This window comes from Aotus nancymaae, unplaced genomic scaffold (genome assembly GCF_030222135.1).
Source record: "Aotus nancymaae isolate 86718 unplaced genomic scaffold, 86718_ANA_hifiasm-v0.15.2.pri h1tg000011l, whole genome shotgun sequence".
In the NCBI taxonomy this organism is placed as follows: domain Eukaryota; kingdom Metazoa; phylum Chordata; class Mammalia; order Primates; family Aotidae; genus Aotus; species Aotus nancymaae.
Window position 1 is genome coordinate 41,184,922 of NW_026988422.1, and position 64,036 is coordinate 41,248,957.

Consider the following 64,036-nt stretch of genomic DNA (forward strand, 5'->3'; position numbering starts at 1 on the left):
TCCAGGGATGTCTACCTTGAATTTGGCACCCAGGACCTGGAGCCGAGGCTCCCACTCCCCTCTGTCATGTGAGGAGCATGTGATGTGTAACTGCACCCACTGCAAAGCCCTTGGTCAGGGCTCTGCCAATTTTCTTCCCTGGTGTCACAGAAAGGCCACAGATCGGACCTCAGAGTTAAGTCCCATCTTGAAGGCATTTACTAGCAGTGTGGCTCCCAGCCTGCATATTCTCATCTGCAAAATGAGACTGATAAATACCAGCCCTGCCTGCTTCACACAGGATCAAGTCAGAGAGTGTCAGGGAAAGAGTTGCAAAGTTATTTCATTTTTTTGTTTTGTTTTGTTCTAGAGCTGCATAGTTATTTCGAGTGCAGTCCTCAAAGCTGCTCCCGCCCCCAGAGCTAGGGCCCCCTTCTGGGGTGGCCCCAGGAATGGGCAGAGACTGTCCACCCCCGGTAATTGGACAGGAATGCTCTCCTCTTTACTCAGCAGAAGGCTTTTCTTCCCTTTATGACTCAATTTCTCTTTTCAGCAGTGTGAGGAAAATTGCTTTCTTCCCTTCTATTTCCAAGGTCAGGGTAGGGAGGACATCTGGAAACTGTGTGTGACAAGTCAAGCCTTGCACCCCCCAAGTGAAGGAGAGAAGCAGCAGAAACCCAGAATGGGCACTTTCTTGGTCCTGAAGAGCCCCTCCTCCCTGAGACAACTCAGCTTCATTTCTGTCCCTATTCCCCCATGGTGGATTGAGACAGTTCCAGGGAGGAAGACTTGGGTCAGAAAGTGCTGTGCTGGGTACCCTTTAGAAGGAGCAGTTGGCTCCCATGGCAGGAAGTGGGGTGGTGCCAAGTGTTGGGCCCTGGAGCCTTTGCTCTGACTTCCCTATGGGCTCAGTATGTTCTGAACAGAAAAGAAATGGCAAAGCTGAAAAAAAAAGCTGAGACTTTGCTGCAGAGCACAGAGGCACCAACAGCCGGAATTAGAAGCTGTCGCTTAGAGAGCTGAAGGCTGACAGGAGATGGAGCCCAGGCAGCAGGGGGCAGATAGGCTCATCCTACTCCCCTCCCCTCCCGTTCCACCTGCTGGGCCTGTCCCTCAGCAGGCCCCAGGCTGGCAAAAGTGCTCCCTCCCCGAGATGCCTCATTGTGGTCTGTCACTCTGTCTGCAACTAACTCCCTCCCGGGCCCCTTCTTTCCTCCAGTGTCACCAGCCCCCTCACCATGTCACGTTGCACCAGCTAGGCAGGGTTGGGCCTGGTGGCACGTGTCTAGGAGATCCAGAGGGCTGCTCAGGGGATGCAGGGGGCGGGTGAGTCAGCAGGGGACTGGAGTCTGAGTCAGCAAAGGGACTGGGAAAGGGGTAAGGACCCTTCTCTTTGTGCAAAAGGTGAAACTGAGGCATGACGGGTGGAGAGGGAACCTTGCCCCTGTCCCATGCATTCATAGCCGGGGTGGAACTCAGGTGTTCTTCATCTGCCCCAGTGCCCAAAGGGAGGACATCAACTCTTCCTCTGTACATCCCCTGCAGCCAGAGACTAATTCATCTCCAGGGCTCAGAGATGATATTTGTCCGAGGGACACCTTGCCTTTTTGGGAGGAAAGCAGGGGTGTGGGTATCCAGGCCTGGCCACATGGGAAGGCCCCAGTCTGCTGTGCAGAAACCTCTCCAGGGACAGGATTGCATTGCCTTCCCCATTCCTGGGCTACCCAGCTCCAGACGGGGAGCCCAGAGACTGCGTGGTCCAGCCTAGGGGTGAGGGAAAGGCAGCTTTTCCTTCTCCTAAACAGTCATCAGCAAAATGGGGGCTGCCCAGTGGGTTCCACTGGGCTCTGGCTCTGGCTCATGTGCAGGTGCCTGGGTCAGTGAGTTCCTCTAGGCCTGAATTTTCACCTTTACAGTCCAGTGCCCAGCAGAAGGGTTGAAAACAGGGCACTGCCCTGGGGTGTAGGTGTTCTGCCCCAGTGTGTCCAGTCTGTAGTGATGCAGGGAGCAGGCCGATCAATGCCAGGCCTTAGTCCAGTAAATGATCAGGCCCCCTAGCCTCACCCTACAGCCAGGGCCTAGTAGAATCCCAGAGGTCAGACTCCCAGAGGGATGCAATGGCAGGGTGGGGACAGGTGGATCTATTTTCTTTCCAAAGAAACAGGTGTTCCCAGCTAATGGCATCTGCTGTAACTCTCTAATAAGAAAACAACCTCCTCCTGGAATCAACCCTCCTCTGGCTCTCCTAAGCCAGTGCCTGTCCCTATTTGGGATTTGGGATCATGCCATCGGTACAGTGAGTGGCTGCCCATAAGCCCCTCTAAAGCAAGTTTTGAGGCCAACCATAGCTGCCACAGGGGCCTGAGCATCCAGACATTCTGTCTTCCTAAAGGGGCGCAGGTGGCCTAAGCGTGGCTTTCCCCCCAAAATAGGGGACATCTTTGCACTCAGCTCTTCCACTCCAGCCCTGAGACAGTGGAGACAATGAAGGGCCACATCTGTGTGGGGGCAAAGAAGGGGTGACATAATTTTCCAGTGGTTGTGGCATCAGGGCCAGCAGAAGGGGAAGTGAGTCCTCTTCAAGCCCAGAAGCAGGGCCATTTCACCGGGCTCTGGAAGGGATCTCACCCTGGGTTTAGCTCCCAAGGTATTTTTTCCCCAGCCCCCTTCATTTCAGGGGCACTCCACTCCCCTGCCCCCCATTTCCTACCTGTAGAATAGAGACCAGGCTTAAGAACGAACACTGGGACGAGGTTCTTTAATAGGAGTAGGAAGGAGGAAAAATAAATAAACCTCATAAATTCAGGAGAGCAAATGATGCTGACCTTGTCTGAGCCTGAGAGGGGTGCATGCTAGGAGCTGCCTGCCCCCAAGCCTAGGAAGAAGGGTGAGCCAGGTTCGGGGTGGGAGAGCACCCAAGAGGCCACTGCCCCTAGTGACTCAGCTGAGCAGGGCCGAGGCAGCTTTTCCATTTGAGCCTTCTGTCCCAGGGGGAGGGGAGGGCCATCAGCCAGGGATGCTGGGAGTGGCCATCCCCAGGGAGCTGTGAGGTAGTGCCAGGCTCTGCCTCAAGGAGCTGACAAGGCCAACTCAGGCCAGGCCTGATGGGGCCTGGAAGCCCGGCAGAGCTGCTAACATTGGGGCAGGAGGGTTTGGGGCTAGAGTGGAGGTTGCAGGTGGGTGGGTGCAACCCTCCAGGTGAGGAAACTGAGCCTAGAGTAGGGTACGGCTGGGTGCTCACTAGGAAAGGCAGAGTGGGGCCAGGATCCCACCTCCTGCCTCCCAGTCCATAGTCTTTTGCTCTCAACAAATCTATGACACTTATCTAGAAATGGGGGGGTAGGAAGTCAGCTTGAGAAGACTTCTGGGCCCCAGAGATTCTCGGTCCTGCCCTGAGGGTCCCTGGGTCCTGTCTCCACCTCTGGCCTGGCTGTTGAGGAGGGGGCTGCAGCATCCAAGGCAGGCAGCCGCAGGTTCCCACAGCCTCAGAAGGCTGGGGCTCCTTTCTCCTGGGGTGGGGGCGGGAATGGAGCCACATCCCAGAGAAGGGGCTGAACATCCTTGCTGAATGTCCCGTGGGATGGGGGCATCAGAGGCGGCTCTCTTGGGCATCTGCCTTTGCTACAAGCGGGTCATGCTCACACAGTTCTCTGGGGGACTCGCAGGCCCTCTCAGGCTTGTCTTTGGCCTCAGAGGGGAAGTGGGTCCTGAGGCAGGACCTCACAGACTCCTTTGCCTCTGCCTCCAGACCCTTCATCCTGGCCTCGTACTCTGCCAGTGCCTCCTTCTGGAACTGTGGAGACAGCAAGGACCCCTGCCTGGCTCAGGAGGGGCCCCTTGTCCACCCTCGCTCCCTGGACAATGGGAAAAGGAGATGCCCAATATCTTTGTTCATAGCTCCCAGGAGACAGAGGTGAGAGGCGGGGTAGGGGAGTGGTGGAGCCTATGAGAGGCTTCTCAAGAAAGGGGATGCCAACCAGGCAGAGATCTGCAGAGCTGCCTCATTTGAAAGGGCCTCAGGACCCCATAGTGAAGGATGATGGTCTCCTTCCCCTACCCTGACTGGCAGCTCCCTGGGGCAGGGCCCCTTTACACCCCGGAGCCCATCAGGTCTGCAGGGGCCCCAGTAGTGACCCTGTTACCTGCTTTTCCATCTCCCGTATCTGTTCCAGGCAGGCTGCCTGCTTCTCCTCCAGCTTCTCCTGGTGCCTCTCCAAGCTCTCCGTCATCTGGGTGGGAGTGGATGGCAGGGAATCAGGACAGCAAAGACAGGCAAGCTGGGTCGGAATCCAGCTGTAATCCCAGCTAACTAGTTGTAAGACTTCGGGCAAATTCCTTAACATGTAGGTGGTTTTAAAAATTTGTAAGATTTTTAAATCTTCCCTCCCAAAGCACTGGGATTACAGGTGTGAGCGACCGCACACGGCTTAAAAAAAAATTGTAAGATAAGGATAGCAGCACCTGTCTCACTGGACTGTAAAAGACTACGCGAGACAGCTCATGCGAGGCATCTGGCAGAGTGCCTGGCACAGGTCAGGACCCAGGAGGTGGGAGCTCTGTTCTGTAGTTAATGATCCCCAGGGGAGCTTCAGGTCCATTCTGTCTTCCAACTCCTTGGCATGTCAGGAAGTCTCACTCCCTCTTCATCCCCCAATCCTCGCTGATCCCAGCCTCCCCTGGCCCTGATATGGGCCAGTTAGTGCGTATCATTTCCATACATGGGGTACCCCTTCATGCTGGTACCTCAGAACCCCAGGATGTCCTCTCCCATCCCAGCAGCATGGACAGCACTGGACAGTGCATCTTCTAAGGGCAAAGTCAGGACCTGGGGCCACCCCTTCCCACCCTGAAGAGAGAGAGTGTGTGTGTGTTCGTGTGTGTGTTTAGGAAGGACAGAGCCTTACACACCTGCTTGATCACCCGTACTACTTCCTGGATGTGGGAGTTGTTAATCTCTCTCTTCAACCTGTTGGTGTAATTGGAGTTTTAGAAAAGGGAGAAAACCCCTAGGGAGAGCTGGGTAAGATGAAATCTCCTCAGGGTGTAGGCAAATGAGATATCCAACATAGGGCAGGAACCAGCTGGGGGCAGGCATGGGGACCCAAGGAATATGTCGGGGCCATTGGGAGTCCTGGGACTTCTGAGGGAACCATTTCCCCAGCAAAACATACTGTTCTTCAAGGCTTCCATGGGAAGCCCATGCAGGAAACAGTGCCACCACAGTGGACAGGCTGCGGTCCCAAGGCCTCAGCTCCTTCCCTGCAAGCTTGGCTGCCTCCAGGGCTCTGCTCATGTACTGTTGGCCTCCATGTTTTGTCTAAGGAGGACACTCTCTGATCAAAGGCGACAGAGGACAGAGGTGGGATCAGCTTTTTGGAGAGCCAGGGGACAGGTGCATCTTTGGGAAGTGAGTCAGGATCCACTTGTAGAGAGGCCCCTTTCCACCTGAAGTGGGGTCTGCCCAGCCCTGGGCCTCCCCTCCAGAGCTCACCTCTCCTGGGCCATCTTGTCTGTGGTGGTTTTGGTCATGGCCTGGATCTGCTCCAGTCTCTTGGTCTCCAGCTTTTTCTTCATCTCTTTGGTGTCGCTGCAGAAAGACAGGAATGAAGAAGCTGTTTCCTATGGCCCAAGCCCTTGCTGGGAGGCGAGGCAGGCGTGGGAGGGTCGTACATCTCCGACGTCTCCTTCAGGGCCTTCAGCTCTGCCACCTGTTTCTCTCTGGCCAGCTCCATCATTTTGGAGATTTGCTGCGGGGAGAGGAAGTAGCAGCTTGGCAAGAAGTCCTTTGTTGTGCAGACGGAGTTGGGGTGGGGGTTGGTTGGGGTGGGGGTCGGCGGGGTGGATGGGGTTGTCGCTCTGCCCGTCCCGGCCACCTCGGCCATTTGCTGCTCCTTGCGCTTCAGAACGCACTCGTACTGCTCCTCGCCCAGCCGCAGCAGCTCCAGCTCCAGCCTGTCCTTCAGCTCCCGCACCCGCGCCTCCACGCCCTCAGGGCCCTTGCCCGGCGCAGCTCCGGTGCTCTCCCCGCAGGGCAGGCTCCTGGGGAGGGGGCCACGTGGGGACAGGGCCTACGATCCTCCGCCGCCAGTTCTGCGGAGGGCAGGGCGCCGCCACGGCCCTTACCTCTTCTTGTGAGAGCCCTTGCCCGGGCCGAGCTTGCAGGCGCCGCCACCACCCGCGCCCGGCGGCCCCAGCTCGGCCAGCTGCGCCGCGCCCCGCTGCAGCAGCTCCTCCCAGCGCCGCGTGCCGCGCCGCTCCAACTCCTGCAGCTCCTTCTCGTGCCGCCGCTGCAGCTTCACGACGCCCTTCAGCTCCCGGAGCTCCTCCAGGCTGGCGGTCCGCGGCTCTGCGGAGGCCGGGGTGAGGCGCGCCACCGACCAGGCCTCCCTGCCCGTCCCGGACCAGCCCCAGGCTCATCCCAGAGATCACCGGGCTCAGCAGGCCTTACCCGCAGCTGCTTTCATGGCCTCCTCCCTGGCCCCACCCTGGCTGCTGCAAACGCCACGGGCTGGGCTGGCAGGTGTTTTGGGGGCCCCCTTGGCTCCGTTCGCCTCCCGCACCGCGCCCCTCAGGAGTCGCAGTTGTGCCCCCTGCCCCTCACTTTCCTGGCACTGAGGCACTGAGATTTCAGACACAGCCCTCCCCTCCCCAGGTGAGAGTTTTTAAAGGGAAGTGCCTGCGGGTGCAGAGGTGGAGGTCTTCCCAGTAGGTGTACAGACCGAAGCTCATACCTGCTGACCCATTGGTCGTTGGGGCCAACGCCCCATTGACCTGGCTGGCAACTGGACTCGCCAGTGGGAAGGGCTTCTGTGTAGGGGTGTAGGGAGAGCAGGTTAGGAAGGTGGCTCAACAGCCCTCTCTCCCCGAGTCCTGGTCCTCCCCGTATCCTCTCCCACAGATAGGCCCAAGCTCTGGTGAGCCCCTGGCAGCAGTGCAGGCAACACAGACCTCAGGCAGACCTCCCATGGCCTCCTTGAGCTTCACGGACTTCTTGTCATGGGCATTGAAGTACTTGATGGGATTGGCGAGGGCCACAGTGAGATCTGGGTGGGTGCACAGGACATTACAGTGTGGTGTATATGGAGATGGGCTTTTAAGCCTCTCCTGTCCTCACCCATTCCAGGATGCCCCAACTGGATCCCACCCTACTCTGGAGGCTGGCTTGATGAGGAGGAAGGGGGACAGACAGCCTGGGGCTCCCGGCACACCATGGGCTCCTACCTGCCCAGGCACCAGGTACGTAGTCCTTCATCTCCAGATAGACGAAGAGTGCAGGCATGGTCAGGGGCATGTTGCTCTCGCTGCGCAGGCACAGGTGGTGGTACCCTGTCGGACAGCACAGGGTAGGTAGTAGGCCAGAGCCTGCTCCTGCCAGTGCTGCTCATGGACACTGGCTGTGTGACTTCAGCCAGGTTACTTTAACTCTTTGAGACTTTCCTCATCTGTGAAGAGGGGCTAAGTGTCTACTCGTGTGGTTATTGAGGGGATGAAGTGAGAATGTGTTATAAGCCCTTAGCACATTTTAAATGCCCGTAAGTGTCAGCTACTTGAGAAACTGCCCCAGGTGTTTCAGAAAATTACAGCAATTCTGTTAGGTGGCAGAGTTCCCGCCTCTGTCAGGTTCCTGGAGAGGTACTGTGCCTGCCCTACTCCTTACAATGTGAGGGCTTAGGTAAGGCCTCACTCCAGGCCCCCTCCCAGAAGCTGCCCCACCCTATGCACAGGCTCCTGCTGCTGATCTTGGAACAGTGAAGAGGGACCCCTCTCCTTACCAGAATTTAGGGCATTGATGGGGATGATACGGTGTCCAAGAAACTTGCTGCCTTCCTCCATCACAGCCACCCTGAGAGAGGCCAGCTCAGGCATCAAGATCTGGGGAGCGTTGGGGACATGACAGGCTGGGAGGGGAGAGAGGAGCCAAGCTTCCCCCTTCCCTGGCTCCAGAAGTCTCAGCATCAGTGTGAGAACATGGTGAGTGTCACCAGATTTGGTGAGGACAGACAGAGGGCACATTCTAGGCCAAATACAAAGACATCCCCGCAGCTCATGCCGTGGCTGGTTCCATACACGGAAGGAGGGTTGGATATGCAGCCCAGGGCTGAGGGGACCTGGTGCAGACAGCCCTTGGCAGCTTTGCCAATGGGTATCCACTGGGGCAAAAGACCCCCATGATCCCGTGAGATTCTCAACCCTGGGTTCACATTTCTGCCTGTAATCCTCACACACACACACACACACACACACACACACACACACTGCCTACCAAGTAAACTTCTGTAAACTTGGGTTTTGCACTCTTGAAACAGGAGGGCCCAGGGTGAGGGTTGGGAAGAGGAGGAGGAAGGTCAAGGAGCTGCCTTGTTTAACTTCCTCTTGTCTGTAAGTAGAGGCCAAGAACTAGACAGACTCTGCCCTGCCATGCCCTAGCCCCACCTTCTCAAAGACAAAGGGCTCCTCCTTCCAGACAGGATTGATGGAGTTGGTACTGGGTGACAGCTTAGTTCGATAGCGCCTCTTGGGGTCCCCAGGAAGGCCAAACAGCTCCACTTCCACATAGGTGCGCACACTGCGTTCTGACAGGAACTGCCCAGAGATTACCTGGGAGTAGGGGTCCAGGGGAGCCAGCATCAAATTCCCTACCCAGGCTCTTCCCCAAGCATCTGGGGCCCCTGGCTCCCTAGAGCTGAAGCATTCATTCTTGGGTGTTATGAAAAACCCCATTCAGCTCTGGCCACGAGTAGAGGCTGTGTAGCCCACGGGTTACAGCTAAGCTCTGAGGACCAGGGTGCTTCCAGCATGAAGGGAAGAGGCAGGCCTGTCACCTCCCTCCCCAGCCAAGGAGGGAACAACGCCTTCCCCCAGGACCTGGGGCTCTGGCTGCCCCACTCTGCCCACTCTTCCTCCCCTCCCCCACCACAGCCTCAGCCCTTCCCGTTGGTTTCCATGGGGACCAAGTGGCAGCCTCCAGTGCTGAGGAGGAGGCAGTTTCCAAGGCAACTTGCTACTGCAGGAACTGGCTGGGGCTGAAATTTCCAGGATATCGGGGAGGGGGTTGGGAGTGGAGGGAGGAGTGGGCTCCTGTGCCCTTCTACTCAAGACCTCAGCCTCCCAGCCATGTGTCTGCCCCAGGGCCTTGCCGTGATGGAAAGGGTGGTGGCCACCACCACATCAATGCGGTCCACTGAGAAGGGGTTGAACTGCTTGTCCGGCCGGCGCATGAACTCGTGCTTGAGGAGGTAGCCGCTCTGCCCGTTGAACTCAAACACTGCCATGTTCTGCTGCATGGGCAAGTCTAGAGGAACAAGGACACTCAGGGAGGAAGGCCTGGCCCTGGGGCTATGCTCAGTCCCCATTTCCTCCGTTCCCAGCCTTTGCTGTCTGGTGAATGGGGGAGGTTGGGTGGACTCAGAGGATGAGGGCTTCTCCTGCCCCAGTCTGCTTCCTTGGGGTGTCTCCTCTCTCAGGCAGGGTTCACAGCCTGGAGGTACCAGGGAGCAAAGCCACAGCCAGGCCAAGTGCCTGTGGTGGGAGCTGGGGCAGCCAGGGCAGGCGGCCCACAGACACCTGGGTGGCGCTGCCGGAACCCATGCCGGCACCTGGCATCTTCACATGCATCACGTATGTGTAGGCACACAGGCATGGGCTGATGCATTTCTGCCCCCACATGCTCACACACCTGGGCATGCCCCAGAGTCTAAACAAACAGCAGGACTCCCCAGTCTGTTCCAGAGACCCCTCAGGGATGTAAAGATCAGGGGGCACAGGGACCAGGGAAGGATTCTTAGGGGCCTGAGAGTGCCCTCACCCATCGTCTGGAAGTTGAGGGCAACCATTTGACATCCAGCATTCCAGAACATCTGGGGCATGTAGTTGGAGGAGTCCATGCGGGTTCCCTTGGGGTAAATGCGGCTCATCTGGCGCTTGTTGTAGCTGTCCCTGAGTATAGGACCCAGGCCCAAGGCCATCTGCATCAGGAGGACCTAACACCTACCCTGGGGGCCCTGTCCCCAGGCCTTCCCCTAGCTCCCCACCCCAGCCAGGGACCCTGGCCACTGAAGACTCAAGGATACTCCACAAACTGCACTGAGGCCTTGGACAGCAGGTCATATGCCTTGAGCTCTGTGAAGGACGAGATGACATAACTTCGGTTCTTTTCTGTATAGGGGAGAAAGGGAGGGGAGGAGTCCTATCAGGCGGTCCCTTCCCTCAGTCTTGGCCTCCCCTCTGGGACAGCTCCCTCTGGCATAGAGATGCCTCCAACCCAGCATTTCCACTGAGGCCTGAGGTTTAGGGGCCAACCTCTGAGAGAAATGTATGGATGGCAGTGCCTGCTGGGGGTGAGGGGTGTTCTCCGTGTGCATGCACAGGGGTGTGGTGTGTGCCATGGATGTGCAGAGTAAGGCCCACATGCCATAGATGGGCACAGAGGGCATGGGGAGCATGCCAAGCTGAGCCCAGGAGGTCAGTAACATGCTGTGCACACATGAAATGTGAACACATGCTTTGGGAGTGAGGTGTGTAAGCTATGGCTGAATGCATCCAAAGAGAGGGGCACACTAAGGGTAGTACACACCATGAGTGTGCCCAGGTGGGGGTGCAGGCTGTGGGTTCAGGAATGAGAAGTCAGTGCTACAGAAATCCAACTGTGCACAGAGGAAACAGAGGTGCTCATGTACAGGACGTGCACAGATGGTGAGAGGAACGTAGTGTGCTTGTGTCCAGAGAAGATAAAGGTAAATAGCCAGGGTATGCACAAAACGGGGAGGGTGTGAGGGGGCGGTGTGCTCTGGTGGCTTTCTCTGCCTCCACTCCCTCTCAGGAAGTCTCATGTCCCAGGACCAGGGCTTCTGGGCTTGGGCCAGCCCACAGCACAGTTCAGCCCTGGAAACCGCAGAGCCTGCAGGCAGCCGCAGGAGCCCCAGCCCATCCTGGCCAAGGTGACCTGTCATAATGACCAGCCTGTCACCAACATACTCCAGAGCATTCTGTTTGGTGCCAAGTTCCTCACTAGAGAAACTGGGAGCCACTGCCACTTAAACAAGCCCTTTGCCTGACTCCGTGGCTGGGTATTTATAGGCAAGGCCCAAGTCCAAAGAAGGGGGAGATCCCCCTCCTCTTACCAACCCATCAAGCAGTTCAGTCTCGACACAGCTTTCTCCTGAGGCTAGCCTGACCTCCACTCACCACCACCACCCGTGCTAACTTACGGGCAGAGAACTCAAAGGAGATGAACTTGGTGGGCTGAATGTAATTGACTAGGCTGGACATCTCTTCGTAAGCCGTCACCTCCAGGCCTGCTGTGCCCTAAGGAGGAGAGGGGAGGGCAAAGAAAAGGAGGATGGTGCAGAGCCCAGGAATGTGGCCCAAGGCCCCCACTTAGGGGGTTCTGTGGTGGAGGATGACAAGGGGGCCTCAGGGCTACCCACACACACCTCATCCGACTGCATCTTCTTCATCTCTTCTTCATCCAGGCTTCCCGACTCCTCCTCCTCTTCCTCTTCTACCTCCTCCTCCTCCAGCTCAGTCCCTTCCTCACCAGCCCACACTGCCACACACAGCTCTGTCGGCACTGGCTCCTGCGTGGCTCCTCCAGGTCCAGCCCCTCTCCTGTTCCAGATGCTCCTACTAACCCCGCCACAGTCCTCCCAGACTCACCTGTGCCCTCGCCTGCAGGGGCATTGGGTGGGCTGCTGCCCTCAGCTTCCCCACCAGGCTCCTTACTGGAGGAGGTAGGGCCAGAAAACTGGTTCTTCTTGTTCTTGATGAGGATCTTGCCCCTGAGATCCTCAGGGCTGGGCAGGGGGACGCCTGGTTTCAGCTATGGAGTGGAGAGCAAGTCAGCACCAGCTCATCTTCATGGTGTGGCCTGAGCTCCGTAATACCAAGCATGCTCCCCCTGCACTCTCCACTCCTCTTGACCCGCCTCTCACTACTTCTCCTCATCCCTATTTTCACCCAGATAAATCCAGCTTATCCCTTGGGGTAAATCGACCCATTGGGCACTTGTTGTAGCTGTCCCTGACTATAGGACCCTGGCCCAAGGCCATCTGCACCAGGAGGATCTAACAGCCTACCCTGGGGGCCCTGTCCATCACTTCCTCCAGGAAGCCTTCCCTCATCCCCAAAGACCAGATCAGAACTCCCCAGGTGCTCCCATAACAACCACTGGGTTGTAACGGCCTGGTTACTTATCTGTCTCTTCACTAGAGGGTAACACACCTGAGGGCAGGGACTGTGTCTTTGTCACTAGCATACCCCAAAGCCCAGCACAGTGCCAGACACATGGTAGGTGACAGGATCCCAGACCCACATCCAACCAAGTGAACCCCAGCATCCTCTGGGAGTGTCTCCCTCCCTAACCTGGTGCCCACCCTGCCTCAGGTTCCCAGGCACCAGGCCCGAATGTCCCACAGTGAAGTCCACTCACGGGGAACTTTTCCAGGGGCTCTGTGAGCAGCATGTCCCCAAAGATCATCCGGCAGTACTCGGCCATCTTAGCCTGCTGGCGGGGTCTGCAGGGAGCAAAAGTGGGGGTGGGGTTCAGCCGCTCAACCCCAACCTGATTATGCATCCTTTTGTGCCCTTGATGACCCAGATCAGGGGCCCAGGAGGTCAGGGAGGCAAGAACTCAAGCAGGAGAACGTGGGGCCTTAGGGAGATTGTACTGAGACATGGGAGAAGCTGTAGGCAATGGCTAGAGGCTGGGGCAGTTGGGGGCTGGACAGTTGCAGACAGGAGATGGGGGACTGGGTGAGAATGTGGCTGAATGGGCCTGGATACGCACGAGTCCACATGGTTCTCAAACGACAGGATGATGGGATAGGGGGACGTCTTAAAGGCACTTTCTGCAATAGCCTCAATTGCTTCCTGGAGGAGAAGGGGACTCCATGAACAGAAGGTCAGCATTCTGACTGCCTGTCCCATGAAGGCACTTTTCCCCCCTGCCCAGTTTCAATACCTACATATAACTGGAGGGGCCCCCAATCCTTCTGGTCCCCACACTGGTCTGAGGCCTTCCAGCCATTCCTCCTCTGTAGCTTCACCCTCCCACCCCTCAAAGCTTCTGGCCCAGAACCCTTCCCTACTGCCACTGCTGCCAGCCTCTGCACCCTGGGTCTTACCTTGAAGAAGATGTCTGTGGTCATGGTGAAGCCATGGGTGATAATGGGCTCCTCGTCAGGGGGTTTCCCCTTCCAGCAGTCTAGCTCCACGCAACGGCAGCCAGACAGCAGCACCTGGCGGTACATCTCAGCAGAGGAGAGGCCTGAGAACTGGCCGGCTGAGCAGGAGGATGGGGAGGAGGTGAGGGCATCACTCACAGGCAGCCCAGCTCACCCCCACCCCACTCCATCACAGTCTGTGTTATTGTCAGGGCCAGCAGCATGTTGGCGACACCTGCGAAAGCAGAGGTCGGCACCGAGGTTATCGGGGCCCACCTGTCAGGTAGGTGTTGTGGGAGGAGTTGATGAAGTAATGATTGAGCGGCTGTGCCATGTCGTGGTGGAGCAGCAGCTTGTCGTGGGCCAGCACACTGTTCTCTGGCCCACAGAGAAACCAGACCATGCCCTCAGGTGACAGCTGGCCTGGGACAGGAGATAGCTGTCAGGATTGCAGCCCTGCTGCCCAGGCAGGACAGGACCACAGGGGACGAGGGCTTCCCTCAGTCCTCACCCCTCTGCACATTGATGCCGCTGGGCTCATACTTGTCGATGAGACCCTGCACCTGGTCGGGCCGTGCTGGCGGGAACAGCAGGGAGTTAAGCCGGGAGTCCCGCTGTTTCTGGTTGATGAATTTGGTCAGGTGCTCCTTTGTCATGTAGGGTTTAGCCTTCGCATGGCTGCAGGCCAGAGAGGAGAGCACAGGTCCATATTCCTTGGGCCTGGAGGCTTAAACAACCCCCTTGTCCAGTGAAGCCTCCTGATTCCCGGCATGGCAGGTGGGAGGAGAGGATTGTTAGCCACCACCCTTCTCCCATGACCAGCACAACCCAAGACACTTACTAAGAAGTGAAGATCTCATCTATTTCTGGCCGAGGACACAGGCTCATGAGGAAACTCTTGTAGACAGTTTCAGGGAAGTCCTCAGGATTGATGGCGTCATTCTGGAGGAATAATCACCTTATTGCCCCTGCCCTCATCTTCTCAGAGCTAAGAACTGCAAACTTGGCCCAGTCTGGTCAAGGGGACCTGGTCAGAAGGCAGGCTCAAGGCAGACAGAAGAGCTTCAAGGACACCCGAGCACCCACTTCTCAAGTTTCTGGTTGCTGAGCAGAGAGCATGCTTAGCTGGTTTGCTCTGACCCTGACTTTATACAGTGGCTAGTCCCTTGGCTGGGGCAGGATCAGAACTAAGTTTGGCCAGAATGAAGTAGTAAAGAGGTCAGAAGAAGTGGTGCTGCTTGCCAGGGTGGTGGGCTGTCTTTTTTAAACGGAGGACAAATTTTCAAAAAGGAGCAATTTGAATATAAACATAAATGCACCTAACAACAGAACCCCATAATGCAAGAAGCAAAAACTGATAGAACTGAAAGGAAGACAATTCGACGATAATATGTGGAGACACCAGAAGCACAAGGACAAAGAAAGATTGTCACTTTCATCAGAAAGCCAAAAGATAACCCACAGAATGAGAGAAAATATTTGCAAATCAGATATCTGATAAGAGATAAGTCAATAAAAAGACAACTCAATGGAAAGATGCACAATGGATTTGAAAGGATATTTCTCCAAAGAAGATATGTAAGTGCCCAATAAACACACGAAAAGTTGCTCGATATCATTAGCAATTAGAGAAATGCAAATCAAAACCACAATGAGATACCACTCCCACTAGGACAGCTAAAATAAAAGGCAATCACAAGTGTTAAGGCGATATGGTAAAATTAAAACCCCATCCCACACAGCACTTTGGGAGGCCGAGGCAGGTGGATCACCTGAGGTCAGGAGTTCAAGACCACCCTGGCCAACATGGTGAAACCCCATCTCTACTAAAAATACAAAAATTAGCCCGGTGTGGTGGCGCATGCCTGTAATCCCAGCTACTTGGGAGACTGAGGCAGGAGAATCACTTGAACCTGGGAGGCAGAGGTTGCAGTGAGCCGAGATTGCACCACTGCACTCCAGCCCGGGCAACACAGCAAGACTCTGCCTTATAAGTAAATAAATAAATCCCCATATGATACTGTGACTTTAGAAAACAGTTTGGCAGTTTTTCAAAATGTTAAATATAGTGTGACCACATAATCCAACAATTCCACCCCTGGTGGAAGAGAATTGAAAACATGTTTACACAAAATCATATACATGAATATTCATAACCAAAAAGTGCAAAAAACCCAAACATCTACCAACTGATGAAAAGATGAATGAAATGTGGAATATCCATACAATGGAATATTATTAGGCGATAAAAAGGAATGAAGTACTAATACATGCTACAACATGGACAGACCTTGAAAACATTATGACAAATGCATGGGCCTGACATCGAAGAGCACATATTTATGGTTTCATTTACTTTACCACCAGAATAGGCAAATCTCTAGAAACAGAAACAGGAAGTACATCCGTGGTATTCAGGGATTCTGCACCTTTGCCTTACTTCAACCCAAACAACCATTAGATGTCTTTCAGGATCACATTGGAAGGCCGACATCAGTCTTAGTTTGGAGCAGAGGTCTGAGCAGGAGAGTCTAACTGGATCTCCCCGAACCTATCGCTGCTTCTGGAGCTGCAGCTCCAAGCAAAGTTGGGTCACAGTAGCCTCGACTGAGACACAAAGAAAGCAGATAGATAAGGAGGACTTAGCCAAGGTGGGAGCTCAGGTGGCAGGAGAAAGGGAGGGTTGATGTGTGCTGACCGCAGCGGTGCTGGCTATAGGGGAGCAGCAGGAGCCCGTTCCTACCCCGCCCCAACCCCACACTTGGATCCCTGTGACTGATGGCATCAAGGAGTCACCAACTCTGCAGAGCTGTGACTGGGGTAAATGCTCCTTCTGGGATTCATATGGGCAGGTGATCAATGGGGGTCTTGGTTTTATTTATAGTGTTCCCAATTCTTACCAGGAGAAAATACTCCCTGGGGTACAGGTTGGGACCCACACAAGAGCACTGGCCAAGCAGGGACAGGGGCTGAGATCTGCTCCCATGGCCAGGCTTGAACCCTGGCTCAGGGTCATATCAGCCCAGAGGGCTCCTTTTGTAATTCACGTAAGGTGCCTCATGGGGTGACCCTGCTTACAACTTATAATCAAAAATTAATTAGTTAACTAGAAAGGCAGGAAAAAATGCTTTTCTGTACTGAGCAGAAATCTGCATCTTGGCAGCTTCCACCTTTGGTTCAGTTCCTCTCCCCTTACACCCCACAGACTTCCAGACCCCTGCAGACTGCCGCCTGCCACTGCCGACCTTATCTCGCTCCTCCAGGCTGAAAACATTCATGCTCAGCTCCCATTCCCAAGACTAGACTGGGAATGCACGCCGTTTCTGCTGCCTGCCCTGAAGAGTCCATCAACCACAGCCCAGCGCCCCCACCACCCAGGGTAGGGAGTACAGACAAACCTGCTTGGATCCCAGTGTCTCAACCCCTTGCCCTGGCTCCACCTTCATGCCTAGCATCAATAACTCAGTAACCAGCAGCTCCAGGGTTGACTGGCTCTCCAGGCTCTTGGCTGGGGCTGTGATGTCATCTCTGCTCCCCCACCCTCCATTCCCAGTCAAGTTGCTTTCTGGTGGGGACAAGAATACTGGGGGATGGGCTGGGGTGCAGATCCACTCACCTTGCCTTTGGGGAGGTGGCAGGCACTGAGAGCAGCTTCCACCCGCTTGCGGTCCGCAGGAAACATCTGGAAAAAGCTGAAGGGGCAGAGAAAGGCACCAGGCAGAGAGAGGAGTCAGGCCTGGAGAAGAAAGGCTTTTGGAGCCCCTGGAAGCATGTGGGGGGCTAGGGGGCTCACTTCTTCACAGGAATCTTCCCTTCAGAGTTGAGCTGCATCTTGAGCTTCACAAGGCTGGGGGGCAGAAAGCAGTCCATCAAGGCCTAGGGCTGGCACACTCAGCACCAGGGCTCAGGCCTTGCAGGGGGCACTTACATCTTGTCCAGGAAGGTGCTGCGGGGGGCGTTGGCTGTTAGTGGATGCTTGACTAAGGCCAGTACGTCCTCAGCCCAGACCTGCAGGACCACAGAGAGCAGCGGTCAGGCCCCTGAGCATCCCCGCCCAGGCCTGTGTCTCTCAGGAAGTCCCAGGCTATCCCAGGGGCCCAGACCAGGCCCCGTGCTCCCAGGCACACCTTGCCCACATTCTCCTTGTAGGAAACGAAGTTGTGGAAGGTGAGGTCCACCATGTCCGGGCCGGACACCACTGTGAGTGCCTTCAGCAGGAAGCTGTTGTCAGGAAAGTCCATGTTGAAGACGTCCCGGAGCTTCTGGCTCTGCAGCACGTGGTGACATGGTTAGGATGGAGGTGTGCTCCCTCCCTGCCCAGCATGGCTCTCCCTGGCCCTCCCCTCAGCCACTTGGGCAGAATCCCATTCCCATCCCAGAACCACAGGCCTTAGCATCTTCCTGTCCCTGACTCCAGCAGCTGGAGTGGGACGAAGAGGCCCTGAGGAAAAGGTAAGCCAAGGTGGCAGAGCGGGGCCTGGGAGTCCTGTGTGTTGGCTGCCACTTTTGTTTGAAGATGGACTCTTAACTCCCAGTCTCAGGGAATCCTGCTTCCCACCAATCCCTTCTTCCAATTTTCCTACCAGCATTAGGCAAATATAGGCAAACTAGTCCAGGGGTGGGGGGTGTAAGCCACCCCCTCTCAGACAAGCTGGGGTACTTTAGGGGCAGGAGCTGACCCCTCCTTCGAGATCCTTGCCATCTCAGTTCACTGGGGCCGGTTCTGAAGCTCAGAGCCCAGGCGAGCCCAGGAACAGCTGCTCCCCTTCCTTGGCTTTGGGCCAGGGTCCTTGCTGCCCAGCCCAGGAACCATTCCCCGTGCTCCAAGAAGTCAGGCTTCCCACCCCGACAGGGACTCCTGCCCTTGGCCCATGGAGCTAGTAGCTGTGCTTGAGCCTGGGCATCTTACCCACCTACCTTGGGCATCTTGGCAAACTTCCCAAAGCGGGTGTCCCGGATGCTGGTGATATCCAGAAACTCCATCTCCTGGGGGTGGGGGGTCCCAGTGGGAGCAAAGAAAGGATATGAGACAAAAAGTCCAGGTCAAGAATGAGCAACAGGAAGAAGGGAGCTTCCACACCCTTCAAATCTTGGCCAACACCTCTCTCTGATGCCAGGGCTGCCCAGGGCCACCTGGACCCCACCTTCCCTTCCTATGGCCTGGGTTCTCTCTATTCATGGGGATCCTCCTCCCTTCCCCTCTTTCCATTCCTCCCTGGCACAGGAGCTGGGGTCTGCAGTGTCTTCTCCACCATCCTGGACCCTCCCCAGCTTCCCTTTCCCTTCGTCCCACCCAAAGGCTGGGGCCTCTCATCTCTCAGAGCCCCAAGCCAACCCACAGCCACAGGCAGAGCATCGGTCTTCAGCAGCAACGCTCTTTCCTGTTTCTCTCTCTCTCCCCAAAGGATGCTAAGGATGGAACATTCGAGTAGATACAGGTTGGAATAACTGAGTCCTCCTTTCCAGAGCAAACAGCCCCTGCCCACAGGAAAGCCCCTGGAGCCACCCTTCCAGGCCCTTCTGTACTCCCCACATCCATGCCTCCACCTTGGTGCTGCCAGGAGGCAGCCCGGCCTCAGTGGATAAGCAGGAGTCCAGAGCCATGGTACACAGGGGCTTTCTCACCTTACTTTGATATGTCCAGTATAAGTAGTAGCCCTTAGGATCCACACGGAGGATAACCGGAGAGGCAACTGTAGTTTCCTGCAGAGAGAAGGAGCCAGCGCTCTGTTCTGAGACCTTGGCCCAAACCTCCCTGTCCAGGCCAGGGGCTTCAGAGCTCGTTATCTTCCCAGGAGGTGCCCATCCCAGTAAATCTGAAGCCATTTCCCTTGTTGTCTAGAGCTAAGCACGGGGAGAGAGAGGATTGGGGATGCCATTTCTGGAAGAGAAGGTTTTCTCCTCTAAAGCCCAAATTGATGTTTTCCCTCTAGACCCCAAACAGGACCTTGGCCCCTACCTCACTTCATAGAGAGAGACTCTCTACTACCACCCAGGAGAGCTTGGCACAGCGAGAGCCAAGAGCCCAAACTCCTGCACCAGCACCCAAGGCCCTGCACAATCCAGATGCAGCCTAACTTCCCGTGTGCCCCTTCTTCCCTCCATGGACACCTCTTACCCTGTCCATTCATTCGACTGTCCCATAAAGACACCAAGCCTTCCCCCTCCAAGCCTAAGTGCCCAAACCTCCTCTGCTTGAAATAACTTCAAGGACAGCCCGAGCCCTCCCCGCTTCTGAAAAGCCTTCCTGAAACATGATGTAGTAACCAGGGGATGCGGGTCACAGACCTGGAAGCCCACCTAGGAAATCCCTAGGGACTCGCAGACTGCAGGACAACAAGCCTATGCTGGACCATAAGCTTGGTGCTTGGCCCTTGAACGTGGTGTTTGCTGAATGAGCAAAGGAATGAATGAGTGAGTGAGTGAAGCCTAAAGTCCTGTTTCACTCACTCACAGAGCCCATAGGCTGCCTTTTATTTTAATGGTCTTTGTATGTGTATATAACAAGATACTAAAATTAAGGTTTCCAGCAAGGCATGATAGTTGCTGCATAAAAACAGACCAAATGCAGCATTTACAAAGTAAATGATCCAAAAAATGTTCTCAGATCGGGATGGTTAGAGTACAGGGGAAAGCAAAGATTTTGTGGGGAAGCCAATTTTGGGCAAGCTGTGTTGAGAGCTCCATTCCCTCACCTCCCCGGGGGAGAGTTGGGGTGCCCGATCCCCGACCTTAAGCCTAGTGAGGGGTTTCAACTCTACTTGGAGAGCTTTTGTGATTTTTTTTTTTAATTTTACTTTAAGTTCTGGGATACATGTGCAGAACGTGCAGGTTTATTACATAGGTATACACGTGCCATGTGGTTTATTGCACGTATCAACCTGTCATCTAGGTTTTAAGCCCCACATGCATTAGGTATTTGTCCTAATGCTCTCCCTCCTCTTGCTCCCCACCCTGAAACAGGCCCCAGTGATCCTTGAAGTTGTGGGCATAACAGACAGAAGTCGAACTCCGGCCCAGGAGAGTGAGTGGGCTACAGCGGGCTAACTGTGCGAGGCAGAGCAGGGGGTGCTGGCATGTCGGACCAGCCTGCACCCTTGGGACAGTGGATGCCTGAGTATTTGCTGGGGTCCAGGGTGGGCCCATGGGAGAATGGGGGCAAAGGGCCTAAAGCTGAAGACGTAGTTGTGAGTGACACCTAAAATAGAAATGCCGGGGGGACTTGAAGCAAGAGGTTCCCAGTTGAGGGGATAGGTCTCCCAAGAATCCTCAAAAATGTCCTCCAGAGAAAGAATAAGCTTTAAGCTTCTGCCAGACTCAGAAAGCATGAGCCAATTTATGATAGCACCTATTTAAATAGAACTTTGTTACCCCTTCCCAGCTCCCTCCCTGCAGCTCATCCCTAGAGGGGCCTTGAGCAGGACCAGCAGGGAATCCCACCAAAGTCCTTTCCATGGGGCCTGCTGCCTACCTGAAACCATTCCTAGAAGGGGGAGGGTAGATGTCAATGTGAATAAAGGTTGGAGTTTTGATTACAGCCAGTTGCTGACATCAGACTGGGTTTTGTGATGAAAAGTGACCACTGGACTGTGTTACCCAAGAGTAAATTTAATGTCTTGTGGCCTGGCAGTTTCTTTCCATGGCCAGGAGGAAAGCTTCTCCTACCCAATATATTGTAAAGGGGCCATGAGAGATGAAATAAAGTTGGGAATTACATGGAATTTACATCCTATGTATTCTGCTTATTCAGCAGGGCGCAACACACCCATGCCATCAGCTAACTGTGCTGAAAGCAGCCCAAAAGCAGAGCCCTGTCTCCCAGAAGCATGGGCCCTGTGGCTAGGCTTGGGTCATTCCTGCTTGTGCAGGTCAGGGTCCAGGGAACATCCAATGCCCTACCTTGGACAGGGGAAGGGAACAGCCAGGTACACAGGTGCCAGCTTAGCAAGAAGGACAAACAGTCTCCACTCGGCACCGTCCCCCACTCCACTGCCACCCTGTGACCCTCTCCCCAGTCAGGTTACACACACTGCCCAGAGGAACTGAGAAAGGCCACTTCGCTTTTCATTCTGAGCCACTTCCCTCATTCCACAGGCTCCTGAGGCATGTCACCTCCATGCCACTGCCATGCCACTAACCCCACATCACTCCTAGGGAAGCAGGAAGCATCTCACCACAGGGCCCCAACCCATAGTCATGGGCAGCGAGATACCCCAGCCTAGCCCAAACCCGAAGAGCCTAGACCCAGACCCCCTCATCCCACCACCCATCAGTTGGACTAGCCACGGCTAAGGGCCATCTTCCCTCCCCCACCGAGCCTTCATTTCCCTTCCTGGGACTGGCCCAGCACTCTAACTGTCAGACTGGGCCAGCCCAGCAGCCTCCCCTCCCTGAAGGAGGATCTCCATACTGTTCTCCGCAGCCTAAGAGAATCCCTGGCCTAAGGTAACATTTTCAGGGACCAGGAGAACCAGAGGCTGGGAGCAGCCCGTGTAGGAAGGAACAAACACAGCAGAGACAGAGCTGCAGGGTGCAACAGTGCCTTCCCCTTCCCAGCAGACACGGAGCAATGCTGAGCCCAGCAAGCAGGAGCAGAAGTCAATCAGTTCCTTCTCAGGCCCCTGGGAGCAGAAGCCTCTTAGGTCCAGGGGCCTTTTGTGGCTGCTCCCACAGCAGCTCAGGGGAGAGCAAGGCTACCCCAGATGGGACAGTGCCCAGTGGATGGAGTGAAGGAGCTGGGTCGCCAGAGCAAGAGCAAGGCTTCTGTGCTAGGAGCAGCGACAGGCTCACCTCCCCTCACCCTGCCTTAGCTCTGGGATGCACTTTCCTCCTGTTCTCTTGGGGTTTTGGAGGAGAAGAGACGCAGACCCAAAGAAACTACCTCCAGCGACCACCCAGGCAGCCCACCCACTTCTCACACCTAGACACCAAGGCTTCGCCCTGCAGCTGGGAAACACACCCTTAACCCCAGGTTTGTTTATCCAGGCAGCCGTGTCAGCCGCCTGGCCAAGCCACACAGGCGCCTGGGTCCTAGGAGACATAAACCAATCCTCCCACTGCCGCAAAGCCCCCTAGCAGCCCAGCCCCCACCACCCAGTGCCCCAAGTGCCCCAGCAGCCGAGGCCCCTGCCCCACTTACATCATCCCATTTGATGAAACGCTCCCCCTGGCTCAGATAGGCTTTCACCTTGGGGGGCAGCAGGACAGGATTCAGCAGAGACATGGTGCCAAGCGTTCCTCTTTCGAGAGACTGGGCAGACACAGGCAGGCAGAAGAAGGGCAGGAAGGAGGCCAGCCAGGAGGAGAGCCAAGCTGGGCTCACATGGCACCCGTCCCTGAGCTGCTCCAGAAGTCTAGGTGCTCTTATAGCCCCTGGGGTGGCCGGGGCTGAGCTCTAGCCAGAGGCCCATCTGCCTTGTAAATCAGCCTCCTCCCACCCGCCCAGCCTGCCGTGGGGGCCTGTGGTCTCTGCTTCTGGCCAAGGAGGCCGGCTCCTCTTCTGGAAGCCCCCGCCCCCACCCCCACCCTGTGCCTCTCAGCACTTCCTGCTCAGGGCTTCCTTCTCTGCGCTGCTCACAGCCAAGAGGTGGTCATGAGGCCCGGGCGCCTTGGAGCCAGGACCTCTCAGTCCCTGTGGTGGTCCCTGATCAGATTTGGCGCAGGAGTGCTGGAGGAGGACAACATGGAGACCTGGAGACTGACTGGGGAGACTGCTGCCCAGGCCTGGACTGAGGGGAGGGCACAGGGAGCTCACTAGGAGAAAGGACCTCTTTAGGGGCAGGGGCCAGAGCAGAGGGGTCTGACCCCAGAGGCAGGGACCACTGCAGAGGAGGGGGTCAGGTGGGGACAGGGCCTGGCTGGAATGGTGTGTTTTGAATAAGCAAAGTTTGCTGAACACCCGGCTCCTCTTTCTCAATGCTTCCTCACCATGTAAATGAGGTGCACGTGAGGCAAGGCAATCACTCCCCTCACCCACTTCACCAGACTCCCACCTCTGGGCCTCGGGAATGACTGGGGCCTGGGCCTCTACTAAGCAGCCCAGCTCCGCACAGCCCTGAACAGCGCCCCCCAACCCTGGCCTCCACCGCACTCTCCTCCAGGCACCTGCCTCTGCTCTGCACCCCACTGTGCAGTGGGGCTGGTGCAGAGGGATGGCTGCTCTGGCTGGCGAGGCTTAGCCCCAGCTGCTCAGGTGCATGACCCACACTCTGTCCGGGGCCCAGGGAGTTCGGCACCAGCCCGGCTCAGCCCAGCCCACTTCCTCTTGCCTAATCTGCTCCTCTTATCACTTTTCTTAGAGCAGCTGGGGAGGCAGGGAGCTCTACCCATGACTTCCTTCCCCTCTGGTGCCTGGCTTTCTGCCCTGGGTCCCCCCATGGGGCTGTGCATACCCACTGACAACAGTCAGACCCTCACCCAGGCCCTAGAATTGCCTCGGCTGGAGGTCTGGTCCAGGGCAGGATGGAAGGAGGGTGAGGGAGGACACTCTTCATGGGGAATTAAGACAATGAACTGCCCAGTGGAGGCTGGAGCTAAGGGGATTCCCAGCACAGAAATAATCGGCAGAGGAGCAATCCTAGGGCCAGGGGGATGGAGGAGGGCCTGATCGAGCTCAGAAACAGCTCCGAGGACTCTTCCTCCTCCCCTCCCCCAGCCCTCAGGGTCTCTCATCTCTTCTGTCTTCCTCCCTCCAGCCCAGGGCCCCTCTGGGGGCTCATCTGGTAGCCCACGCTGTTCTGGGTCCCTCTCTGGGATCAGGTTCCCTTGATGTCTGTTTGAATGGATTTTGCAAGGGAAATCCCTGTCCCTTCCCAAAGCCCCTGCACCTGTCACCTGCGGCTGCACTGGTCCTGGCACCCAGGTCCCTCCCTTTCATCTGTCCTGTAGCCATCAGCCCCCTCTCCACTTTGGGCCTAGAGAGACCAGTCTATTCCTCCCCCTCAGCCTGAGGAGAAAAGAGACGGGCTCCTCTCCTCATTTCAGGAGGTCCTCTGGTCCTTTCCATCTCTGGCTCCAAATCCACAGAACAAAGCCTTGCCCATCTTTACTCAGTGATGACACTGCCTGCACTGTTCTTGGGACCCCAGTTGTAACTTCAGTGGAGGCATGTACACTCCTGCTCACATTCTGACCTCCTGCAAAGCTAGCTCTAAAAATGCAGAAAATCCAGGCAGCCAGGAGAACCAAAAATTTTCATCAAAGAGGGCTTTTTCTTTTAAAGATACATTTACATTTTAAAATGTGTATTGACAAAGAAAACTGTCATGTAAACAATAGTAGAGCAGATATGGAGAACATCAGGGAAGTCCACGAATGCCCTGTTTGGGAAATGTGGCCTTGGGCGTCTGGGCTGAGCTGGGTAGAGGGCACCCCCTGCAGTGGACCAGTCTCACCCCCAGGGCGGGCAGTGGAAGGACAAGGATGCCCCCTGCTGGGTAACTCAAAGCATGCATGTCCTGGAAGTTGCTAGTGGGTCTGTCATTTGTGACTCAAGGGACACCGATGGAGAGTTTGGCAGGTGGGAGCCTTGGGCCATAGAATATGGTAAGAACTTATTTTATATTCAACCAAGTGCTGTCTCCCACAAGGGACATGCCTGTGACCTGGAGCCCAGCACATATGTCCCAAGTTCACTGGTTCACTTGGCGGTGCTGTGTGGGGACCCCATGCACTGGTTTCCCAGTTTGCTGATCAGAGTTTAGTGGCAGAAGTTGAACTCAGACCTTCAGGTGCCACAGCTACCAGCCAAATGAGAGAATCAGACTAGGTTGGTTTCTTATCTGATGCCATGACTGATAAAGCTGTGGGTTTCAGGAGCATGGAACCCTGTTGTGCATCTTGGCCAAGGGCTGGCTTTCTTTTGGAAGGAAGATGGCTCTTCTGGTGTCTGCTTTCCAGTCTGGAAAAGGGAGTCATACCACTCTAGGAACCCAGCCACTTACTAGCTGGTTTGTCTTGTGATACTTAACCCTCCTGGGCCTCAACCTTCTCACCTGTAAAATGGGGATATTAATGCCTTATGGGGATGTTGCAAGGATTAAAGAATGTAATGAATAGTACTTAATACGGTGCCTACACATGAGCTCAATAGTACTATTGTTATCATTATGAGTTACCATTGTTATTTTATTATTACTTATTAGCAGACACTGGCAGGAAAAATGGCAGTTTCGTATTCCTTCTTCCTCACTTCTTTCCACACATGTCTTCACTGACCTTCTCTTTGGATTTTTCTTCCAGCAGTTTGTGTGGATCAGGGGCTGGACCCACCTTTGCAGGGCAGACTGAGTTAGGGTTGCTCCTGACTGTGAACTTGAAGCAAACTGTCCCCAAGTGGCCTGAATTCATGGAGTGATGAGCACAGGGGCTCCGATCATGGGCTAGTGCCAGCCTCCCACCGGCTTCATGCCACCACAGGCCCCACAGTTGATGAGGCACAGGTGAGAGTGCTGAGCTGCCCAGCTGTACATCCATCTGTGGCCCCAGCTCCAGCCACCCTCTGCGTATTGAGAGGTAAGCAGAAGTGGAGGCATGGGGCAAGGCTGAGTAGCCAACACTGATCCCTTAGGGAGGAGAGAGGCACTCAAGGTTCCTGTAGACTCCCTGGAGGAAGATGTTGCTTGTCCTCCCATTCCAAGCCCCTCTAGAACCCCAGAAGGAACCATCTGGGACTTAGAAGTGGGAAACAGACCCCGGTGTATAGTGCTCCCCATGAAGTGCCATTTTGGATCAAATTTACCTGTGGCAAATTTGGTGTAGTTGAGTGAACTCCTCAAGAAATCCAGAGTTTAGTCCTCACTAGAGCAAAGGTTTGTTCTGTGATGTTAGCAAGTTACCTCAGCTCTTGAATCTGTCAAACTTTTGATCATTTCTAAGATTCCTTCCAGCTCTAAAAATCTCTCTCCTTCCACTCAGAAGGGTAATCTTGTCTCCTTTCTCTCCTGCCTTTCCTCTCCTGTTTTTCCTAGATGAAAAACCTAGAGATGAGAGCTGTAGGTGGCAAGAGAGGCTTAGCTCTCACCACACTATGAGATTCTCGGGCACAATTACTCCTCTGCCTCTGTGAATCTCTTTGTGAAATGGGCCAGTTTTAGTAAGTACGATAGAGGTAAATTAGATGACGTCCTTCTCTGGGCAGGCACGGAGCATTGCATGTAGGAAATGTCATCAGTACCGATCAATTGCTTGCTTCTGTCCTTACTGCTGTCCTGGTCCAACCTTTTTTTTTTTTTTTTAATAAGTTAAGCTTTTATTTCCTTGTTTTGCAAATAAAGCTGGCTGAGTTGGTTGCTTTTTGGTGATTAGTCAAAGACACCAAATCCCTTATCTTCATCTGGCTTCTCCAACTCTTCCTTGGCTTCAACCTTAGCTGAGGCTGCAGCAGCCACAGGGGCAGCAGGCACAAAGGCAGATGGATCAGCCAAGAGGGCCCTGACCTTTCCAGCAAGTGGGAAGGTGTAGTCATTCTCCACAGACAGAGCCAGGACCCGTTTGTACCCACTGATGATAGAATGGGGTACTGATGCAACAGGTGGATAGCCAGTCTGCAGACAGACATAGGCAACATCACAGACACCCTCCAAGAAGTGAGAATGCAGTTTCCTCTGTGATGGCAAGCACTTCAGGGTTGTAGATGCTGCCATTGTCAGACACCTGCTGGATGAGCAGCCCAGAGGAGAAGGGAGAGATGTTGAGCATGTTCAGCAGCGTGGCTTTGCTGGCTCCCACTTTGTCTCCAGTCTCGATCAACTGCACATCACTCAGGATTTCAATGGAGCCCCTGGAGATTTTAGTAGTGATTCCTAAAGCCTGGAAAAAGGAGATCTTCTCGGGCCCCAGACCAGTGCTCTGGGCTGGCACAATGACTTCACATGGGGCAATGGCACCAGCATGAGCAGCAGCTGGCACCGTACTAGCCAGCAACATGTCCCTGATCTCAGTGAGGTCCTCCTTGGTGAACGCAAAGCCCACATTTCCCCGGATATGAGGCAGCAGTTGGGTTGTTTTCCAGGTGCCCTGAGATGGCCTCGCGCATGATGGTGTTCTGCCCATCAGCACCACAGCCTTCCCTCAGAGAGACATGCAGATCTGCTGCTTCTGCTTGGAGCCCACATTGCAGCTTCCGTGATAAAACATTTCAGATAATCATCCAAAAGCTGGATGATCTTGAAGAGTAGTTGGACATCTAGGTCACCCTGTCTTCCCTGGGCATCATGGCGGTGCGTCAGGGATTGCCACACAGTGTTTAAACACAAAGTCACCTTTATGAGGACACTGAGAGAGAGCTTTTTTTTTTTTTTTTTTAAATACAAGATAAAATCTCACCCTATTTCCCAGGCTGGTCTAGAACTCCTGGGCTCAAGCAATCCTCCCACCTCACCCTCTCCAGTAACTGGGATTACAGGCATGCACCAGCAAACTTGGCATCTGATCCACCTTTTTATCAGGACCTGGGCAATGCTACAGAGGACAAGCCCCTCAGCTTTGTCAATAGCGAGGAGCCAGTGAAGACAGGAATATGTTGGGAGACAGACTCAGGATCCAAAAACATCCTAACCTGCTGGAGCAATGGCCTAAACCTCACAAGGTGCAATGAACAGGGCTTCACTGAGAGATCTGGGCTTGGTGCCAAGGCACCGACTGTACAAGGACAGGGCGGAGAAGTGGCAGCTTAGCAGAAACATGTGTGAATAAAACTGAGGGTTTTCACTGACAGCCAGCTCCATCTGAGTCAAATGACAGAGCTGCCAATAAAAACGGACAGACTCAGGTTGCCGAACTGAAGTCGGCTACTGAGCCCTGTGGTTCTCCAGCTTGATATCACACCAGAACCACCTGCAAAGCTCTGGTAACACTACATATTTTTTGCTGTACCTGGACCCTCAGAATCATGATCTGGGATGAGTTGGGAGAGGGAAAGGAAGGTAAGGAGTTTACATTTCTTTTATTTTTTTAGAGACGGATCTCACTCTGTTGCCCAGGCTGGTCTCAAGCTCCTGGGCTCAAGCAATCCTTGTGCCTTGGCCTCCCAAATGTTGGGATCATAGGCATGAGTCACTGCACCCAGCCAGGAGTTTGGGTTTCTTTTCTTTTCTTTTTTTTTTTTTTGAGACGGAGTTTCACTCTTGTTACCCAGGCTGGAGTGCAATGGCGCGATCTCAGCTCACCGCAACCTCCGCCTCCTGGGTTCAGGCAATTCTCCTGCCTCAGCCTCCTGAGTAGCTGGGATTACAGGCATGCGCCACCATGCCCAGCTAATTTTTTTGTATTAGTAGAGACGGGGTTTCACAATGTTGACCAGGATGGTCTCGATCTCTTGACCTCATGATCCACCCGCCTCGGCCTCCCAAAGTGCTGGGATTACAGGCTTGAGCCACCATGCCCGGCTAGGAGTTTGGGTTTCTAAAGAGTTTCCCCCTTATTCCAAGATGCATCCAGAGCTTTTGAACCAAGGAACACTCAGTCCCATTCTTATTCTCAGCACGACAGACCACACCCAAAATATCTGAGGAATTCAGTTTAGGTTGCTTTGTTGCAGGAACGGTCATAAATTGCAGGATATTTGGTAGCAAGCAGCCAGGATGTGGGATGCAGGCAACACTCTGCAGGGAACCACTTCATAGAGACACAGGTGGCCAGGAGGCCCACCTTCACATGAATGAGACTTGTTCTCTGAGGTCTCAAAGGTTAGAATCTAGGCCAGGTGCAGTGGTTCATGCCTGTAATCCCAGCACTTTGGGAGGCTGAGGTGGGCAGATCACTTGAGGCCAGGATCTCAAGACCCGCCTGGCCAACATGGTGAAACCCTGTTTCTACTAAAAATACAAAAATTAGCCAGGTGCATTGGCACATGCCTGTGGTCCTAGCTACTCAGGAGGCTGAGGCAGGAGAATCGCTTGAACCCAGGAGGTGGAGGTTGCAGTGAGCCAAGATCATGCCACTGAACTCTGGCCTGGGCGACAGAGTGAGACTCTGTCAAAAAAAAATTTTTTTTTAATTTTTTTTTTAAGTTAGAATTTTAGGGGACTGTCTTAGGTAAGTGTTCTCAGGAAACATGCCAAGATAGGGATTTGCTTGAAGAAATTTTATTGGCGGTGCTTTCAGAGATAACATCTCTGAAGCAGTGAAAGAATCAGAAACAAGTCCGAGGAAGAAATTGATGAACAATGCAGTCACAACACAGAACACTCCACAGGAAGCCCTGGGGTTGGGTTGACCCGTTAGAGTTAGCTCTAACTTGGATAAGAGGGCTGTACCTTTGAATTCCACATTGACTTGGCACAACCGCAGGGAAGGATGTGAAGTCCAGCAAGACAGCTCCCTTTGGCAGCTGAAGGAAATGCCAAGGGAGAGACTCATGTGTGAGCCAAGGACAGCCAGCACTTCTGGCAACTTCAGGGATAAGCTCCTTGGTCCTAAAGGCAGTATCTGGGTGGTGCACCACAGCAACCGAGACAATACCCCCACGCATAGCCCAGACCTACGTGCTTTATGTGGTAAGTTCACTACCTGGGAGTAGCTTCTCCAGGATTCTGGTGATCTTTCTCTGGGAAACTTACAAGAATGAAATGGAGGACTATAGCCCCCACTACTGCAACTAGTCTTGGTGACACAACTAATATTCATCATTCCTCTCCTCTGTCACTCACTCTAGATTCCTTTTACCTTCAGCTTGCACCTCTGCTGGTCTAGGTGGCTTGCCTGTTAGGGTGACCAATCACCGATCACCATGGCCTTCAGGCCATGCCACTGATGTGCCCACCTTCCACCAACATTGGGCATACCAACAGACACCCCAGCAAATCCCCTAGGTGCCAAACATATTATTGCCTGACCCCCTTATGTAACAGCAACCCTGTCTCTTCCAAAGGATCGGGGTCAACTGCCCTTTCCAGAAAGTGACTCCTCTTCTTTCCTGCTGGTTTCTTGGCACAAAGAGTCTGACGGACAGAAAACAGCCATATCTAGAGTATTTGGAGTTCTTGTTCTGTCCCTGATGGAAGTGCTCCCACTCTGGGAACCAGATTCTCTGAACCGGGAGAGCGTGGAACTGCAGAACTGGAACCACAAGTTCCTCCAGAAAGGTCACTGGGAGTGATGGTAAGTGAAGTCATTCCTACTTCTACCCCTAGTTTCCTGAACCTCTATTCTACATGTTGGGACATAGCACCATATAGGATAGTTATTGATTAGGATGTATACCTCATCCTGGAGCATGGTGTCCCGTCATCTCTAACGTGGTATTTCAGCTGCACCTCCAATGGCTGTTCTATTGCTCCATCAGCTCTATTCAGCTTCTGGGTGGTGAAGTATGTAATAGGCCTAAAAGATCCCATCATCATGTGCCCATTCTGTCCTTAAAGTGGGACTTTTGGTCTTCTGCAATGGTATGTGAGATCCCGTATCAGTGAACCAAACACTCTTTTAGCCCCCAGAGAGTGGCCTTTGAGCAGAAAAGACAAATCCATATCCAGAAAGTATGCCAATTCAGGTTAAGATGAGTCCCTGACCCTTCTGGAGTGGAACAGGTCCAAAGTAGCCAGCTTGGTACCGAGCGGCTGGTATCAGTTGCTGGCAGGTTGGACTTTTAGCAGCAACAATAGCTAGATCGGCTTTGGCGAGAGGGAGCCTATTCTGTTGAGCCACCCCTGCCACCACACGTGACACATATGTCACCTCCGTCTATGCGACCATGGCCACTTTATTCATGTGCCCATTGTGCCAGCATGGGGTGATCAGTGACAGAGGCTAGCTAACATCAATTCCATATTCTTCTGTCTATTTGATTATGCAGTCTCCCCTGTGGCAGGTGCTCTCTGATGAGTATTAGCATGCAGTATAAAGATCTTCAATAATGAGACCCCATCTCTATAAAAAATTTTTATTTTTTAATTAGCCTGGTGTGGTGGTGTGTGCCTGTAGTCCCAGATAGTCCAGGGGCTGAGGTGGGAGATCACTTGAGCCCTGGAGGTCAAGGCTGCAGTGAGCTGTGATCGCACCACTGCACTCCAGCCTGGGCAACAGAGCAAGACCTTGTCTCAAAAAATAAAAATAAAAAATAAAGATCTTCACACTTGGTGCTCACTCCCATAGATATATCCACATGTCTCTTCCCAAGAGCTTCTTGTTCCCAATCTTCCAGTATTTCTCTTTCTAGCCCTCTAACCAACCAGTCAAGCTATTTGCCTACAGCTCATGAGCCTGTAGACATTTTTACCTCAGGCCACTCTACCAGGGGCCATGCTGATAATTCAGTTGCCAGACAGGTATCGATGTCAAAGCAGACACTGCATCCAGCAGACCTTAAAGCATCTGACTATTCTACTCTCCCCAGTGCACAGTTACCCAAGTAAACCACATAGGTCCCTTTGGGAAAGTAGTGGGGAAATCATTACTGTATTGCTATAGTATTGCAGAAATCTTTCTCCTGGGAACCTGAACTGAAAATTAAATCAGGTCTGGAAACCAAACAAGATATTGTGACTTTTTATTGGAGCAGCTGCCATCACCTCCTGATCGTTCATCTTTGATTTCTTTTTATTGTATAGCTCACAATTCTTAGTGTGTGGTCTCCAGACCCCTTGGGGTCCCTGAGATCACTTCAGGGGTTTCACAAGGTCAAAATTGTTTTCATAATAATACTAACATGTTATTTACCTTTTTAACTGTGTTGACATTTGCACTGATTGTACTAAAGCAATGATGGGTAAAACTTCTGGCATCTTAACCAATGGAGGCAGTGACACCAAACTGAACTAGTAGTTCATTGCAGAAAGAAAGAGAGAGGAAAGAAAATTAAAAAAAAAAGAAGAGGAAAAAATCATTTTACGTCAGAATATTTTTAACAAAACAATAACAATTGTTAAACTGTATGAAGTTATGACCTTTAAATACATGTCTTTTTAATAGTCCATGTGATTCAATGGCAAGTACTCTACTGCACATGGAAAGATAATGGTTCTCTTGGGGAAAGCACTTGTGCGATTGGGTTGTGAGCTCAACTAGCTGATTTTTTTCTTAGAACGCCAGTTCTACTTGAAAGAATGACTGAAAAACCATGGCTATGCAGACTTGGCTATGTGGCAGATGTGTTCTCACATTTGAACCAAGTGAGCCTGTCACTTTGAGAAAAAATAACTGATAGTGTTTGTTACCAATGATAAAATTTGAATTTTCAAGTAGAAACTAGAATTTTAGAAAACATGTATGCACTATTATGAGCTTCCTAGATTCCTAATCCTTAAACTTTTTATAATATTACCAAATATGATTTTTTTCTATTGTATAGTGAAATGTATCAATATCGCAAAGATATGTTTAATTCAGTGAACCAATGTTTTCCAGATGATCAAAGCGGGATATTATATAATCATGTATGGGTAAAAGTGCCATTCAAAGGGCAAGTTAGATCAACGGACTTTAATGTAATTGAGTACAAAAAAGTTCACTGATACAGTTTCATAGTCTACATCTCAACTACCATTTAAGAAAATACTACTTGTTGGGTTTTGATGTAATATCAAAGAAAAACAGCCACAATTATCTGAAAAGGCTGTTAAAATGCTCCTCTCTTTTCCAACTACATGTCTATGTGAGGCTGGATTTTCTTCACATATTTTAACCATAACAACAAATTGCCAGAAGATTAAATGCAGATGCAGATATGAGATGCCAGGCATATTGGCTCATGCCTGTAATCCCAGCATTTTGGGAGCCTAAAGCAGGTGGATTGCTTGAGCTCAGGAGTTTGAGACCAGCCTGGGCAAAACGGCAAAACCCTATCTCTACAAAAAACATAAATATATATTCAAAAATTAGCCAGGCGTGGTTGTGTGTACCTGAAGTTCCAGCTACTTAGGGGGCTGAGGTGGGAGAATTGCTTGAACCTGGGAAATGGAGGTTGCAGTGAACTGAGATCATACCACTTACACTCTAGCCTGGTGACAAAGTGAGACCCTTCCCCTCTTTCCCCTCTGCCTCTCCAAAAAAAAAAAAAAAGAAGTGACTATGAGGATCCAGTTGTCTTCTACTGTATAAAGCCACATTCCAGAGATTTGCAAATTTACAAAGCGAAGCCACTCTTTTCACTATTTTTTGTCATAAAAATATATTATCTGCATGGACGTGGTGGCTCATGCCTGTAATCTCAGCACTTTGGGAGGCTGAGGTGGGCAGATCACAAGGTCAGGGGTTCGAGACCAGCCTGGCCAATATGGTGAAATCCCATCTCTACTAAAAATACAAAAATTAGCTGGACATGATTGTGGGCCCCTGTGATCCCAGCTACTTGGGAGGCTGAGGCAGGAGAATTTCTTGAACCCGGGAGGTGAAGGTTGCAATGAGTCAAGATTGTACCACTGCACTCCAGCCTAGGCAGCAGAGTGAGACTCTGTCTTGGAAAAAATAAAATAAAATAAAATAAAATAAAAATATATATATTATCTATGTTAACATGTAATAGGGCTTATTATTCTTTAGATGAATTAATAAATATTTTGCAGAACTCTTGGTCTTATTTCTAATATGTCAAATTAAAATAGTTATAATCCACATAAGCAAAATCCCTTTAGATACCTCTCTTTCTCTCTCTCTCTCTCATATATATAATGGATATATGAGAGAAATATATATATATATAATATATATTTTATATATGTGTATATATATACTCCAGGCTGGAGTGCAGTAGCATGATCATGGCTTACTGCAGTCTCAAACTTCTGAGGTCAGGTGAGCCTCCTGCTTCAGCCTCTCAAGTAACTGGGACTACGGGCATGTGCCACCCTGCCTAGCTAATTTTCAACATTTTTTTTTTTTTTGTAGAGATGAGGTCTCACTATTTTGCCCAGACTGATCTTGAACTCCTGGGCTCAAGTGATCCTTTTGTCTCAGCATTCCAAGTAGCTGGGATTACAGGTACGAGACACCACATCAGGTTTAGAGACCTCAATTTTTAAGAGTGTAAAGGGATCCTGAAACTAAAACATTTGAGAATCACTGGTATAGATTGAGCAGTACTGTTACTGCTGCCTATCTTGTTTGCCCCAGGGATGCTATGCTATCAACCATCTTCAACCATGGTTCTCTACTGGCCAGGACTGCCCCCACTGCCACTCCAACTTGCTGCTTATTACAACAGTTGTACCATCTAGCTTCTATGATTTCATGGTCCTGTCATCCCCACTGCTATGTGGAGCCAGTTCCAGAATGGCCTGTTACTGTCAGGCCTGGCTTACAGAGGACAGTCCAAACTCAGCTTCTCAGGGATGCTGATACTCCTCTCACCAGTGCGTTCCTTGTTGATTTCATAACCAGAGTATCCTCTGGGCCTTCCTGCAGAACCTAAGTGGTTTCTGGCCTGACATAGAATACCCACTACAACATGCCTGCTTCTCTGAGCTTTCAAACCCTTCTTCCACATTCTGATATGGTAGTTCTGTCATTTCCATTACACTTTGTTAGCCATTGCCTTTCTCCTGTCTCACAGGATCCTTGTTGGGATATGACATCCTGATTTACAGAATACTCCTGTAACAACAAAGTCTCCCTTGGTCAACTTAATGTTTGGCACCACACCCCACCTTGATCTAGCCTATACATTTGCTCCTGGCTACTGCCAGTATATATTGGCTACTTCCGCAACAACTTCGTGGTCTAGCCTTCTTCCCTAGTGGGACCCTGCACATCTCTGACTGGGCTTTATTGTGATCTGGCTCTATGTATTGGACTTGTAGGTCAGGAGAGAGAGGCAGCTTCCTTTGGTGCCAGAAGGCAAGTACCAGGGACAGTCGCAGCTGAGTCATCACAGCCAACACTCCTGACAGGTGGAGACATGAGCACCTCCCTCTTGAGGGTGAGCTGGGTAGTAACCTCCAATATCTACTATAGAGACAAAGTCTAGCTTTGCCTATGATGCAGAGCAGAGATGGGATTGAGAGCCTAATGCTTTGGAGTCAGGGGTCTGAATTCCATCAGGGCTTTTGAATTCCAGGGCATTAGGGCTATGTGACCTTGGGCAGGTTCCTGGCCCTTTCTGGGGCAGGGACTTCATCTATGAAATAAAGATAAATAGAACTACCTGACAGGTCGTTGGGAGACTAAATAAGATAAGGAATGTAAGGTCTTGGTATAGTGTCTAGCCCATTCTAAGGGCACGGTTATTGTCATCATTGGTCAGAACTTTCGAAAGCTGCAAAGGGCTGCCTCAGGGAGCAGACAATAAGGTACACCACCACCCCAGATGGCCTTTGGGCTGACGCTGCTGAGGGCTCCCCAGGGATTTTGTGGAGGAGGCTCTAGGGTCCACAGGAGTATTCACAAAAGATGACCTTTTGGGCCCATTCTGTCCCTAAGCTGCCTTGATTCTCTGCTTTCTCTGATCCCTGCCTGTTCTTAGTGGTTGGGAGGCATGTTCACTTTCAGGCCACTAGGGGGCCATTTAGTTTTCTGCAACAGGAGAACACTAATGGTTTCTTAATGGCTCAGGCACGAGGGAGAGCAGGCTCAATTATATCTGAAAGCATTTTCAGTTCCTGGGGTAAAAGACACTATGTAAATCCAGATAATAAATTGGGTTTATTGATGACAGGTTAAAGAATCTGGCACTGTTTCTTTAAGAGAAGATAGAGTGAGAGGAATTGAATAAAGACTTCAAGTTTATTATTCTTTGGTACAGAAGAGTGGCATGCTGTTTGTTTCCCCACTCCACTGGGAACCAAGAAAGAAGAAAGGCATTTAATTTGCAACAGAAATATGGAGAAGCAATATGGAGTGCATTCTGGAAAGGGGACTGAAGGAAGCTATGTATTGGCCTTGCCTGGAATCTTTAAGAATAATTCACCATGGGATAGTTGTGTGATATGTCCTGCCAGGAAGGCCCTAGAGCAGGGGAGAGAAGAGAGGACAGCTTCCAGAGACAATTCAAGAATTTTAAGTCAACAGGCTGCCCTGGCCAACTTAGGAGCAGGGTGGAGAAGGAGTGGGTTATTTCTTTCCCATAAGCCCACAAAAGACCATAAACACTCCAAACTTCCAATATCCTTGAAATGTCTCAAAAAGTAAAAAAGCAGGCTTCTCCTTGAAATAGCGTCTGGCTAGCCATTACTAGTGGCAGCCCCACACCTGGGCCTGGATCAGGAATGAGACTGAGGCTGGATTAGAGGCCTGTGGTTCCAGCAGTCCACTAGCACACTCAGCTCTGGTAGCCACTTGACTTCTGTGCTGCTGAGGTGGCAAGGCAGCAGTGTTAGGAGGGGAAGTGAGAAGCGCAGAGGGGATCCTGCCACACGGGTAGAAGCCAGGCCAGGCTCACACTTGCAGTGGCCTGAGGGTTCATCCACAAAACCCCATCAGAACCACAGTCCTCTTCCCCAACAGACGCCCAGGCAAGTGTCCCTCACTCATTCAGACACCCAGGCAGTCCACATGTCCAGTTCTGGGAACACAGGAAGTAGGATCCAAGGAGGAGGGAACCAGAAGTCTGGAAAGCCTTATAGAGAGAGAATGGGGAGGAGAGAAGGCAGGGAGAGGGAGAGCAGAAGGAGGGGGAGGGCACAAGTAAAGCCGCAAGGGAGAGTCCGAGCCTTAAGGGTTGTTAGCACCAAGGAGGTCCCAAGAGCAGGCACAAGAGCCCCCTGCGTGGCCCCTGGCCTGGAGCCAAAGAGGACAAACCACAGATGGGAAAGTGGGGAAAGGACAACCGCTCAAGCCTTGCCGTCTGGAGGGGATCTGAGATTGAAAACGCTCTAGGAACCCTGAGAGTTCAACTCCTCAGGTTCAGTGCAGCCCCTTGGGTCCAAATCCACGCCAAACCCAGGAGTTGGAAGATCCAAAAAGCGGGACCTGCGACCTGCTGCGAACTTCGGGACTAAGGTGGCGGGCGAGTCTGGAGAACAGCTCAGACCGTGGCTCTATCTGGGAGGCTCAGGATTGGAGAGTGAGGCGGGCCGGGGTACGGAATTAGAAGACTCCAGCAGAGCTCCGAAGCCCAGCCTGGACCCGGTAGAAAGAAGGAACACAATCAGTTGCGGCTCCAGTGCGCGCTCCAGGTGCCTGTCCCGGGCGTGAGCCAGGCTCTTTGGCTGTGAACGGGCCTAGGAGACCCTCCCAGAGGGTACGCGGAGCGTAGTGCGAGCTGAGAGCTGGAGTGTGGTATCTCCCTCTCCAGCTTTCCGTCCCCTCCCAGGGGGTAAACCGAGGCTTGGGGTCCTAAGCCCGGGCTGCTATTCCACCTGTCACTTTGGAGCCTCGGGGCGGAGCGGGGAGGCGCCAGAGTTGACAGCTCCGGCTCCAACCGCCCCCTTCCAGCTCCGCACTCCGCCCCGCACTACGCCGTTCCCCCTTTTAAAGAAGCGCCCGGGGCTCCAGTCTACGCCGCGCCAGACTGCAAGACCGCGGCGACGTCGCCCGTTTAAGAGCCAGCCTCCCTTAACTCTCCTTTAACGGGCCGTCCCGGCGGGGCTTGCGGCGCCCGGCAGCAGCCGCCTCCCCTCGCGGCACTTCCGGACCCCGGCGTCGCCCTTTTAAGAGGCAGCCCCCAGCAGCGCTCTCCCCGCCCCTTGTTGCCGGCGCGCGAGGCGGGGGAGCCGGTCTGGAGCGGAGCGCGCGGTCCGCGCGGCCACTGGAGACCGGGCGGCCGGCGGCCGGGCAGGCGGCGGCGACGGCGGCTGAGCGCGCGGCGGCGTGGCGGCGGATGGGGACGCGGAGCCGGGCGGCTGTGGCGGCTGTGGCTGTGGCGGCGGCGGGGAAGCAGCTGACGGGCCGGCGACGGCGACGGCGCTGGCGGCGGTGACTGGTCCAGGCCCCGGCGGCGGCTGCAGCGACGCGGTGGCGGGCTGCGGGCGGGCGGCGTGAGGAGCGGCGGCGGAAAGCGGGGCCGCCGGGAACCGAGGGCGCCGGGCCGCCCCCTGCCCAGTCCTTGCAGGCCGCCAGGCCCCCTCCAGCCGGGGCCGTGGAGCACCGGGGCAAAGGCCGGGGCCCCCCCATGAAGGAGCGCGACGCGGCCCCGGCCGAGCGGGGCAAGCCGGCCACCTACACCGGGGACAAGAAGGCGAAGATGGCGGCCAAGACCAACAAGAAGTGGGTCCGGCTCGCCACCGTGTTCGCCTACGTGCTCTCCGTGTCGCTGGCCGCCATCGTGCTCGCCGTCTACTACAGCCTCATCTGGCAGCCGGTGGGTGCCGGGACTTCGGGGGGAGCCGCTGGCCCGCCCCCCGGCGGCTCCAACGCCACCGGCCCGTCCGGGACTTCGGGAGCGGCGGCGGCGGCGGCGGGGCCCAACACCACCGGGTCGTCCCGCCGCGAGGCGCCGCGCGACGCGCCCCCGCTGCAGGCGGCGCGGCCGGCGCCTCCGGAGCCCCCTGCGGACAGCCCCCCGGTCGGGCCGCTCCAGCGGCCTCGGGGGCCAGACGAGGACGAGGAGGAAGCGGCGGCGGTGCCCGGGAGTCGTTGAAGCCCTCTGCGCTAGGGGCGGCCGGGAACCATCCTCCCCAAGCCCAGAGGAAGGACTTCGCATCAGGATGGGGTGGAGAGCCCGCGGGAGTGACCCCCACGGAAGTGAAAGCCCCCCCCACACTCCCACCATCGCCTGCTGGTCCCGGAGCGGGCGGCCCGCAGCCACACCTTCAGCCAAGGGACCAGGGTTCGCCGGGGGGCTGGGGGGCTGGGGGGCTGCTGCCCAGGACCGTGCTGCACCAGGGCCCTGAGCCCTAGGGGGATGGGGGATGGGGGAGGGGTGGGGAGATCCCAGCACCAAAACCTTCTGCGCCGCTAGCTCTGGTGTATCCTACATGCAGGGGTGACTCGGGCTTTCCCCCAAGACTCAGGGGAAGGAGGGAGCTGTAGGGGCTCTTTTTAAGTAAGCTGAAACTCTCGAAAGGAGGAGGGCACCAAAAGTAGTGGAGCTCAGGTACGTCAACCTAGTTGCAGTGGCCAGAGATGCATTAAATTTCTAGATCCCTGTATATAGTTGTTGACATATGCACTAGAAGCTATAATCACATAGAATTCTGTGTATATCCTCCCACACCCTGGGTAGCTACAGACTGAAGGGGCCAAGCAAGGGCTATTTGCTGGCCCCTAAATTACACCTGGCCGGAAGGGCACAAACACGGCTTCTTAAAATCACTCCCTCTTTCCCCTGTTCCCCTTCTGTTTCTGAAAGATAAGTTTATGACGTTCTTACACAAAAGAGTATAATCATTAGACTGTTGACATGGCTGTGGAAAGCCTTAGGAGAAGTAGAAGCAATTTAGGGAGGGTGGGGAATATACTGATCCCCTCCTCTTTCCATCCTAGTGCCCCCACCAAAGAAGCTTCTTGCTGCAGCCCTCAGTATCTGGATATGGGCCAGGGAGGAAGGAAGGGAAAGAGCAATGCTGCTATGCTTCAATACTGGCCTTCCCCTCACAGAATTCTTTTAGGAAGAGCAAGCTTTTGTAAGTAGAGTGACTGGCAAGTGTTTTTATCTTTTTTTTCTGCTCCTCAAAATGTTGTCTTGTTCCGGCAATCACTTTTGCCTTCCCTCTTTCCTGAGCCTGTGGTGACAAAGCCCTGCGATTTGGGATGAAATCTGTTGCGACACCAGAGCTTTGATCACACATCCTCTGGTTTTGAGTTATACTACAGAATCAGAAATGCTGGAAGGTGGGCTTCAAACCCAGGATTGTGCTTTGAGAGCCAGTTAATAGACCAACCATGGGAAGGTTGAATTGGTTATCTTTACCTTTTCTGATAAGTCCTACTTAAATGCAGCCTATAATCGTATAAAGGAGACTAGAAACAGAGAGAGAAATTACATACGTGTAGCTCTGGGGCAGCAAGAAGTATACTTCCTCAATTTGGATTCCATTTCCTTCTGCCACTTGCTTTTAGGCAATTGAGTGTGGGTAGTGATGAGATATCAGACCCCTTAGTGTTTCCTTTTTGGGAAATGCACTATTTAAAAAAAAAACAAAACTTACCCACCTGAGTCCTGAAACAGTTTGTCTCTCCAGTTTTCTGGCCTATACTGTAGTTAGCTCTGATCCAAGTTTACAGGACAACAGCCTTGCTTTAAGCCATGTCCTGTTGTGGGCACCATAATAGCAACTGAGCTGTCACAGCCTACCAGCAGGCTGGTAACACCCCCAGGGTCTCTTGGCTAGAGCAGATTTCTTAGCAGCTGACTAGGACTTAAGTCATTGGGAAGCCTATGAGGCCTTTACATTTTTGGTGTGAGATGGGGAAGAAACAAAATGCCACTTTATAACTTCAATAATAGCCTGTAATTTATATTTACTGTGTGAATTTTTAGTCCTATATTTTAATAATTTGTAAATTGATCTCTTATTCCAAGAATCCTTTGAACTTGTAGAACATCTGGGAGTCCACTTCCCTGTCCCCTTTCTGATTCCTGCTTTCTGGACTGTTTAAATTCACTTTGGGATGGATCAGAGTCTAGAGAGGCCACTCATAGGTCCAGCTGCTGGCCTTCTGACTCTCCAAAGACTTTACTGGAATTGGGACATTTGCTCCAGCCCTAGCTGTGAACATGACCAGAGACATTATTTATAATTCAGCCATTTAAGATATACCTGTACTCAAAAAGTCCTGTATATTTTTTAAAAGTTTTATTTTTCAGGTGAACAAAAATACATTCTAAGAACTCTGCCTAAGGCTGTGTAAGTTGATCATTTCTCTTACTGTGCTTTATGGAGAAGGAGTAGAGGTTGGAAGAGTAAGTGGTCTGAGGTGTGATGGATGGATGGTGATGAATAGGCTGAGGAGGAAAAAGCAATTGCCCTGCTGTTCTCAGTGCCTGATGGCTTGAATGAATTGATTAGTGAAGGGTGGCAGAATCCATCTTAATCGGGAAGCAGTCTGGGGTGGGAAGAATAGTGATCTCTAGCTCAGCCACCTTTTACCAACCTCAAACAGGCTGAGAAAAAGTTCTGCTTTACAGAAGCAGATGCCCAACTGTCAAAGCGAAGGGACCAGTAAGCATGAATATTAAGATTTAAACATTTAGCTGGCTAAGCACTGAGGTGAGGATAAGTTAAGCTGCCTGATAGCAACATTGTCCTCACCTTTAAACCATTGGCCTCTAGATAACTCAAGTGCTAACACCAGAAAGGCAAGCGTGAGCTTTGTCTACCATGGATGAGGCAAGAGCGCCAAATGGCTGAGAGGTGTAGGTTGCTTCAAAGGTGAGGTGGTTTTTTTTTTCTCTCTCCTTCAAGCAAACAAAAAAGACGTGGGTGAAAAGCACAAATATAAGGGATTAGTTATGCTGCAAAATACATGGTAAGCAATTGAGCTCAGCTCATTTTTAGACAATGCTGCCCGTATAAATCCGGAGTGAGAAGCCAGTGTCAGTGGGGCCCCCTGAGGCCTGTACTTCAGCAGAGCTGTTGGGGGGTAGCTACTGTTCTTTTACATTACCTTGTAGTCTGCAGGGAAGCATGGAAAAAGCCCGCCCTTCTTTTATTTCCCTCTTCAGCCTACACAATGGCTTTCTGAGAGAGGGCTTGGTAAGGCAGAGCAGAAGGAGAGTGAAAGAGTTTCCGAGGCTCTTTTGGTCGGCCCCTCCCTTTTGCAGACAGTGACATGTGGCTTCTGCAGCTGCCCACGACAGTTTCACATGTTGAGCACATACAGCAATATATACGGTGGGAGCCTGCTGGCGGATGAGACAGGGCTTGCTTGGCTGGGGAGCAGTGGTCTGAAGAGCTTTATTTCCAAGGGTTAGATAGAAATCAGCTGCAAAATTGTCCATGAGGTTTTAAGCCAGGGAGGAGAGACGTGTGCAAAGGGGGGTCACTTTCCTTCAACGGCTTTGCTCCAGGACTACCAGGACCATTACTAGGTGTTTGCTTATATTAGAAGTTACAGTGCGCTTTTATTTATTCCCTGACAGTCTGAACTTGAAGAAAGAGATAAGCCTGTTTCTAAAGTAAAGTTTTGGTGGGTAGAGGGTCAGGGAGGGAACCCATTAGGCTGAGTCTGTGCGGGTATCTTTACTTTCCCCATTAAGGTACAACGAAGTGTTCCTCCGAGGTTTTAAGCATAAGAAATACTTCTCTTCCTAACAGCTCTAGATTTTCACATGGTATGAGACCATGTTTTGGAAGCTTTTCTGTCTACCTTGTTTTTCAGTTTTCGCTGGGGAATTGTGAGATAGCGTGTTCTTTAGTGGAGTATTTATATCCTGTCTTGAAATGCTGAATGCAGAGCATCTACTTGTTTCTACATGTTTGTTTAAGGAGAGCTGAAAAGTCAGGTCACAAGCTTTAGGGCTACCACAGCTATTTAAAGGGGGTAATAACTGTCCTCCTTTTCCTGTCTACAGAGAATGGAGGTATTTCTGGAATTGCAATTCAGTAACAAAAGGGCCACAGCTGTACTTTTTGTTTTCCATCTCCCTCGGTGGAAGGAGAAACTGCAGTGGCTTTGCCTGTTTTGACCAGCACTCACTCAGCACCTGGCAGTGGGTACTCAGGATTTGTTGATCACTGAGTTGATCAACACGTTGGATGGAATCAGCCTTAGTGTCATTGTGATGTCTCTGTCATAATCTACTTGTATACCCGTATCCACAGCCCATAATCTGGTTGAAGGAGGTGGGTTGCTAAAGAAACCCCTGCAAATCGTAGCTACACCGGCATCTCTGGCCTCAGGTTTTTTTTATTTCCCAGTTGAAAGGACTCGGGCTTGGTCTTCCCGTTCTTTCCAGGTGCCAGAAGTCCACAGCGGTATTCCATATGGTGCTTATGGACCTGCAGAATATGTGACCCATTCACTGTCTCCTAGATCCCAGCCCTGCAGCCTGTTAAGCTATAAACATACCTCCTCTGTCGACAGTTTTTTGGTTACATCTGTTTTACTTGTTGACACATCTTGTGGTTTTCTGCTGCCAGAAAGCCTGTATTATGCTTTTTGTCCCCTTCAGTAGCTAATTGAAAAAGCAAACAAACCTCTCTTTACCACTCACCTAGACTCTACCAGGCTTTCCACCCCAAGTGCAGAAACACCCTATATGGGAGCCACCTGGTCAGTGCTCCTCACTGGATCCTGTGCCCCATTCAATTCTATAAACATTTGTTAAGCTAACACTAAAGGACCAGAAAATTACGTTCAAGGAATTTAGTCATGCCTGCAAGAGTCTTCCCTTGTCAAACTACCCTGTTTTTTTAACTTCAGTATTCTGTTTTTGCCATAGCTTATCAGTTAAATAGCAATACAATTTTAGCTAATATCCTTAGGGATATTTTCCACGAACGATTACCTTTAATTCAAGAACTTTAATTTAGTTTAGATCTTTATTTGGTGTCTGCAGTGTGCTAAGTGAGCCTTAAAAGTCCGAAAACCAACTTGTCCAAAAAAATGCAATCGTGTTGATTACCAAGGATTTCCTTTGAAATACATATACCTTTCTCTGCTACCTCAGTGTTCAGAGTCATTAGTTGAGGTCTCCCCACCCCTGTGTCCTGGAGGCCCATCTACTCCCTCAGCTCCCTGCTGGTAGCGTGGGTGGTGTAGAGTCACAGCAACCAGGCTCAGAGGTATAGACAGCTCACGGCATCACAAGGCCCTGGGCAGGGAGACCGTGTGTTCTTGGGAGAGACGCCTGAACTGGAAGATAGGAAGCCTGGGGACTCAACAATTGCGTTAGTTAAGGCCCTTTACCTCTCTCTTTTCTGCTAACCAAATGGAATTCCCAAGAGCAAATGGAGGTTATAGATATGAAAGGGCTTTGAGATCTTGGGAATAAAAGTACAGCGTGTACAAATGAAGTTATATATTTTCAAGGGAATATCTGTCTCTTGGGCAATATGATGCACAGAAAGAAATGTGAAGGGGTAGGTGGTAAACTTTACACCAGTGTGCCCAGACCAACGGCACCAGCGTCACCCGGGAATGTGTTAGAACGATGACAGCTTAGGCCACATCCCAAACCAAGTAAAGAAGAAATGCAGGAAGCGAAGCCCAGTATTCTGTTGTAACCAGCCTTCCAGGTGATGCAGATGCACGCTGAGGTCAGAACCACCAGCCCAGCCTTTTCCTCTGATGCTGTAACTTATGGGTAGGGTATTTCTGTTTTGACAGATGGTTATCGAGGTGCCTTTTGACCCTTTCTCTTGGTTGAAGCCAGCTGCCCTGCTGGGGGAAGAGGAAACAGTGTCCCTAGTGTTTGTAAGAAAAGGGAAAAAGGCTGCATTGTCCATTATTTTTGACAGTTGCCGCAGAACTTGCCCTGGAGAGCTTGTTAAGGAGGCAGCCTTGAGCCGTCCCCTCCCTCTCCTGTGAAGGTACTGCTGTGTTTGCCTCACCTCCTGCCCTGAGGCCTGCTGCTTCTTGAGCCAGTCCTTAAAAGGAGCAGTGGGTGCCACATTTGTTCTTTCTGGTGCCAGGTCTGGGCTATTTCACTTCCCCGGCGTCAAGTGGGTGCTTAATGAGCAGCTGTGACGTAAGGCTCAGCAGACTTGAGAGAAAGCAGCTGCAGTCCATGCTTTCTGCTTGCCGCTATCCTTCCCTCTCCCAGCCTCGAGTTCTCCTTCGGTGGGGTTGTGGTTAACCCGTCAGCCCTTCCTCATGAGCCCTGATAACCCTTGCTCAGAAAGAGATGTGTGTGGGGTATGTGGACATGGATAAGTGACTCGAGCAGAAGTGACATGGTATCTTTAGTTCTCCTATTCCCTCGGCCCCCTCCCTTGATTTAGTCCCTAAGATAAGAAAATACGGCCGTATTTGGATTTTTGACAGTTCCTTGTTCTTTTTGGGGGTGAGTGCCATCTTTTCCTGTGGTTCTTGTCCCTGACAGGGTTGGGGCTGGAGTTGACTGGTGGTCCAATCTTCCAAACTTGTGCCTTGTTAGATAGCTAGGCTCTCCTGCTTCCAAGGATCCCCAGTTCCTGTCCCTTGACCCTAGCAAACTCTAGTCATGCTGCTCCTTTGGGTAACAAAACAATTCTGGGACACATGCAGCAAACGCCTCAAGAGGGTTTGTTTTTGGGGAAAATAAGCAAAAAACTGTGGTGTGTGTGAGGTTGCTACTGAGGTAGACAGAAGAGAGGAGGAACCCCTGTGAGCTGTGGCAGGGTGAAGGGTTAAGTGGGATGGAGCCAGTGGGGGAGGTCAAAGAACACTCCTTGTAAAGCAGGGGCACTGCTTGAGGCTGAGACTCCACTGGACCCTCCCGCCCACCCCATGAGACTGAAGGAAGCTCACCTGGAGGGCCAGATAAACTTTACAGACCATTCCTTGTTTCCCAGAAAGTATGCTGACCCCCGCCCCCAGCAAAGATGAGGCTAGAAGAGAAGGTAAAGAAAAAATAGAAAAAAAGGAGACAGAGATCACACCAAATCGCTACTTCATTTATTCAACAAATATTTACTGAGTGCCTTCTGTGTACCAGGCTACTGTTAAGAGAGAGTCCAACTGCGGGCAGGTATATTTTGCATACTCTTCCCATCCAGGTACTAACCAGTCTCGACCCTGCTTAGCTTCCAAGATCAGATGAGATCAGGCGTGTTCAGGATGGCATGGCTGTAGACTATTTTGCAGACTCTTATCTTTAATTTTCTTAGGAACCCTTCAAAGTAGGTATCACAAGCCTCATTTTGCAGATAAGGAGACTGAGGCTTTTAGAGGCTAAAATTGACCCAGGTCACCAGGTTGACAGATGGCGGCCTAGGGTTCAGATTCAGTCCGTCGGATTCAAAGGCCTGTGCTTGTACCACCTGGCCACACTGCCTGTCATCAAAGCACATGTCTTTCTTGCAGGCTGGTCTGTTTCATTTCCTTCCCACCATCTGTCAAAAATGGGCTTGGGACGGAGAGGCCTCTGCCTATTCTGCCCTCCTTGTTTCAAGACCTTAGGTGAAGCCCATCTCCCTACAGGCTCCTCCCTCCTCCTGTGTGCCCTCCTTTCTCCAGGGCCCCAGCCCTGTGCCTGGGCTCCTGGCAGCTGTGTTTCATGAAGATGTTTGACCTTTGAAGAGTAGTCTTGTCTGTTGGTTGGAGAAGAGAAGGGTACCCAAAAGGAAGGCTCCCAGCCAGGTCTTTAAACAAAGCAGTCAGGAAGTGGTAGAGCCAGCTTCCCATGGTGCCACGGTCTGTGGAGGGGTGTCTCACTGCGCCTCCCTCTTGCTCCATGCCTGCTTCCCTCCTAGAGCAGGAGGGGTGGCACCCACCTGGACGGATAGCCGGGGGTTACCACCATAACTACCACTTCCTTTATATTGCAGAAGAGCTCTCTTTTTATAAGAAGAGCTCTATGTTACCTGCCTACACTACCATCTTCCTGCGAGGTCCTGTGCCAGTCTCTGTTCCTGCCAATGCCTGTAACTCCTGTGACATCCCTCCTCCTGACATCCTTCTGGATGTCACCCCACGGAGACAAGCTCTACTTCCCCACAGCCTTCTCTCCTGCTTCAGTCCCATTGTGAGGGCTGAACCAGGGCCCTGCCTACTTCCTGCATCCTCCCCAGGGTCAGATGAGCCTAGCGTATGCCCGTTGTGAAGATGCAGCTGTACAGTTGGCAGCACTGGGTTGGGGAGCAGTTGTGAATCTTATAATTCAGAGTCTTGATCACAATACTTTTTGGAGACATCTGCCTGGTGTCTCCAAAATCCAAGGGCTCTGCCTGAACCTCCTCTACCCCTAGCCCCATCCTTTGGGAGTCATGGATTCCTAGGCCAGTGTCACACTCCAAAGTCACATTCCTGTGACTAGAAGACAAGAGAAAAACTTGAGCTTGGAGTCTTTGCCCTGGCATAGACGTGTCTCACATACTTAGGAATGTTTCCAAGCCTTTCCAAAATTCCTCTGATCAACCCCACACCAACCGCCTCTGCCCCCTTCACTTCGTCCCCTCCCTGACCAGCTCTCCCACTGCACTACCAGAAGTTGACACCACCCACTCACTGCCTTCCAAAGCATCTTCCCCAAGTCTCCCACCCACCTCTGAAGCCAGGAAGCCCCCACCACCTGACAGGGGTAGCACTCCACCCTCCCCTACATAGCCACCAACCCTTAGAGTCTAGAGTCTCTTCACCCCCAGCCCTCCATATATTCTAGTCCAAACCCTTACTACTAAAAAGCATGGTCCAGGAACCACCATGGGCTTCACCTGAAGCCTCTTAGAAATATGAATTCTCTCTGCTTCAGACGAATCCAGAGGAAAAAAATATATATATATGAATTCTCTGCCAGGCATGGTGGCTCCACACCTGTAATCCCAACAGTTTAGGAGGCCAAGGCAAGAGGATCACTTGAGCCCAGGAGTTGGAGACCAGCCTGGGCATCATGGTGAAACCCTGCTTCTACAAAAAATACCAAAGTTAGCCAGGCACGGTGGCGTGCCTGTAGTCCCAGCTACTTAGGAGGCTGAGGTGAGAGGATTGCCTGAGCCTGAAGGGTTCGAGGCTGCAGTGAACCATGATTGCACTACCGGATTGTATCCAGCCTAGGTGATACAGCGAGACCCTAAAAAAGCCCTCCCTAGGCCATTGGAATCTGACAACTCTTCAGTTAAAGTATGAGAAGTACTTCTAAAAACAGTCTGGTCTGCTGAAGAGACACGCCTCACCTTCCTGAATAGAGGGCTGGGATGGAGTTGAGAGCCAGTGAGGAAGGCTGAGCTGGGTCCCCACAGTTTAGGCCTCACATTGGACAGTGGAGAAATCTCAGAGTGACCCTGATACTCCCTAGAGCTCCACAGCCCTCAGCAGAGAGAAGCAGCCATGGCAGGACCAGAGAGGAGGGGGCAGAGGGGACCACGCGGTGAGGTCCAGACCAGGGCTCGGGAGCAGAAGGCACACATAACAAGAAAGAAGACACCTGCTTCTGCCAGGCAGAGGTGGGAGGGTCCCCTGGAGCTCCTACCGCCATCCTGCCCCCATCTCCCACCCAGAACAGCACAGATCTGCCGGATGACTGGGTTTCTTCCCTCCCTCCTGCTGGCAGTCTCCATCGCCTACCGGCTGGATTACTGGTAGTGGGTGCTCAGGAAATGTTTGTTGAACTGAGAGGAAGCCACAGCTTGTGCGGAGTCCGGATAATTCAGCAGACGTGGGCCTCAGGGGAGGGGTGGGGATGGAGGCTTAGTAGGAAAGACAAGTCCTGATGTCATACTTAACTGGAAGTTGTTTCTCTGTCTGTGGAGTCCCTGTCTGATTCTTGCCTTTGCCTGGCCCTGGTGCTAGTGCAGGGCGGTGGGGAAAGGAAGTGGAGAGAGCAGGAAATGACCCTAGGCTGCGGGGCCAGGCCCTTGCCACTGTTCAGGGTGCACGTGATGTCTCATCTGGGTGTGGGGGCCTGGGAGTGAGCTCTCCCATCCTGCTGTGGGAGAGGAGGTTGTCCCTCCCCATCCCACCCCATTTCAGAGAGGAAGACTTTCCAGAGATCCTCCTTTTCACTGAGAAGACATGAGCTCTGCCCTTCTTTGCCCAGGCCAGACCTTGCCAGCTGTGTGGCCTCCTGTCCTCCGTGCCTCAGGATTCCCCTGGTTGGGCATCCTGGGAATCTGGGACTGGGGGATTCCAGCCCAGGCCAGAAGTGGAAGCCTGCAGCTGGAAAGGGAGTCCAGGCCCTGGGGGGTGATGGAGAGCCAGGTGCTGGGTGCCACTAAGCCTTGTTCTTTCGTTATGGTGGAAAAGGCTTGTGGCCTGGGCAGCAGTAGGCCTAGGTCAGGATGCACTAGCCTCAGACGCCAGGCACCAGTATAGGAATACACCAGGGGCTGTGTCCGCGAGTGAAAACACACATGTGCACAGGGATGAGTGTGCAAGCTGCAGGGAGGCCACTCCTTGCCCTCACAAGGTTGTCGTGCTGGCGAGTTTGCCACACTACTCAGTGACACTGGCACAAGCCACAGCAACCACATGGCCATCACACAGAGGGCTCCTAATGGAGTGCTTCCCTTTTCCCCACTCCCAGGAGCTGCGTTCAGCATCTTCCTGCAGGGCCAGGGCGCCCTGTCCTGCGCCTCACACCTGCTGTGCCTCTCAGCCTTTGGCTGCCTCCCCTTGGGGGCCAGCTTCTCTGTGCCAGGCCCTGCTGGGCCCCAGCCTTACCAGACCTGTCTTCTCTGGGCTCTGGAGGCCCTGCTCCTCTCTGTGGCTCAGGGCAAGTCTGGACTTCCAGCTCAGCCTGGTGATTATTCCACCCCAGGGGCTGCTGCTCAGAGCCATCTGGCCAAGACACAGGGCTCTCCTGGGCCTCAGGCCTCGGATTGAGCAAACACGTGCCTTCCTTAGGCCCAGGGATGCCAGCCCCTCTTACAGAAAGGTCAAGAGGAGCCAAGTCAGGCTCCTGTGGAGAGCAGGGGACTGAGCCGGCTGTGGAAGCTGCTGACTCCCTCTTTGGCCCCTCTGGGGATGCCAGGGCTGGGCTGGCTGCAGGGGTGCTCCCCAGATGGCCCCGCTCCATCCCGCTCTGCTTCTGTGCTTGCTCCTCCTTACTGGGAGTCTCTCTGGTGCTTTGGCTTCCCTAAAACAAGAGAACAGCCCCAGTGGCTGGTGAATCCAGGGCTCACGTCCCCAGCCTGCCCCATCCTATACTCAAGTACCTACCTCCTGACTCTCCAGCTCCTCCTTGTCTGCCTTCATATCCCACCTGTAGAAACAAAGTGCAATGGTACACCCCACCCCACTTCACTCCAGAGCCGGCGGCCCATGTCCCTCTGCCTGAATAGAGGGGTGGGGTAGAGTTGAGAGCCAGTAAGGAAGGCTGAGCTGGGATCCCATGGTTTACGTCTGTCATTGGGCAGTGGAGAAATCCCAGGGGTGATCCGGACTCTCCCAAGGGCCCCACAGCCCTCAGCAGAGAGCAGTAGCCATGGCAGGACCAGAGACAAGGGGCCTCCACCTCCTCTGGATCTCCACCCTCTCTGGGCCTCCACTTCCTCTCGACCTCCACCTCCTCGCAAAAGAAACCCCTGGGAGAAGCCAAAGCCCAAGGCTCTCAGACTGGGATCAGAGCCAGAATGTGGCTCCAGGATCCTTCCCCCTCCCAAGCCTGACCTTGTTCCCTAAATCCAACTATTTCCTCTGAATGCCACCCACTCTGGCCCCATCCTGGGCCCCCAGCTGCTGTTTATGGCCAAGCCTACAGCACCTTGAGTTCTGTGGGGACTCCAGGCATGTCCCTGCCTGCACTACCTGGGAAAGGCACACCTCACTTCCCAGGGGAAGGGTGCTGCTGTAATTACCACTGGCCTCCCTGAGCACCGGGATCTCTACTGCCTTTGCTGATGGCCTCTCTCAGCATCTCATTAACCTGTCGCCAGGCAGCAGTCAGCCAGGAGGTAGGGGCCCCAGGGACAAAGCTGGCACCTGGGCCTGTGCTGGTCCAGGAAATTGGGACACCCAGATGCCCGCCTTGATTTTGTCCCCTGCCACCTGTTACCTTCGGGCCCTGCCAGTCAGCCTCTCCTTTCCCCGGGCTTTGCTGCCTGCGGCTGGTGCCACCAAGGGTCTGCTGGGTTGCCCACCCCGACCTGCAAGAGATGGTCCACAATCCGAGGAGAGAAGAGGCCCATAGCAGCTGCTCCTTCTTTAGCTGACAGGACCCAGACCCTCCTCCTCCCCAACTCACCTTTTCCATCAGGGAGCAATGGTGGGGGCTGTAGTTTCCGGTGGCTCCTGGGACCTGCGGGGGACAAAGGAAGTGGGGAAAGGTAGGGTGACAAAAGATCCAAAACAGGAACACCAGTTCTTCCAGCCTCAGGAAGCTGTCAGTCCTCAGGGCCAGTCGTGGGTTTTGCCTCCCCAAAAGCACCCTGGCTTAGGGGTCAGGAGAGTCGGGTCCTGTGTCAGCTTTGCCACTCCATGGCTGGGTGTCTGGCCCCAACTCTCAGGCCACAGCTTCTTTATATATAAAACGAGGGGACCAGAAATCCACAGAGCTGTTTCTACAGAAGGCCCGGGGCAGGATCACCAGGACTTTCACCCAGTAGGGACCAGGACCTCGAAGAGACCCCAGGGCAGGCTTCTACTGAGCCTCCTTCTGGGGCCTTCTGGTCTATCCTGGACAAGAGCTGTGGGCTCAGAGGGGAGGATGGGAGGTCTTGGTGCCCTCCTCTGATAGCAAGGGAGAGGAAGGAAGATGTTCTCCGAGGCTTCCTTTCAGCTCTGAAAATAAGTAGGAAACTAAGAGACAGAGAAAAGAGAGGATAAGGGGGTAAAAGATGAATAAAGCCAAGAAGGGGAGGGAATGAGGTGGGTATGGGCTCACCCCTTCTGCTGCCCGCCCTGGCCAGCCCTTCTTCCCTCAGCTGGCTGCAGTCCTGTAGCCTGTGTAGACAGACAAGGGAGTCAGGTTGCTAGTGCACAGAAGCTACCGTGGGTCCCACCCTGACACCCCTTCCTCCAAGCCCAGGCCCGGAATTGAAGGCAGCAGGGAGATGGTAGGCCCAAGAAAGATGGGAGACCCAGTGCGCACACAGAGCCTTGAACGCTGGGCCTGACCAGAGAGCCCTGGAAAGGTCCTCTTCACCCCAAGGAGGGTCCCTGCAGCCCTCTAAGCTCCATCCCGGCACCACAAGGACACCAGCCCAGCAAGCTGCCCAGCCCGGCCACCCACGTGGGCTTGGCCTTGTCCAGGTCCCACGGGCGGCGCCAGTCACCCTGTGCATCTCTGTGCCGGGCAACGCGGGCTAGGTCGATCTGCTCCCGCTCCTGCTTCCACTGGGCATAGTCCCAGCCCACCTCCGGGGGTTCCCCCACAGGCTGGCTCCGGGGCTCCCGAGCACCCTGCAGGGAGAAGACACTCAGCAGGTGGGGGTGGAGGGGGGAGAAAAGCAGGAAGAGGCTTGGAGTGGGATCTGGAGACTCCAGATGTTTCCTCTCTGAAGGATCTCACATCCCCAGCTAAAAATTAGGTCTGTTCCAGCTCTCTTGTGGAAATGGTTTCCATCTACTTGTTAGCTGTGTGTTTTAGGCAAGTAATTTAACCGGTGTCTCATTTCCTCATCTATAAAATGGGGATCTCCATAGCACCAACCCGTGGGGTTGTTGCAGGGGTGTGCAGACAGGCCGGAGTGGGAGGGGCCCTGGAGGCTGTGAGCAAGGGCAAGGACTAGGGGGTGCTGCCACCTAGAGGTCACACCTGGCACTTGGTCAGTCCCCTCCACCCTCCTGCCCCTTCCCCTGCTCCTCTCCCACCAGAGGGGCTAGATAGGGGAGGAGGCTGGATCACATCTCTGGCTTAAACTGACTCCCACTTCAAGGCCCAATCAAAGTAGAGACTGGTCAGAGAAAGGAAGGAGGAGCAGGAACTCCTGCAGGTGCTACCCCAGCCATGTCCCTGCAGATGAGGGACATATCTGACTCAGCTTCTCTGCCTCCCCCAGTGAGGACCTTCAGATCCATGTCCCCATCCCTTCTGAAGATGCACCTTCCATGCAGAATCCGAGCTGATGGCCACCTGCATGGGTGGACTCTGGGCCACGCGCCCTCCAGGTGACCCCTCTGTGCCCTGGTTCCTTGCTCTGGTAGGCTTTTCACTTACAATCCGTTTGGCCTGGGGAGGGTGAAGATGAGCAGTGCAGCAGAGCCAGGGAAGAAGAGGCTGCCCACCGATGCCTGCACTCCCCACCAACCCTGCTCACCTCTGCTTTGTTCTCCATGGTCACAGCCAGCTCTACCCGGTCTCCTAAGCAGAAAGTACCACCATAGTCGTCTGCATCCTCATCCTCAAGCATCTCGTTGGCCACTCTGGGTCTGCAGGTGCCCCTTGTCCAGTTCCTGCTAACCACCCGCTTTTCCTGCAGAACGAAGACCCTCGGGCCACATGTACAGTGCTGGGCAGGACCTAGATGCTGGGTCCTCTCGGTGGTTCCCCAGGCCTGGGTTCCAACCCCAGCCCTCCCTGCAATGCCCACGGAGGAGCTGACTCCCACAGGGTGTTCATGCCAATGGCATGAGGTTATCCGTGGCCCAGGGCCACTCAGAGGGCCAAGATGCCACAGTGGCCCGTCATCGCTGAGCTGGGAAACCCAGAGCACTGAGACAATGCATCTCTGTCCCTCAGACACTGCTCCTGGCATTCAGCCCCAACTTCTCTGTCCCCCACTTCCTGCAGGGTTTTTACCCCTGGGGCTTGAGGTTTAAGAGTGCTTTCCCACATAGGTGCAGAGCTGTGGGCTAGAAAAGGGTATGAGGAGGCTTCTACTGGGGCAGGGGGGATTTCAGCTGTGGCTCTTTGGTGGGGACAGCAGTGGCCAGGTTGCAGGAGGTTGGGAGCTGGTGGGTGCACCCTGGAACAGTTAGTGGGAGAGGGGAACAGAGGCAGCTGTCTTCCCCTGACGGTCTGGCCCTCCACCTCCTCACCACGCGCCCTGTCTCCCAGGGTGAGGCTTACGCCAGGAACCTGGCTGATGGTGACGGTGAGGCCATCGGGCTGGAGGAGCGCCGGTGTGGTCACAGCCATGCCCCCCTGCTCTGCCTGCCGACGGTCCTCCTGGATCTCCTGTGGGAGGGCCCGGGGTCAGCACACGCCACGGCCCCCCAGGTGCACAGAAACACAGACGCTGACAGGCCTACACAGAGAGACACCAGTGGGACACCAGGGGGCAGAGGCGCCACATCACACATCCCCAGGACCCTGACCAAGCCTCTGAGAGGGACCATGCCCACCCTACCCCTAGCCCCAGGCCCAGAGACGCATTCCTGAGCTCTCAGGGAAAGACCACCACATGTTGGACAACCAGGGAATGGCAGCCAAGCGGGTCCTCCTGGCCCTGTGGCAGCCCACTCACCTGGTACCTGCGGAGCAAGGCCTGGTTCTTCTTGCGCAGGGCAACTATCCTCCGATCCAGCTCTGCGTCCTTCTCCTGCCTGCGCATGGGGGACTCGGCTCTGGGAGGCCCCTGCAGAGGCAGGGACCCCAAGCTCCTGACTTCCAGATCCCCACCTCCAGTCCCCAGCTTTCACATTTTTACCACCCGAAGAACAGATCCCAGACCCACAGCTAAGGTCACCCAGGAAGGAAGGGGATTGCTCAGGCAGATGGCCCAAAGAAAGCCCCAAGCCCCCATTCCAGCTAGGCCTGTCTGCCTGTCCCTGCCTCCTGGGGGGCTTGGGTCAGGGCCTCATACCCGGAGCCACAGCTCCCAGCAGTGGGCTGCCCCTCCCCCAGCTCTCCAGGGAGCTTCACTGCGGAGCAGAGCCTGGAATGGGAGTTATAAATGGCTCTGGCAGCCGAACCTGCCGTGACTGGGAAGCTGCCAGAGGATTCGAGAGGTCGAGGGGGGAGCTGTTAGGCTCCCAGATTCACAACCACAGAAAAAGGAGAGGCCCTGGCTCCCTCCTGGGCTCTCAAGCCCTGGACCCCACACCCAGGCCTGTGCCCAGCCTGGAGGAAAGAGCCGCTCCCACGGGCCCAGCCTCTTCAGGCTGAAAGCTGCTGGCAGTCGGGGCGGAGAGAGCCAGCTCCCCTGGTGGCCCCAGCCTGGAGTCGCCCTGGGCAAGCCATGTCTCTGCTTCGAGATTCCAGGTTCCTCCCTGTCTGCCTGCAGGGTCTCTGTTGTGGCCTGCCCTCGACCCGTCTAGTCACAGGCCTCTTCCTCCCAGCCCCAGCTGGCCCCAGCTGCCCCAAAGGGTGGCTGCCTGGTATCCCAGCCCCCTCCCAGTCCCAAGAAGCCCCCTGCCAAAGGCAGAGTGCCACTCACAGCCGAGTGCATGGCAACAGCGGGCACCGAGAGAATTCCAGAGCAGCCCCTGGGGAGCCAGAGTGGGAGGGAAGCTGGAGCCACCGGAGCCGGGCCTTTGCTGGCCTCTCCCTGCCGGCTTCGCTGCTCAGCACACGAGATCATGTTGTGATTACAAAAGACTCCTCTGGGCTCCCAGCCAGGAACGCTGGGCCGCCACCCCCACCCTTCCACTCTCAGAGGGCGAGGACCAGGGCACTGGCAGCTGGCTGGTCCTGCCTAGCACCTCTCCCTGCCCCGCCCCAGCATCCCCAGACAGACTGGCAGGGACTTCTCCCTGGTGGGTCAACCCCACACAGGAGGCCTGGCTGCCCCAGCCCCAGCAGGACCCCAGCCTGGGCTGGCCTGCAGACAAAATGGGCAGCCAGCGTAGGCCTCTGTGTCTCCCATGAGTAGATACAGGCTTGCAGCACACAAACACGCCTCCCTTCTCCTGCTCCTTCTCCTCATCAGCCTTGGTTCAAGTAATTCACAGGGATCAAGAAGTTCACTTCCCCTAGACCACCAAGTACTACCACATGCCTAAAATGACAACACTAGCCATTCATTCTTTTAGGTTGGACATTGTCTTCTCTGTGCAGTCATGTACCATATAACAACATTTCACTCAACAACGGACCACATAGTTGATGGTAGTCCCATAAGATTACAATGGAGCTAAAAATTCCTATGGCTTAGTGACATTGTAGCCATCATAACGTCATAGCACAGGGCACCACTCATGTGCTTATGGGGATGCTGGTGTAAACAGACCTATTGCACTGCCAGTCATACAGAAGTATGGCACATACAAGTATGCACAGTATAGAATACTTGGTAATTAACCATTATGTTACTGGCCTGTATATTTACTATACTTTTTATCATTATTTTAGAGGGTATTTACTCTACTTACAAAAAAAAAAAGTACTGTAAAACAGCCTCAGGCAGGTCCATCAGGAGGAATTCCAGAAGAAGGCATTGTTGTCACAGGAGGTGACAGCTGCAGCCCTGTTACTGCCCCTGAAAACCTTCCAGTGGGAAAAGATGGAAGGTGGAAGAAGTGATGTTGATGGTTCTGACCCTGGGTAGACCTAGGCTAACATGTGTGTGTTAGTTTTTACCAAAAAAATTTAAAAGTTAAAAAGTTTCAAAATGGGAAAAAACATAGAATAAGGATACAAAAAGAAAATATTTTTGTACAGCTGTACAAGGTATTCGTGTTTTAAGCTAAGTGTTATTACCAAGAGAGTCAAAAAGTTTTTAAAAATTAAAAGGTTTATAAAGTATAAAAGTTACAATAAGCTAAGGTTAACGTTACTGAAGAAAGAATTTTTTTTTTAATTTTTCATTTTTTGAGACAGGGTCTCACTCTGTCACCCAGGCCAGAGAGCAGTGACGTGATCACAGCTCACTGCAGCCTCAGCCTCCTGGGCTCAAGGGATCCTCCTGCCTCAGCCTCCTGAGTAGCTTGGACTACACACGCATGCCATCATGTCCAGCTAATTTTTAAAATTTTTGTAGAGAGAGGGTCCTGCTATGTTGCACAGGCTGGTCTTGAACATCTGGGTTCAAGTGATCCTCCTGCCTTGGCCTCCCAAAGTACTAGGATAACAGGCATGAGCCACCGTGCCTGACCAAAAAACCATTCCTATAAACTCAGTCTAACCTAAGTGTACAATGTTTATAAAGTCTAGAGAAGCAGGCGGTAATGTCCTAGGCCTCAGATTCACTCACCACTCACTCAGTGATTCACCAGAGCAACTTCCAGTCCTGCAGGCTCCACTCATGGCAAGTGCCCTATACAGATGTGCCGTTTTCAATCTTTTCCACCATATCTTTATTATACCTTTTCTGTGTTTAGATATGTAAACACTTAGCACTGTGATACAGCTGCCTACAGTATGCAGTACAGTAACCTGCTGTACAGGTTTGTAGCCTAGGAGCGATGGGCCGTACCGTCTAGCCTGGGTGTGTGGCAGGCTATGCCGTCTGGGTGTGTGGAAGTGCACTCTGTGGTGTTCGCACAATGACAAAATCACCTAACACGTTTCTCAGAACACAGCCCTGGCATTAGGAGGCAAATGATTATGTTTTAAAGCACAGCCACTCCCAGGAGGCTCAGTTGTTTGGGTCTCTCGCCCTTTGGTATGGCAAGCCAGGCCTTCCTCCAGGGCCCCTGCTGTGGCAACTCAGAGCTGGTCAATAGCCTTCCTCCCTCGGGCCCTAAGTCTAGGCCCTTCCTGGCCTTGCTCCCCAAGACTGGCTTTTTCAGCCTCTCTGAACCCAGCAAGGTAATCAGCCCTTCTCAGGAGAGCTCCTCTGCATATCTTCCTCATACAGCTGAGGCTGGTATCCCTGCCCCGGGGTACAAGCTGCCTGGCAGGGCCACCCTAGAACCTCTGGGACTCAAGGCTTGGGGGTGCTGAGAGGAGGGTGGTCTCTCTGGAGTGGGAATTCATGGAGTCTGTTTCCACAGTGACAAGGCCCTGACCTCCAGGCCCTCAGGTGAGAATCAGAAGCCCCTGCATTCCCCACACCCCTGATTAACCAGGCCAGTTTCCCGAATGCCACAACTCATCCCTTCTGTCTTCAGAGCAGGAACCCCCGCTGGCTTCTTTCTCCTCCCAGACCCACTCAGGCAGCCAGAGGTCCAACCTCCACTTCTCCAGAACTGCCTTCCCTCCCACTCCTTTCCCCCCTCTGCCCCCCGCACCCCTAGTCCCACACCCCATCTCCACCACCCCAGAGTTCCCATCCTGCTTGCAAATGCCACTGTGCTCTCCCTTCCTTTCCTGCCGGATGTCCCCACTGAGTCAGACTCGTCAACTCTCCCAGCAACCATGACGCACCCAGGCTCCGCTTCCCAGGTCTCTCTCACACACAAACGCACACACATTCACTCTCCTTCTCCCACCCGCTCTGTGTCCTGCCCCACACAGTCGACTGAGTTCCAGGCCAGTCTCAGGAGGCTTCAGAAGCCTCAAGCAGCCTCAAGCTTCCCTCTGCCTGCCCTGCACTGTGTTGTTGGAGCTGGGAGGCCCACTGAGCACTGGCTGGGGAGGGAGAACTAATGCTCTCCACCCTCTTCAGAACTCAGGCCCGAATCAGGTGTGCGGAGGAGGCGCGTAGATGGGGGAAGCTACAGGGACGAGGCAAGTTCTGTGTACCCCTCTCCTCCATTCCCAACCAAGGTGCAGGCCGAAGGGCAGCAGGGGAACAGAGGCATGGGCACAGGCTCGTTACCTATGGGATGGCCACTCAGCTCTTCTGCAGGGGCCTGTGGGGACACACTCCCCTAACCTAGGGCAAAGCCCTCCGGGTCTGTCAGGCTGGAGGGGTACGTGCCAAGGACAAACCCACAGTCATAGAGGGGACCCTCAGCTGCTGACCATGTGTTTCCCAGTGTTATTCACAGAAAACATCACACCTCTGAGCAGCCCCCACAGTCTCCCACTTTTCCCAGAGTCTGTGGTTGGCCTGTCTGTTCTCCATTGGACAGAGACTCTCTGAGGGCAAGAATGACGTGCCAAGTGCCTCTGGATCCCCAGTGCCTGGCACGATGCCCCTGCATACTAAAGAACCTCCATCAGCACTTACAGAATTAAGACATTGTGCGTGAATTGTGCTTGCCATCCTGTGCATAGCTGTGGGTATCTTGTGCATAGGCTGGAACTGCCTTTCTGTCCACCTAGAATGCATGCAGCTCTGAGGGAGCCGGTGGGTGGTAAAGATGCCCTAAGAGTGCCTGCCTTTGTCCTGGAGAGAAGCCCACAGGAAGCAGGGGAGACGGAGGATCAGCTTACCGTCCCCATGAGACTGTGTCTGTTTCTCTGTGTCGCCACTAAGGGGCAGCAGAGCTGCAACAGCCTGGTTCTGGGTGAGGAAGGTGGTTCCCCTTCTCTGTTGTTCCCCAGGGCCTCCCCCAAGTCCCTGTAACTTCCACCTCCCAACTCCATCAGACTAGAGAAGCCATCCACTTGTAGAAGACTTATTTTATTGATGAGGAAGCTGAAGCCCAAAGAGGTGGTACCCTCTGCCCAGGTGGCACACCCTGTCTCTGATGCCATTGAGACCACACGCCTGGGCCCTGCCTCCTGCCCAGGGCGCCTTCACCGGCTGCCCACCAATGCCGTTCTGCTGATCCTTTCCTCTGTGCCCTCCCTCTCTCCACCCAGGGTTGAGTCGGGTGTCCCAGCACCTCGGGCACAGGCTCTTCCCTGTGGTCCCCCACCCTCCCAGGCCACCTGCTGACTCAGGCAATACCCCCTGAGGTCTGGAAGGGACCATATCTGGACTGTAATCATGATCCTCAGAGCACAGACCTAGGGCCAGCCCTAAGGATGAGATGGCTGCAAGTCGGGATTCTCACTGAGGAGAAAGGGGGAAGAAGGCCGCAGGGGAGGAAAGACCCTCTGAGCCACTCACAGAGACACCCTGCCCCTGGGAGCACAGACCCAGCAGAGGCTCCGCCCACAAGGGCCGCACTGCTCAGACCTCATTCTGTGTTCGGAATGCTGCCCCTGCAGCTGGATCAATGAAACTTAAGCAAGCTGGCCCCTGTCCTTTTCGTTAGCCTTGCCAGAAGATAGGGGCGGGGGTTGGGTGGATTCCAGATGAACTTCACCCCCTACTGGCTGTGTCCCTTCTCTCTCTGGCCCTCATCTATAAAATGTGGTGTACCTGCTTCACAAAATCATCTGGAGAGGAAACAACATGGGTAACCATCCACATCTGGAACAAAGCGTACCCAGAGTAAGGCTCGAAACAGTTTTCTTGCCTAAGGTAACTTCCTGATGGCCGCCTCCTGGATGCTACCTCCCCAGCATTCTTTGAGGGACCCAAAGGCTGCCTCCCACCAGCCTGCTGGGGCCTGAACACATTAAGACTTCTGGGTTATGTGGACCATTTGTGACCAGGTGGAGAAGATCCTGAGGCACTTGCTTAGTCACCTCCCCTCAGGTCTCCTGCCCAGCACACCCCCTCCAGGGAGTCCTCCCTGTCCCTCCCTATCCCCTCTGAAGTTCCAGGCCCTGGTTGCCACCTCCCCAGCCAGCACTGGTGCTTCTGGAGTAGTCCCTGCACTCTACCTGCCTCTGGATCCCCCCAGGCCCAGTTCCAGGCTCACATACCAATGCTCGGGAACCATTCTTCTTGGTGGGGGGCCGAGCCCTTAGAGGTCACTGGTGCCACTTGCCAGCCCTGGGTGTGTGGGTGAGTATTGAGGAAGAGAGTGAGCCAGGCTGGACTACATGAGAGCCCAGCTACTAGGCAGGGGTCCCTCCAGATGGAAAGGAGCCAGAGAGTAGCTTAAAGCACAGTGTTCCCTTTCTGCAAACCCATCCTTCCTCCCTGCCCCACCATGGCCATTCTTGTCTCAAGAAACTGCTGTCCTGGCTCCCAGAACTCGAGGTCTGGTCAGGCCAGGCCTAGTCCTGGGTGGGGAGAACTCAGAATGCACAAGGTGGGGCTGGAGGGACCAGCCCTGGGCAGGCTCCAGCTGCCAGGGACGAAGTCTGGGCCACACCTTTTGAAAAACACACATGCCAGAGCAGGGTGGGGAGACTGAAGCCCTCTGAGGCATCAGAAGCAGAAGGTAAACTGGACCAAGGACACACTCCTCCATTCTGCTCTCCAGGACACACCCAGGGCTGGGGCATCCTGAACCTTCTGGCGTCAGGCCCAGCAATGGGAGGTGAACACTGGCATGGACCTGAGACCCTGAGGTCCCCCTTTGTTGGTGCTCTGTTCTCATGCACCAACGTTGGATCTCTTCATGGTGCAAATGGGACCCATCGTGTTTTCCCAGAAGCCCCACCTTGACCCTCAGCCCAGAGCTGCCCACGAGCAGAGGCTGAGTGCTGCTCTCTTGGGGCTTGCCCATGCCATGCCATGAGCAGAGCACCTACTGTGTTTTTCACCTAGCCAAGGGGATGCAGGAACCAGCAGGGAAAGACCTTGGAGGCACCTGCCAGTACCAGGCTGTGTTAGCCAGAGGCCCAGTCAGCACAGGGCTCAGGCCCAACAGGGAGTTTTCCAGAATGAGATGAGTTTCAAGACTCAGGTAGGGGGATGGGAAGAGAGGGCATTCCATGAATGCACAGGAGATAGCAGGGTCTCAGGAGGCAGGAGAGTGGCGGTGGCTTTTACCTGCAAGAGGACGTTAGGTTAGGAAGGTACAGACCAGACTGGGGAGGCGGTGGAAGGCAGACTGAGGAGGTGGAGTCATCCAGAGGTGCTGATGAGGCCACTCTGTGGTTTAGGAAGCTGAAACCAGAGTGGTCCAGGTGGGTCGCATAGGGCAGGGGTAGGGTTGGGGGCAGTTAGGAGGCTGTGTCCAGATGCCGGAGGGAGGCATCTGGGCCAGGCAGGGCAAGGGGTGTCCAGGGAAAAGGTGAACGGGAGAGCCTTCAGGAAGACTCAGAGCCTTGGCATGGCTGGTGTGGCAGTGGAGAGGGAAACGGCCCAGGCAGCATCAGGCACTCAGGCCTGGGGGTCTTCACAGAGTCAGGCACAGAACAGGGTGGCCTGATGTCTCCGGGAAGGGTGCTCACCAGGCAGCAGAAGCTGGAAGGCTAGATGGAACAGTCTCTACCTCTTCTCTAGGCTTGTCACATAGGGCTGAGGCAGCATCTCTGGGGTAGGAAAAAGGTCCAGTGTGGTTTTGAGGCATGGAGAGAAGGGTGACTAGGAGGCCGAGGAAAGTGTGAGAGCCCAGGCCACTGAGGAGAGGGCGCGGGCCTCTGGAGTGGCCTTAGGCGGTGTGGCTCAGGGGCTTTCACCCGGCCTAGAGGCGGCTAGGCAGGAAAGGGCGACCAGGGTGACAGAGCACGCTAAAATGCCGGGTCTGTGGTGGGTAGGAGGGTGGCCAATTGTCCCCACTTGCCTGGAACTGTCTCAGTTTTAGCACTGAAAGTCCTGAGTCTGGAACATGCCTCTGTCCTAGGCATACCTGGATGCTGGGCGCCCTGGGGGAAGAGGGAGTTGCAGAAAGCTGGGGCAGGGAGGGGACCTCTTGGGGGCTGTCAGTGGAATGCTCTGAGGTACCAGAGGCCAAAGGTGCAAGGGAAGTGTCCCGCAGGCAGGTCCCCAGGGCTGGGCAAGGGAGCCTCTGATACTCACACTGGTAACAGTAACACTCTGCACTCCAACGTCTAACGCTGCCAGAGCCTCACACAAGTGATGCCATTGGATCTCTTCAAGCTCTGCAACCTGTGAATTAGCCAGGGCAGGTGCTATTAGTTTCTCTTTGGAGATGAAGGTCAGAGACATGCCCAGGAGTCTCTAGGGCAGGGCCCTCCCCACTGCTTCTGAATCACTGTGCCAGGCTGGTGGCCCGTCCCTGCAGCACTCTCTCCAGCACGTACCTTTGGCCTCATACCTTGGAAAACTTGTCCATCCAAGAAGCAGCGCCTGGCTGTCCTGTCTCCTTCCCCCACCCTGCAAGGCAGCCCAGGAGGCAAGGGGGCCTTCCTGGTTCTGCTGACAGGCATTGGGGGTTCTAGAGAGGGCCTTCACTGTGTCCTCATCCTCCCAGAGCCCCCTCATTGCCTCCACTGCCCCAGGAGACACCCTTCAGCTTCTCTCCCTGATTTCCCATCTCCTCTTCCAGATCCCAGCCCCTCACCCCAGAAGTATCTCCTCCTGCTCCACAGAGCTCCCTTCTCCACTCTGTGGCTTTCTGGCAGGGAAGTGCCACCGCTCTCAGCCAGGCAATAAACCCAAGCACTTGGCGAGCGCTTATGATCTGTAAAGCTCAGTGTCTGCTGAGGCGTAGGGGGGCCACACACACGGAGAAGGCCCTGCTTGCCCTCAAAATCTTAGGACTGGGTAGGGGAACAGTTCATGAGCACGTACACCCTGCTACAGATCAACTCCCATGTGTCACCACTGCTGCAGGTGCCCTCCTCACCTCCAGCAGGCCTCCGGGCCCACTCAGGCTCCTGGCTGCCTTGTCTTCTCAGTCTGCCCCATCAAGACAGGGCCTACTGCCACCACCCAAGGCCTCACTACCCCTCCCACCTGCTCCTGTAGTGGGTTCTGTGATTGGCACCCACTGGAGCTCAGACCCTGATTCCACAGACGGAGAACCTAGGCCCCGAACCTGGAACCCAGAGCATTGGGCCCCTACGCATTCCTCTCAGCCCCCGCTTCCCTCCTGAGGGTCTGTGAAGACACAGGCCTCTCTTTCAGCTTCCTGTCAAAGGCCGGGGGCAGAGGTGGAGAGGTTGCCATGTCAAGATTCCTGAAGGGGAAAATGAGGCAGAGTAGGGCTTAGAGGGCTGGTGAGGGCGGTGAGTGGTGGGTGCAGGTGGTAACGTTCACACAGCGTGGGCGTGGGCCAAGCCTGGCAGGCACCACACCTTTGTAAACCTCCCCGGGGACTTCCGCCCCACCCCAGTAGCCCGCCCTGTGCTTGTTCCCCGTAGACTCACAGCAAATGTGTGCAGAAGGGACTAATAACCTCCCATCTAGTCATAAACCAAAGTCCTTTGACCAATAATGTTAACAAAGCAGGCTGGAATTATTCAGAAGACCATTCCTAACAGGAGCGATTACCTAAGGTAAAGAAAGGGCCCGGGCTCTAGACTCAAATAGTCCCCAGTTGGGACTAACCACATACTTGCTAGGTAACCTCAAGCAGGTTTCTTAATGTCTCTGAACACTGGCGTGTTTTAGTCTGTAAAAGAGGGGAAGATCAAGAGCGGATATGAGATAACCGATACTGTAAAAGAACCTGACACACAAATACTTTCCTGCCCACCATGGAGATAAAGGAGGATCACTCCCATTTTCTAAATGGTATCCTGATGGTGGTTATGTTACCTTTGTATTTATTGCTCTAATTGAGGGGATATAAAGGTGACTAAGAAAGTCACCACAGGCTGGGTGTGGTGGCTGATGCCTGTAATCCTAGCACTTTGGAAGGCCAAGGTGGGTGGATCACCTGAGGTCAGGAGTTCGAGATTAGCCTGGCCAATATGGCTAAACCCAGTCTCTACTAAAAATGCAAAAGTTAGCCGGGAATGGTGGTGGATGCCTGTAATCCCAGCTCCTGTGATGGCTGAGGCAGGAGAATCACTTGAACCCAAGACGCGGAGGTTGCAGTGAGATCGTGCGACTGCACTCCAGCCTGGGTAACACAGTGAGACTCTGTCTCAAAAAAGAAAGCAAGCCACCACAGCCCCTGCCTCTGAGAAACACAGAGTCCCCACTGGGAGCAAAAGA

The 64,036-nt window shown here is 53.7% G+C and overlaps 3 protein-coding genes and 1 pseudogene across 7 annotated transcripts; 1 reads left to right on the forward strand and 3 right to left on the reverse strand.

Annotated features, from left to right (window-relative positions):
- Positions 1-2,720: 2,720 nt before the first annotated feature.
- PLCB2 (phospholipase C beta 2) lies at positions 2,721-22,623 on the reverse strand. 2 transcript variants are annotated; one of them, XM_012462511.2, is made up of 31 exons: positions 22,279-22,622; positions 18,765-18,842; positions 18,057-18,125; positions 17,267-17,407; positions 17,068-17,147; positions 16,933-16,986; positions 16,756-16,831; positions 13,981-14,081; positions 13,651-13,817; positions 13,416-13,562; positions 13,101-13,258; positions 12,764-12,846; positions 12,407-12,491; positions 11,635-11,797; positions 11,412-11,524; positions 11,187-11,283; positions 10,050-10,134; positions 9,785-9,909; positions 9,117-9,271; positions 8,413-8,577; positions 7,752-7,851; positions 7,201-7,305; positions 6,928-7,022; positions 6,711-6,786; positions 6,103-6,325; positions 5,853-6,018; positions 5,650-5,726; positions 5,471-5,566; positions 4,888-4,945; positions 4,122-4,208; positions 2,721-3,772 (listed from the first exon to the last, which is right to left on the reverse strand). In XM_012462511.2, exons 1-31 carry the CDS (start codon positions 22,360-22,362, stop codon positions 3,569-3,571), a joined length of 3,513 nt encoding a protein of 1,170 aa, XP_012317934.1. In that variant the 5' UTR covers positions 22,363-22,622; the 3' UTR covers positions 2,721-3,568. The 2 variants fall into 2 exon arrangements, with proteins under 2 accessions (XP_012317934.1, XP_012317932.2); XM_012462509.2 differs by lacking the exons at positions 2,721-3,772; positions 4,122-4,208; positions 4,888-4,945; ... (2 more) ...; positions 5,853-6,018; positions 6,103-6,325 and having other exon boundaries at positions 6,439-6,786; positions 9,785-9,915; positions 22,279-22,623.
- Positions 22,624-26,440: 3,817 nt separating this feature from the next.
- LOC105724145 (large ribosomal subunit protein uL10-like) lies at positions 26,441-27,351 on the reverse strand (annotated as a pseudogene).
- Positions 27,352-37,757: 10,406 nt separating this feature from the next.
- INAFM2 (InaF motif containing 2) lies at positions 37,758-40,787 on the forward strand. The gene has a single exon (XM_021668784.2). It carries the CDS (start codon positions 38,122-38,124, stop codon positions 38,587-38,589), a length of 468 nt encoding a protein of 155 aa, XP_021524459.2. The 5' UTR covers positions 37,758-38,121; the 3' UTR covers positions 38,590-40,787.
- A 4,682-nt stretch (positions 40,788-45,469) lies between these two features.
- On the reverse strand, positions 45,470-54,929 carry CCDC9B (coiled-coil domain containing 9B). 4 transcript variants are annotated; one of them, XM_012462506.2, is made up of 11 exons: positions 54,791-54,929; positions 53,879-53,989; positions 53,482-53,589; positions 52,730-52,885; positions 52,516-52,641; positions 51,703-51,872; positions 51,355-51,413; positions 50,716-50,769; positions 50,527-50,617; positions 49,692-49,734; positions 45,470-49,608 (listed from the first exon to the last, which is right to left on the reverse strand). In XM_012462506.2, exons 1-11 carry the CDS (start codon positions 54,800-54,802, stop codon positions 49,066-49,068), a joined length of 1,473 nt encoding a protein of 490 aa, XP_012317929.2. In that variant the 5' UTR covers positions 54,803-54,929; the 3' UTR covers positions 45,470-49,065. The 4 variants fall into 4 exon arrangements, with proteins under 4 accessions (XP_012317929.2, XP_012317930.2, XP_012317931.2 ...); XM_012462507.2 differs by having other exon boundaries at positions 53,491-53,589; positions 54,791-54,895; XM_012462508.2 differs by lacking the exon at positions 54,791-54,929 and adding an exon at positions 54,218-54,493.
- Between the last annotated feature and the right edge of the window lie 9,107 nt (positions 54,930-64,036).

Coding starts and splice junctions, on each gene's coding strand:
- CCDC9B (XM_064374847.1), bottom strand. CDS start 53,167: ATGCCAGGAGCAGTGTCTGAGGGACAGAGATGCATTGTCTCAGTGCTC. Junction 50,618..50,715: donor ATTGCTCCCTGATGGAAAAG/GTGAGTTGGGGA, acceptor CATCTCTTGCAG/GTCGGGGTGGGCAACCCAGC. Junction 49,609..49,691: donor AGGAGCTGGAGAGTCAGGAG/GTAGGTACTTGA, acceptor CTCTTGTTTTAG/GGAAGCCAAAGCACCAGAGA.
- INAFM2 (XM_021668784.2), top strand. CDS start 38,122: ATGAAGGAGCGCGACGCGGCCCCGGCCGAGCGGGGCAAGCCGGCCACC.
- PLCB2 (XM_012462511.2), bottom strand. CDS start 22,362: ATGTCTCTGCTGAATCCTGTCCTGCTGCCCCCCAAGGTGAAAGCCTAT. Junction 16,987..17,067: donor AGCACCTTCCTGGACAAGAT/GTAAGTGCCCCC, acceptor TCTGCCCCCCAG/CCTTGTGAAGCTCAAGATGC. Junction 7,023..7,200: donor CGTACCTGGTGCCTGGGCAG/GTAGGAGCCCAT, acceptor GCACCCACCCAG/ATCTCACTGTGGCCCTCGCC.